The sequence below is a fragment of the Enhydra lutris genome, unplaced genomic scaffold, assembly GCF_002288905.1.
Source record: "Enhydra lutris kenyoni isolate GAN:26980312 unplaced genomic scaffold, ASM228890v2 scaffoldscaffold40, whole genome shotgun sequence".
NCBI lineage: Eukaryota > Metazoa > Chordata > Mammalia > Carnivora > Mustelidae > Enhydra > Enhydra lutris.
Window position 1 is genome coordinate 9,671,317 of NW_019154124.1, and position 72,089 is coordinate 9,743,405.

Genomic DNA, 72,089 nt, shown 5'->3' on the forward strand with positions numbered 1-72,089 from the left:
TAGGCTTTGTGCCAAGTGATTCTTTGTAGTGTAAAACTCTTCCACTTCAGACAAACAGAAAAAGAAAGGCAACAGGAGTGTATTTTTTCCTGTGCGGTGATTTTTTAAAATAAATTGTTGTTGTATAACCTGCATCTTAGAAACTTCTTTTCGTCTTTAAAGAGACCTAATTATGTATGCTTCTATGTCCCTGGAAAAGTGTGCGCATACATGTGCGTGCGTGCATGTGTGGGTGTGCACATGCATGTACATTTAACTCTTATAGGAATCTGATGTCCAAGTGTTGTGTATCTTTGAAATTAAGGTAACAGATTGTCCAGTGGCATGGATGTCCATACAATTAAGGTGGTTAGAATGTCTACGAAATGGAACAAAATCACTTTGATTCTCATTATTCAGCTGATTTCTTTGTGTAAATTTTTTTGTTATACCTTTGCCACACTCTTCAATTTTCCCTGATGATTAAACAGTAAAAAAAAAAAAAAACCCTGATATCTTTAGCATTTAAAAGTACCTCATTTTGATCAAGCCATGAGCTAACATGAATGTAACCGGATTTCGCTAACCCTTCTTTATTTTATTTCATTTTTAAGACCCCACTTCAGGGGCTATCTGTATAGTCAGATTACATTTCTTAATCAAATGTGCTTCCCCCTCAGCTCAGTCATTTTTTAAAAATATTTGTCCTGTGAAATTTCAAAATAATAGGTTGTATATATTTTTTTCTCAACCTTTTCTAATTTGGCATTTGTTAACGGCTTGTTTTCCTTATTGATTATTGTGCTTTCTTTTCTACTATTTCACCATGCCGTGTTTTCAGACCTAGTTATCCTTTCACCTGAATATTTTTGTTTTTACCCCTAATAATTTTCCATTTAGTGTATGAGCACAAATTACCCTGACAACTATGCTGATCATACCTTTTCCTTATGTTTCCTAGTATCATTTAAATATTGCCTTATTTTCTTCCCCCTTCCTGAGCTGAGTCAGCTTAGCAAACTGTTGAAGTAAAGACTAGGTCTGTCAACATTTTTAGGTGGCCTGTGAAATTTACATATTGATTTGGCCCTGCCCACATGAGCACTGGCCACATATACAGAGGTGTTCTCTCTTCAGTCTCTTTTCCACACAGCTCCTATCATGGCTTCTATTAAATATATGGGTAAGTTTACTTTCTCATTTTAATATAGTGTCTTTGCTTTTATCCTGTGTTTCCAGCCATTAGATTACATGGTTTAAATCTAAACTTTAATTACCCTGACATTCTGCATCTTACCTTTAATGGTGTCCTTGAAATTCTCTTCTAAGGCCATCTTAGAAGCCTCTGTTTTAGTTTCTCAAGCTTTGACTGGCATGACATGATACTGTTATGTCTTAATTATGTCCATCTGTATTCATTTATTTTTATTCCTGCATGTGAAGTCCTTTCTCACCATAGAAAGCAGGTAAAACATGCCATTGGTTTGATGCTTTCACAAATAAGCAAGGTAGCAATTGAAAATAATAGATGTATATTTATACACATACACACATAATTATGTGTATATACATATGCATAAATATGTATACATATGTGTGTATGTTATGATTCGTTATCCCCAAAGATTAAAGTGATAAATTTTACTTATGGTTTGACATTGGTAGCTAATGTTCTGAAATAGTTACAGGCCTTTAGGAGGATTTTATTTAATTTCAAAATAATTCAGTTAGTAACCACTTACAGACTACACATTCACTGTTCATTCTCTGTTGTGGTTAGAAATCATTTTCTTCTAAAGGTAACATCAGGTTTTTTAAAATTGTTGTTCAATGTGTACAAATGTACCAGAGTATATGCAAATTTAGGTATTGATCAAGAACTTTTCATTCTTCTTGTTTTCTTTCAGAAAAGAGTATAGGCTCTTCATTCAGTCTATCTAGGTTTTAATCCATGCTTTGACGCACACCAGCTTTGTGACCTCAGTTATCTAAAGGCGCAGGGAGGTGGTATGGCAGGTCATTGAGGTAACACAGGTGAAAGACTTAGTTCAACAAGCCTCCATTGTGTCTGAGCTCCCTCATGTCATCATCATAATTAGTAGTCTTTGCATACCCATGCAATCTAAAATTGCATTGTATATTATACTAAGATTCTTCTATCATACTAAGATGATTTTTCATTTCCTGGTCTGTAAAAAAACAAAAACAAAAACAAACAAAAAAGCCAAACACCTAAAAAATTCCACCTCCTAGTAGAAGCTGCATACAGATTTACATTAGGTTTAAACCTAATATCTGGGGCGCCTGGGTGGCTCAGTGGGTTAAGCCGCTGCCTTCGGCTCAGGTCATGATCCCAGGTCCTGGGTTCGAGCCCCACATCGGGCTTTCGGCTCAGCAGGGAGCCTGCTTCCTCCTCTCTCTCTGCCTGCCTCTCTGCTTACTTGTGATTTCTCTCTGTCAAATAAATAAATAAAATCTTAAAAAAAAAAAAAAAAAAACCTAATATCTGATTTGATCTTTCTGCCTTAGGATGTAGGTGAATTCTGTATGACTATCCCCTTTGTGACGAAAGGAAATCAGAATTACAATGACTGTGTGTTACTGAGTCCACAAATCTTGTTGTTAATAAGCAGTGATCAGAACTCAGGCCATGTGACCCCTCTTTTAGAGTCCTTACACTGCATACATCATCTGCTTCTCAAATATGTTGCAATATTTGTTACTCAATTCACTTTCCTCTTCCTCTTTTACTTCATAAGTGTTAAATTCCATGAATCAGCTTATCCAAAAATATTGTTATGAATGATTTTATTTAAACCATACAAATACTAAAAGAATTATTACTTTTAATATTTTTGAAATGAAGAGAGTCTTTCAAAGTATGACACAATATGTTAAAGGAAATTACTGTGAAAGTTAATGGCAGAAAAATTTTAAACTTTAGTAATATAAAATTGGACAAAAAATGAAGTTAAATATTATCAAAATTTTTTAAAAACTGTCTAATGTCAGAAGACTGGCCAGTTCCTTAGTAATTAACAAGGAAAGGACAAACAAATTCATAGAATAAAAATGGACAAGAATATAATCACAAATACTTTAAAGATTTATTGGTTTTAGAGACAGCGTGTGTGCACGAGCATAGGAGGGACGGAGAGAGGGAGAGAGAGAATCCTAAGCAGACTCACTCCTGAGCATGGAACCCACGCAGGGCTCAGTCTCATGACCCTGAGACATCAGGACCTGAGCAGACACCAAGAATCAGATACTCAACTGACTAAGCCACCCAGGCACCCCTCACAAATATTTTAGAATAGAAATGGCTAATATACCTAAGAAAATAGGTTCAACTTCATTCATTTGAATATTTACCAATAAAAAAGTACTTGTTAAAAACTCAAAATTCAGTATAAACTAGTATGAGTGTGTTTGCAGACAGGTAGTCTCACACATTGTGGTGTAGATGTATAGACAGAAATCTGGTAAAACTCTACTCCCCACTCCCGCAAAAAAAGTACACACTTTTGACCTAGAAATTTCACTCACTGCTGTTTACAGGTGTCCTAGAACACAGAAACAAAACTAGATATGCATACAATGATATTATAATAATGCTGTAGGTGACAGGTGAGAGCGACACCTGGAAGCATGGCACAACACAGAGCTGTTGAATCACCATGTTGTACACCTGAAACTAACATTGTGTGTCAGCTGTACTAAAAAAAATTTTTTTCATTTTATTTTCTTTTCAGTGTTCCAGAATTCATTGTTTATGCACTCAAACAATTTTAAAACTGGGGGCGCCTGGGTGGCTCAGCGGGTTAAAGCCTCTGCCTTTGGCTCAGGTCAGGATCCCAGGGTCCTGGGATCTGAGCCCTGCATCGGGCTCTCTGCTCAGCAGGGAGCCTGCTTCCTCCTCTCTCTCTCTCTCTCTCTCTCTCTCTCTCTCTCTGCCTGCCTGTCTGCCTACTTGTGATCTCTGTCTGTCAAATAAATAAATTAAAAAAAATTTTTTTAAACTGTATATGAATGCTTAGCATTTTTTGTTAAGATCATAGAACTGCCGATGAAAGTGTCATTAAAAAAGAGATCAGTTATTTCAAAGACAATACATCCTTTACTATGGGGTATTTTTCAATAATGGAAAAAGAGAACATTAACTCTATCCAAAATAGGATATTTCCAAGGCATATAGTTTGAGAAGAGTCCATTGCAGAAAGTATGATTTGGTATGTGTAGTATTCCATATACGTATGTATGTAAACTTAAAATTCATAAAGCTATAGGCAGTTGAGGAGAACATAACTAAATTGGGCATTGAAACTTCTCATTTTATACATTTTTATAATTTTCAATATTTCTTATTTGTCCATATTACTTTAATAAATTCCCCAACATAAACATCTGATGAATAGCTAATGATCACTATAGCTGATTAAACACTATATGTCAGGCTCTGTGCTAAATCCTTAGTATTATCACTGTTCATCTTTACAACAGTTCTGAAAAGGCAGTATTTCCACTGTAACCAAGAGAGGCAAAGTAGTTAGCAATAGGGCACATGCTTTAGGAAGTGATGAACTCCAAATTCAAACTCTGGTCCGGTGACTGTCAAAGTAGATGCTCTGTATCTCAAACCATTGAATATTTGTGGTATGAACAAACAGCCTAGTAACTTCTGATTTCTGACCATACTTGCTATTTTTTTTTTAAGGGGAAGGGAGGGAGGGAGAGGGGAGAGAGAATTTTAAGCAGGCTCCAAGCCCGGTATGAAGGCTGATGTGGGGCTCGATGTCATGATCCTGAGATCGTGACATGAGCCCAAATCAATAGTCAGAAACAACCTACTGAGCCACCCAGGGGCCCCCATTCTGACTCCTTTTAAAATATTATGGTTATGACAATTACTGTGTGTATCCATTTATTTAATTGGTTACCAGCTTTGAGTCTGGTGTTCACTCTGGGGATTGAGCAGTGAACTAACTGGACAAATGTCTCCCTCCTCTTGGAGCCAGTATTCTAGCAGATGCAAAAACAGGACAAAAAAATCAGCCAAATCTATGTAGAATAGTGCTGCATAATCATCAGATAATAGGACAGAAGGGAGAAAAGGGGCAGGGGCCCAGTGGAAGCGGTTTGAATTCGAGTGCTAGTGATCAGGCCCCTGTCATGTGTTGCAAAGAAGTCCCTCACTTAGTTCTTACCATCCTCTTACTTAGTTTTGTCCATTTTTTTATTAAAAAATAAGAGTAAGAGGTCCTTTAACTACTAACCTCCACTCGACTCAGCCAGTGCCCAGTAACCTCGGGATTCACTTGTCTGATTTCAAACCCCATGTGGTCACCAAAAAGGGTTCCTAGAGAGCTGTGCCTAAACAGACTTTTTATTCTGTTGCAAGTTTTATCCTTCATTTTACTAGATCTGTCTAGTGCTCTAGTGGATGTACACACGGCAAGGTGTGCTCTCATATAAAATACATCCCTTCAAAATACTGTGGGTACATATTCTTTTCCCAAAATGAAAACCTCAACATTGTTTACTCAGAAATGGGTGCAGCGTTTTTCTGCTTTATTGTCCCAGGTATAGATTTTGCTCAAAATCTAAATGTATGGTTACAGATTTTACCTAGCTGTGCTCTTTCCGGGTCTTAGCACATAAGACTCAGGAAGCTACTCAAGAACTGCTGTCTATGGGATTGAACACAGCTGCCCTCTGGGAATGTAAATTTGATTCTTTGGACTGCTTGGGAGTGTGTGACATTTCTCTCTCCAGAGACAGTCAGAGGGTTTGGATGGCATTAGCCTACTGATGAGTGTTCCAAGTAAGTTCAGTGTCAAAGCATCTATTTTGCTTGTATTTTTTTCTGAAGTATCTTTCTGTGATGGTGTTCATGTTTTCATCGTCATTTAACTATCCTTGCAATATGTTTAAAATTTGCTCTTTAAAATAGGAGCTGTCTGAACTCCTGTGTCTATGAGCTATTTTTGAATCGTCATGTTGGGGGCGGGGGAAGTGTGTGAGAATTCAAGTTGAGAAGAAAATACATCAAAGCAGTTCAAAAACAATAAAATAGATACTCTTAAGGTAGTTATTGAAATAGCCCTTTATTACCTTTTTACTAATACAGCAAAGGTCACAGTCCTTCCAAGGACTCCTCTTTTTAAGTTACCTGAAATCTCTAAGCTCTTCTGTTGAAATGAAAAGCATAAATCACAAGGGGATTGTACAAGTTCATTTCTACTTTATCCTAATGGAGTGGTCTCAAGATTTAGAAAGAAAAGGCCTAATAATACCTAATACCTAGCAAGTACTAATATCTAAGCATTCATTTTTTTTTAAGATTTTATTTATTTATTTGAGAGAGAGACAGTGAGAGAGAGCATGAGCGAGGAGAAGGTCAGAGAGAGAAGCAGGCTCCCCGTGGAGCTGGGAGCCCGATGCGGGACTCGATCCCGAGACTCTAGGATCATGACCTGAGCCGAAGGCAGTCGTCCAACCAACTGAGCCACCAGGCGTCCCTAAGCATTCATTTTTAAATATAAGCATCTGTGAAAATACCTGGGAAAAAGAAAGCTTGAGGGGAAAAAGGGCAGTTGAGATTCCTGTCCAGTTGCACTGCAGTGCTTACAAATGAAGAGAGTCCCGCCATACTCAGAAGGGAGAACACAGGCAATCCAGTGAGAAGGACTACTTTAAATATGATCTAATGAACTAAATATATCCTGCCTGTTACTGTCAGCTCGCTTTATTTCAAGGTTGACTTGGAGGCATTTACGCAGCGGCCTGATAGGTGGCAGTTTGTTGATCTTCCTTACATGATTTTGGGAATTTCTTTGTATTCTTAGTATTGATGCTCTCTCCCTGGCAAGAACTTCTGATTTCATTTTAAAATCTTGCCTTTCCTTTAAAATACCTTAAGTATATACCTTTCTACATTAAAAGGTCATCTTAAATGTAATTCTATTCATTTTTTTAAAAGATTTTATTTATTTGACAGATCACAAGTAGGCTGAGAGGCAGGCAGAGAGAGAGGAGGAAACAGGCTCCCCGCTCAGCAGAGAGCCCGATGTGGGGCTCGATCCCAGGACCCTGGGATCATGACCTGAGCCAAAGGCAGAGGCTTTAACCCGCTGAGCCACCCAGGCACCCCTGTAATTCTATTTAAATGTTATTGAATAGTTGTCTTTCGGCTGAAGAAACCTAAGGGGAATTTCATTTTTTGTTTTCATATGGATATTTTGCTGTACTCATGACAGTTGTGGAAAACTAACAGAAAATGATAAATATTAGTTAAGAATTTCCAGTTAGAACAATATGCTGTTTCCTTTTTTAAAGTCAGTTTATCATCCTTGTTGACAGTGTCTCCAATTGTTTTCAAAATCCTTAGTCTTCATGCACTTTAGATTAATGCTATCTAGAGAAGTGCATTTTCTTTCAGTTTTGTGGAGTTTTGCAAGCTAAATCATGACAAGGAAGTAAGATTACCAGTTCTTCCTAATTTACACTTTCCACCCCCCCGGACCCAGTTCATCATCTGGAATAATGATTATGCAGGAAGATAGAATATATTAGAGGCAGATCAGCAGGTCAGTGCCTTTTGTTTCTCTGGCCTCTGACTTACTTGGATGGGAAAATGGCCAAAAAAAAAAAAAAGTCTGCTGAGTATGTCAGATATAGGTAATGGGTCCTCACCAGACCATAAAAATAGACCCGTAAGAGCCATACCAGTAGTGTGATGTGGGTGGGTTTCTTTTCCTTTTTTTTTTTTTTTTTCCCTAATTCCTCTGGCAACAAACCACTCATTGGGATTTGATATCGTACTTTTTTTTTTAAAGCATATTTAAACTCACAGGCTTTATGTAATGAGGATTTTAGTGTAGAGTTTTTCTGCAGAGTACCATTTGGTCCTACCAAGAACTGTTCAAATGTTTGAGCCTTTGATTGAAAAATCTTGCTTAGCCTATTTAAAGGTAAGTCATATGATTTGTTTCTAACAAAAAGGATTTCTATCTCCTAAATGGTAGGAGATGACTATAGTATAATAACACTCTTAAGAAGTTGTATCACAATAACAACAAAAAGCTGTAGCTCTTTTTTCAAAGTCATTAGGCTTTTTTTAAAAATTAGATTTGTGTTGTTTTCCAAGTTACAAGTCTTTCAACATTTTATGTTTAAAAAATATTAAAACCTTGTTCAATGGTCAGTGGCATTTTATTTTTTAATGTTCAAAATTTTACATCTGTAAACATTTATTTATTAACATTTAAAATGATTTATGATCCAGTTTGATTACAGTGAAACTTTCATTGTACACTTAAGCTATTTATACCTGATTTTTAATTTGGGAATAAAAATTCATGGTAAGATTAATATAATGCATTAATTATTATAAATGACTTGCTATTCTTATGTCCACAACATTTCTAGTTTGCAATTAACTACTTATTACTTGACAGAGTCATTAGGGTGTTTAATTTTCTATCTGAATAGTATTAATTGTTGGTGAACTTTGTCACTATGGTTAAATGCAATGTGTATTTTGGATATGTTCTTGTTAAACATTTTTTTCCTTAATGAACAAAGAAACTCTAATTGCTACTTGGAATGGTAAATTATAATCCAAATAATGATTCTAGATTTAATTAATTAGTATAAATTATGTAAAACTTGGTAGGTAGGAGAATAAAAAGAAATCAAAATTAATATTTTGGGCTCTGTAGAAAACTTATTACAAATAAATATTATAAATAATAAAATAAATAAATAAATTAAATAAATAAATTTGTATTATTACAAATACAAATTATTTCCTTGAATGATGACACCAAATTTATTTATTTTTTTAAAGATTTTTTTTTTTTAAGATTTTATGTATTTATTTGACAGAGAGCAATGGAGGGAACATAAGCAGGGGGAATGGAAGAGGGAGAAGCAGACTTCCCGCCAAGCAGAGAGCTCAGTAAGGGGCTTGATCCCAGAACTCTGGGATCATGATCTGAGCTAAAGGCGGACACTTAAAGACTGAGCTGTCCAGGATCCCCTAAGTTTAAATTAAGGATAAATCATCCTAGGAAAATTAAAAGTTTCAATTTAATTACAGCAAGTTAATTCATACTGGAAATGGCATAAATTCTCTGGAGTAAATCTCACACAGTTTCTGGAATTATCAAGAAACATAGTGAAAGACATTTTTAAAATGTTTGCGTGCACTTTTCAGTCCTCTTCTATGTGGTTTTGAGTTAGTAATGTCTTTTGAACTTAAAAGAAGCATTACTTCCAATATTGGTTCAGAAAAAAAACAAAATGAAATTCTAAAAGGGTTTTGTTATGTAGGGTCCAGTGGTCCATTGGATTTTATGAGAGAAAAATATGTAGAAAATCTTTATTTACCAGAATCATTATTATAGCAGAACAATGAATCCAGTCCACCATCATCAGATAACAGCTTAGTCTGGGAGGTACACTGACCTTACAATTAGAGAGTACTTGCACAGGATGTACTGGAAAGTTTGGAATTTATAGTTGCCTCCCTTATTTTTTATGAAAATGTTTGGCCCTGTTTACTCAAGCACACTTGAATCTTGTGGGTTTTCTGTTTCTGAAGGAGGAAATTCTATAGCCGTCCTTTGATTTAATCACAAGGTGTTTTCATTCACTGGCCCAAGTTATGGCTAAAAGCTTTAAGCAGCATCTCCTAAACTAGCAGCTACCTCCCATTTGTGTGATACTTTATGTTCATATATATATATATGTATATATATATATATTCCTATATATATAGAAAAAAATCTGATTAAATTTGTATATATATACAAATTTAATCAGATTTTATTGTCATCTAAGTGTTTTGCAAAGAATTGTTCCTACTTGTATACACTATATACATTTATTAGATTAAAAAATTGGCCAGTATGAAGTAACATTTTACTGTTTAATTGTATGGTTGTTCAAAATAATATTTCATGATAACATGTCAAAATAACATGTTTTTAAAGATTTTATTTATTTATTTATTTGACAGAGATGACAAGCAGGCAGAGAGGCAGGCAGAGAGAGAAGAAGGGAAGTAGGCTCCCTGCTAAGCAGAGAACCCAATGAGGGGCTCGATCCCAGGATGCAGGGATCACGACCTGAGCTGAAGGCAGAGGCTTTTAACCCACTGAGCCACCCAGGCACCCCAAAATAACATTTTTTATGAAAGGAAATTTTTATACATAATCTCATTTACTTTTGAAATTTACAACCTTATTTGATTAGTGATACAGCCATTTTAGAGAAAATTTAGCCACAGAGAAACTATCCTATCAAGACCCAAATTAAACCTAAATCACTTGACTTCAAAGTCCAGAATCTGAACCACTGCAAAGCACATGATATCTTACTGTTTATAGTATAATTTGAGGTGGGAAAAAATAGAATTCCTGTCTGAGGTTTGAAGATTAAGAAAAGCTCTAGACAGTCCTATTTAAACTGATATGATCTTAAGAAAATCATTTCAGACCTATAGTAATTCCTCCAAGTACTCCAAAAAGTAGCCTTGTTTCTAGATGGACTTAGTAATGAAGTCCAGTGTACTTACTGTTTTAAGACTACCACGGAAACAAGTTTTAAATTATAGTATTTGAAAGTATAATTTAGTGATATGTATTTTTGTTTCATATTATAGATGTTTATAATTTTTTTCTGTTGTATATTTTTACATCCACTTATTTTTTTAAATTTTATTTATTTTAGAGGAGGCAGGGACAGAGAGAATCCCAGGAAGACTCCCTGCTGAGTGTGAAGCCCTGGGCTTGATACCCAGGACCCTGAGATCATGACCTGAGCTGAAACCAAGAGTCAGCCGCTTAGGTGTCCCTACGCCCACATATTCTAATAGGATAGAAATGCACATGTAAAAAGTTACATGTGGTAACTTTCATAAGAAAAGATATTGGATAACTTCTCATCTAGTTATTGAAGTATTTTTCTGCAGAGCCCGAGGGTTCTGTGTGGATGACTCAGAGCCCAAGCGAAGTAGGACAGGAAGGGGAAAGGGCCACACTTCTTGCCCCCTTTAACCAGAATAGCTTTTCTTTTAGATGTGTTTATACACTGGAATTGCATGTAAAGAATTCTGTCTCTGAATAGAAGATTATAAGGTATGGATCTAATGACTTCTGTTTCCACATGATGAAATGCAAGCAGATTTAAATTATTGGTTTACACCCATTGCAACTAGCTTGGGTTTGAACCTGAATCATATTTATGTCTAGGAAATCATGGCATGGAAACACACCTAGGTATGGTGTAGGGTCAGAGTGTGAAAAGGAATCTAATTTTGAAAACTAACTCTCATCATCCATATCCAACCTGTTGAATCAATAACACCAAAAATGGGTTTTGTGGGCACCATATTTATTAGGTGAGGAAGACCTGTGTACCAAAAGAACAGTGTATGTGTGTGTGGTTGAAAACAGAAGAGTATGATCTGGTTTTCTGTTCTAAGGAAACGTGCAAGGAAGGTTTATGGATAGAATAGGAATTCTGAGCTACTCACTCATGAGTAAGAAAATGTCATGAAGGTCCTAGCATTCATTTATGGTACAAATACTCTTGTAATCTGAGCTTTTTCAAGTTTTGCAGTTCACATCCCAGGAAATTTTAGGCTATGCCTTCCCTGGGAGGAGTTTCCCAAGGAACACAGCTTTATCCACACATGGGAAGAATTACAGATTCTCTGGGAATTTTCTCTGATTTTCTGATCTATTTATTGGAGAGGCTTCTTAGAGCTCAGTCTCTCAGTTTCTACCACCAGGTTTTCAACATAGTGGAAATGCACAATGCTCCTAAATTCATTCTGGAAACACTCCTTTGATTTGACAAGGGAAAAAAAAGGAGAAGGAAAAATTGTATTCTTCTTCCTTCTTTCAAAAATAACCCAAGGGAATAAGATACACTTACAAATTCTACAAAAAGAATAGGATTTATAATCTGTAAATTGATAAGATACAGCTGGTCTCCCTATAGATTCAAGAAAGGTATGTGATAAGTGATATTTTTAAATATGCCTTTTTCTTTTCTCTTCTTTAGAAAACGTTCAGCCATTAGTTTTCTGTCCTGTACCTGTGATTGTTCTTTGCTTTCCAGATTTAAGTATCTCAAGCAAGAAGTAAATTATTGCAGATATCAATGTCTTGTCTATTCTTATGAAGGAGAAATAATAATAAATGTAATCCAAAATTAGCAAGTGAAATAAATTACTATTTTAATATATAAGGAACTATGTTTTGAAGAAAACCAAATGTGCAAGACACACATTTTACATGCCCTAGCTAAATGTGAGAGAAGAACAGGGAGGAACTACACTTTTTTGTGTGTGTGTGTGAAGATAAACATGGGTGGAAAAACTATTCAATAGAATGTGCTGTAACCTGAGCTTTTCTCTTATGTATGCAGTGTGTCTTATGTAATGTTTGGCCTTCCTTTGCCTCAGGTGAATAAAACTGATTTTAATTTTATAATATGAAGCATAAGGTTAAAGTATGAGTTGAATAACAATACCTAATTACTCCTGGTATTAAGGCACTGAAGGAAAATAAATGAACCCAAGTAATGTCAAATATCTTGCCTATTATTAGGGGGAAAAGTTGGAAAGTTACAATAGTGTACCAAAAATGAATCAGTTGAAAATGTGGAGGAAAAAAAAAAAAAGACACAAACTCAGTCTTTCTCTCTCAAAAATATTAATACACATGTGAAGTAATGTCGGATTACTACTTGTAGCTTTCCTTACATAACATCTAAACCAGTGTTATCCCAGTACCTGTCTAACCATGAGATTCAACAGGATAAATTACTTGATACTTCTGTTTTCTGATGAACTTAAAACTCACAAACGGGGATGGATACACTATCTCATTTCAGTTTTAAGTTTAAAGCAGACAGAGCCTGAGCAGGACCCAGGTTTCCCCCTTACTTGACATTTTTGGGGCCCTGGATCCTTAGTAGTCACAATAATGGATTTCCTGGTTCAGAGAGGGAGGCATTGGACAACATGTGCTGTCCCCTGGGTCTTTCGGTAAACGTTCCTGGGACTCTGCCCTTGCAGAAACCCTTCCTTCTAGTACATGGGCTACTTGAATAAAGGAAAATAATTCTGGAAACAGTGAGATTTATGATTTGATTACGGTACAGAATCTGGAAAAGGGCAAATATATGCACATGGATCTATTTTAACAACAATAGAATTTAATTTTTAAATCATTTTATGTTCCTTCTGTCAGAGTTGCAAATGACATGACTATTAGTGAAGATTTTTAGTGAAGTTTATATGGAACATAAAATAACTTTCTAAAAGGTATGACTTAATATTTGAGTTTTTTTAAAATAGATTCATGATATTTAATAAAGAGAACTGCGATTTAACCGTGGGGATTTCCTGTACTAATCTTTAAATGGGTTTGCAAAGCCATTGATTTCTATAGATATTCTCCTAGAGCTTCTTCAGTGTGGAGGAAAGGAGAGCATCAGGTGGGAGAGGGGGACGAAGCTGGGAATCTAGAACCAGGGTTCCCACCACGGTTGTACTCCATAGTTACTCTGCCCATTTGTCATCCATGTAAGAATCTGAAGAACCAGTTCAGCCACTTGAAAACTGCAGATCTCGTCGTAGCATCTTACTTTACACATGAGGAAACTGAAGTGTGAGAGATTAAGTGGTTCGCCCACTGTCATCTGGCAAGACAGTTGCAGATCAGTTTTTTGGCTTAATCTCTAGTCAGTATACTAAGTCTCAACTACACTAGGTTAGATCTCTGTATTCGGATTGCTACTTGAGGTAAAACGTGCAAATGGGAGTTGGAGGATGGTCTTTGAAATGAGCATTCACTAAGATATTACTTAATAAGCTACCCTGATTATGATTATTTGTTCATAGTGTAGAGAACACCAGGATAGCAATGCATGTTACATGATTTCAGAGAGTAGGGAAAGCTTTTCTTCACACTTCACCCCCAAGCAATTGATAAAAAGCCAAATCCAGACCGCTTGTTTAGGCTTATATATTTACTTTTTACATTGGAAAAAACGTTTGACACTAATAGGATTCAGGCTGCTTAGCCATCAGAACCTCCATGTGAATGAGTTCAGTGCACCCTGATTTACAGTGGAAGTATCCAGGGTATAAGGCATCAGTAAAGAGATATGACAAAGATAAGAATGAGTAGAGGTAAGTAAATAAAATTGCCCTGGGAAAACCGTACCACTTATCTTTCTCCATTTTGAGGACAAGTCTTATTTTCTTAGCTATACAAGTAATATTCTTAAAAAAAGAAATGGTTCCTCCCACGGAAATAAGTGCTCATGATGTCATAAGAGTGGCACTTCTGTTGCAGCAACGCTGTAGAGGGAAAATCTGAGACCACAAGAAAAGTAGAATTTTTATTTTTTTTTAAGATTTATTTATTTATTTGACAGAGATCACAAGTAGGCAGAGAGGCAGGCAGAGAGAGAGAAGGAAGCAGGCTCCCTGCTGAGCAGAGATTCCCGATGCGGGGCTCAATCCCAGGACCCTGGGATCATGACCTGAGCCGAAGGCAGAGGCTTCAGCCCGCTGAGCCACCCAGGTGCCCCGAATTTTTATTATTAAAGTGTTGGCAAAAAATATTTTGTGTGATTTTTTTTTTTTTTATCTGCAGTCTCCATTCTTTTGGCATTTATGTTTTCCATGGCCTTGGGCAATGAAGCAGGGAATATTTGTTTCTAAGCTACAAGGCACATTTTAACTGTTCATCAATGCGAGGTCATCCCCACTTAAAAAAAAAAAATAGAGTTATAACCAAAAATAGGAATGTGCTTTCAAATATTAGAAGGAACAAATTCTTATTTCTTACAATAGAATCCACTCATATCAGAAATAATTTCCTTTCAGTCTTTGTGAAATAACCACATAGTGTATAAAGATACCAAAAATAAGATAGACTAGGTGCAATACATACAAGCACAAATTAGTTGATTTTAGCACAATTGGTGTGAAGCAATTGCCCATGATGACAAAATAATATTGCAGTTGAATACGCAAAAAAGAAAAACAACAAAAAACAAAAAACTGAGACTCGTAACAAAGCAGTGCCTATCATTAAAACTACATATCCTCTACCTCATGTATTTAAATTCTTCACATCTATGGTCTATCCAAAATTCAGTTATTAACAATGAAATTGAAAGTGAAGTACACTTCTTTCAAATAGTTCAGGTTTCAACATTACTTATAAAAAACATCAGGCATGAGCTCAGTATTCATGAAAATGAGATTTTTCTTTTAGTAGTGGTTATAATTTTGGTGACATGAGAGAGATTCTAGTATTAATTCCCAGTTTATTTTCCCAATTTAACCATGCATTTTTGTTTTAACAGAGAGCTTCCAAATGATTAGAAGAATTGATTCTTTCTGAGACTGCTCAGAACATTCCCTCTAAAATCTGTATCTTGCTGGATACTCGTGAATAAGGTATAGTAGAGACCGCGTGTGTTATCATACTTAGCATTTGGCAGAGAAGACCTCAGTCAATACATCTTCATGAGCAGGAGAGCTCCAGGCAGGCTGTGGCTGGCTGTGTTTGGGAAGTGAAGCCAGATAAAGGACTAGCTGGCATCCAAGGGTCCCAGGAAAGCAGATGAGGCCAGAAGTACAGCAAGCATGTTCTCCTGAGATAAGATTTCAATGCTCATCATCCAACGGTAGAAAATTGAAAAAATGAGAATTTTGAGGAAATAGTCTCTGACGAAATCTTTTAGATCTTCCACCAGTAGACAGTTAACATTGAGAAGGGGAGGACCTAACCTAGAAAGTCCATCTGTAAAACAAAAAGGAAAAGCATCTGTTTGTTTATAACTGGCAAAATGACTTTTCAGTTGCGTTGTCTTTGTTCTTTGATCTTCTCATACTGATTATTTAAGCTTCTGTTTTATGATCTGTTTCTAAGGCTAAACCCAGACCTCTTGAAACCATCTAATCAACGCCAGGAGTTTGAAGGAAGAAGCAGGTGCTGAACAGTCCTGTTTCCCCGATAAAGAAAATGGGCTGTGATCGAAACCGTGGGCTCATCGCCGGAGCAGTCATCGGCGCAGTGCTGGCTGTGTTTGGAGGTATTCTGATGCCGGTTGGAGACATGCTTATTGAGAAGACCATTAAGAAGGTACAAGTAGTCTAAAGGGTATTTCTTGTCATAGGGATTCAGTCTGTCTTCTGTCCCTGTTTTGCTGCGGTACCTGTTTTCTATTTCATGGTCACAGGCAACGTTGTGTCTTTAATAAAAAAAGGGGTAATGAGCCATTGCAACTTCACCTGGTAGAGAAATGTTAAAAGTATAATGTACATGGAACATGAATGCATCACTGTCTTAAGCATAATATTCCAATTCTGACAAAACCTGTGTAGAGGTACGCAGGTTAGTAGAAGTGATTCCTTTTCATTATGTCTCAAGACTATGTTGATATGCTTTTGAATGAGAAATAAGTGTGCTTTGTGAGGGTACATTTATATAATTAGTTGTACTTTGGTTCATGTTGATAGAAGTTAATATATTTATATGTAGGTAGATATATACACACACACATACATACACACTTAAAATGGATTATATTTCATAATGAAGCAGGAATCTTTGGTAAAACTGGTATAAACTTTTTTATTTTGCAAACTGCTGCTTTTTATAATATGTAATGACATATGATTGTCTTACAAACATTTCCTATTTATAAAGGTTTATACTGATTCTGCTAAAATACTTTCAGAAAGTTTTGTAGGACATAAGCCAACATATATGCAATGAGTTGCCTGTAGTTTTAACAAAAATTAGACAAACTAGAATTCATCTCTGACCCTCATTCTTTCTAATGAGCTTCACATCCACCAAACTTTGACTGAGAGAGAGAGGGGGAGCACGAGAGTAAGAAGCAGGTTGGCTGGAGTCCTAAACCATGGGTGGCAAATTCAGATGGCTTCAGGGGTTCTGAGACAGGATTTTAAAAAAAGATTCCAAGAACAAAATAACATAAGAACAGGAACATCTTGAGAGCATGTGTCCTGCCCCAGGGCATGTATACTTGGGTTTTATTTGGCAAGTATTACATGTAAAAAAACTATCTGAGTGCTGGCCTCAGTTCGCAGCCTGTCTAGCTGTCAGTGGCCCAGGCAGAGGGTTAAGGAGCATGGTACACAATGGAGAACAACAAAAATCCATAAAATGGGCTAGACCTACCAATTTATACTGAAATTTCTGTTAGTGCCAAAACCTTTACTTCCCTCATCCATTCATTCCTGTTGACCTCTTGTTCTTACTATGAGTATAAATAATAAATAGTTTTAAAGATTTTTATTTATTTATTTGACAGAGATCACAAGTAGGCAGAGAGGCAGGCTGAGAGAGAGGAAGGGAAGCAGGCTCCCCGCTGAGCAGAGAGCCCACCATGGGGCTCGATCTTAGGACCCTGAGATCATGACCCAAGCTGAAGGCAGAGGCTTTAACCCACTGAGCCACCCAGGCGCCCCAGATAATAAATAGTTTTAAAATTAAAAGAAAATGTCTCGGGGCCACTGGGTGGCTCAGTTAGTTAAGCACCTGCCTTCAGCTCAGCTCATGATCTCTGGGTCCTGGGATCGAGTCCCACATGGGCTCCCTGCTCAGCGGAGAGCCTGCTTCCCCCTCTTCCTGCTGCTCCCCTTGCTTGTGCACTCTTTCTCTGTCAAATAAATAAATAAAATTTTTAAAAAATGAATTGTCTCACTATAGCCATTGTCTTAGTATAGAAGATAGGACAGTAGGCCATTTTTGAGATAATGGCTCCTATATATGAGTGCTGTATTTTCTCAATAATAATCTAGGCATTTCTAGCATTGCTATTACTAACACATTGCAAAGCTGAAACCCCATTTATTTAACTTCAACTTTAAAAATATATTGTAAAAAAAATAATAAAAAAATAAAAATATATTGTAAATGGAATGTAACCCCTCCCTCCTTGGAATTCCCAGTTTTCTTGCTATTATTTATGATCCACTTCAAGAGAGACAAGCAGATGCTAGTGAGGTGGGGCTCACATGACCCTGTGAGATGGAATTGCACTGCATGGTCCTCTTCCTACTTTATAAACTGAGCTTCCCTTCTGGAACTTCTGTGGTGAGAGCACAGAATCAGTTTCTCTGCTAATGTAAAGGCTACAGTGTATCCTTTGGGAAAGTTTCCAGAATGGAAAGTCACCATAATCTCCCACTGTGCAGCTAAATTTTAGGCTTTTTTTTTTCTGACACATAATTGATATTCAGTAGCTAAATATTGATCATTTATCTTTTTCTTCTTCATTCAACAACAGTAGTACAGATAGCCTCTCTGTTCAATGGCGTGTGAAGTGCTAAAATCATTTTAAGTGTTTAACGTTTATCTCTACATTCATAATATTGAATGATTAACTAATAATTGAATGATTAACTAATCATGAGAAAAGTAAGGGTTTTGAGATGCCAAAAATGTGCTTTTATATAGTGACAAGAAAATATTTTTTTTTTTTACCTCAACAAATTTAAGATTTAACTGGAGAAGGTATATCATACCAACATACAGAGAACTGTGAGCCTCATGTATCATATGGGAAAATGCTACTTGGAGTTCTTTCTTAGAATAGTAACTTCAGAAACGTGAACCTGTTGGATTTTGATCAAGCATAGGATTTTGAAAGTCCAAAGAGGGCTGCAATAAAGGCATCAGAGGACTGATTAATATTATGGAAAAAGGGGGCGCCTGGGTGGCTCAGTGGGTTAAGCCGCTGCCTTCAGCTCAGGTCATGATCTCAGAGTCCTGGGATCGAGCCCCGCATCGGGCTCTCTGCTCTCTAGGGGAGCCTGCTTCCTCCTCTCTCTCTGCCTGCCTCTCTGCCTGCTTGTGATCTCTCTGTCAAATAAATAAATAAAATCTTAAAAAAAAAATTATGGAAAAAGTTATGAAAATGCAACTAACAGCTATGAAGAGGGAAGGAAGAATCCAGAAAATGTGCCCAAATACAGGATCAACAAAAGAGATGATTAGAAAAACAGCATGGGTAAAATTTAGGAAGCTTCGAAGATTAGGCAGAAGAATATTTAATTGACTGTATGACAGGCAGTAGTAGTTGGTGGCTGTTTTCTTGTAGGCGTAAGAGGTAACAAAACCTGCATGTAGAGATTGGTATCATATGGCCAGCATTTATTCAGAGCTGTGAAGAGCTTCAAATATACCAATTCATTTAATCTTTGCAGATCTCTGAGAAGCTGTTATTTTATCCATTTTAGTCACAAGACCTTAAATCGACTTGCCAACTCATGTGGCCAGAAGAATCCATTGCCGAACCTAGACAGTGTGTAGGCAGAGACTAGATCACACACAGTCTTGTGCACTGTGATCCTGCCATAGAAAGGGTTGAAGAGTGAGGAGGCCAAAAACAGGAGAACAAGGAAAGCCTATGTAGGACATAGCCACTTTCAGGGAGAACCTTAAGAGTCCCGTTTAGCAAGATCTCTGCACAGTCTGCACATGATACCACAAAGGTGCTCTGGGCTCACATGGTAGAGTACATAGGAAAAAAAAAAAAAGGGTGATGGAGTGTGGTGCAGTTTGGATATGGAACTAAATTAGGATAGAGGGTAAAAATACTTCAAGATGTCCCGCTGAGCTATTGGGAAAGATGTGCTATAGGAGGGAGGAAAAAAAAAAAAGATTGAGGTCTTATGAGTGTTTTGATGAGAATATCAGTGTATATTTCAAAGGTCAGAACTCGGATTGATCATTGCTGTAGAGATTACAGATAAAACTAAACAGTTGATGTGCTTTCTCAAGAACTTGAGTATAGAGACAAAAAAGCAGAGAGATCACTACAAGTTTTATGCATAATTCAGAGGTAAGAAGACAAAAACAAACAATTTTATGTGAAGAAATAAAAACAAAAGAGTGTAATTAATTTGGAAGTTAGTGGGGGGCCAGCACTCAAGGAAAGAGAAAATCAAATGCTCTCAGGCCGATGAAAATTCAGGAAATAATGGTTAGAACATGTCACTAAGGTTACTGAATCTATAAATTCAGTAGGATAGGATAACAAATTTAGCAGAGAAATGCAGCATAGAGATGGAAGACTTTATCTTCTTGTTGTTGAAGTAAGGGTTGTCTGTGCAACCTTTTACAAGACAAGGTGGGAGAGTATGGATCTAGAACCTAGAAGGAGAAGGAGGCACAAAACAGATTGAGGAAGAATGAGTTCCAAAAAACTCCTGATAGTTTATATATCCTATGCCTGCCACATGTCCGTAGACTAAGACGAACCATTAGAATCCCTTCAGGGGTCAGAATCTCTGATATATTTAAGACTAAGCCTGATTTTCTCCCAGATTTCCATATAGCCACGTTGATCTTGTCAATTTTAGTCCTATAAAGATGCCGGGACTTTTTCTTTCATTATACTAGGCTGTTTCTTTTTTCTTCAGTTTACAAAAACTGTTCTAAAAATAAGATTGCAGGGGCGCCTGGGTGGCTCAGTGGGTGAAGCCTCTGCCTTTGGCTCTGGTCATGGTCCCCGGGGTCCTGGGATCGAGCCCGACTCGGGCTTTCTGCTAGGCGGAGAGCCTGCTCCCTGCCACCATCCCCCCGCCTGCCTCTCTGCCTACTTGTGATCTCTGTCAAATAAATAAATAAAATCTTTTAAAAATAAATAAATTAAATAAGATTGCAACATGTATCTGCTTGACTCTGAGTAGGAGTCAAATCTCTGAATTATGTGTAAACCCACGGAGCCCAGTGCCTTTAAGACCCCCTGCCTCAGGAGCACTTAGGTTAAAGCTATTACTTTGCAAACATATAAATGTTTTAGTTCTGGTTGTTGTTTGCTACTGAAACTCACTGAAGATTACTTTCTTCATTTAATTGACTAATAACAAATTGGGCAAGTTGTTACCTGCAAACAAGCACCCTTTAAAAAAAAATGAAGTGTTTACTTGAAAAGGGTCAGAAAATCATCCTATGCTGTTATCTCATTTATAAAGTGGAGTTGGAACTAGGTGCTGTCTTCTCTGATATCATTTAGATTTAAATGATATCACAGAAGACCGCACCCAGTCAGCACTTGAAATAGTCTAAAATAGTCCAGAAATTTTACCTCTTTTATATATACGTGTGTGTGCATGTATGTATACACAAAACATTCATTTTACTTACTTTCTAAGGGATGTTTTCTAGGGACATCATGCTTTTAACGGATTACAGCTGAATACTTTCCTACCAGTACTTCTGACTCTGATTGCTAAGAAAGTTCTGTGGAGTCAGCAGGTTTATGCAGTCTTACATAGCTAGACAAAATCATTGGCACTAGCTGTCACAAATGTGGAAACTACCACAGCACTTTGGAAAAAGGTCAAAGTTCTGCCACCACTTACAAAAGATAATTGATTACTTGATGTTGTTTATACCACTTGATAAATATTTGTGTAACACTGGTAATTTTAAATAAATCTTAATTTCCCTATCATAGTAAGTATAGAACACCAAGAAGGAAATTAAAGCTTCCTTTCTTTCCTCCTAAAAGACTAATGTTAAATTATACCATCAGTCAATTACACCCTATTCTTGAAAAGAACAACCCTTTGGTAGCTTGTAAGACATGCCTTCAGATAAAATAAATTGAAATGATAATTATTTATTAAAATAGCCCAGATTTGACTTGATAGTCCATATTTTAAATAGTATAATATTTATATTACTTCTATAATACCATCTTATAGTGTTTCCAGGTATGAAAAAATGATTTGTAGAAATTGTTTTATGTTAACGACAATATATGAGAACATAAACATGAACATGAAACAGTATAAAGTAAATTTTAAATTAGAGGTGTAAAAATGGATTAAACACTACATATATTTTCATTTGAACTGCAATAATAAAATTACTTAACACCAGTGTTTCAAGAAACAGCAGGTATGTATATATGATTTTCATCCTCCCCTCCAAGTTGTATCAATGTATCAGCATAATTTGGTACTCATGCTGAATGCACGGCCTCCCATATAAGTTCTCACATCAGTTTTTGGAGGCTAATTTCCTGGGTTTCAACAAATCTTACGCTGGGTTTTAACTGAAGACTTGAGGCTGAAGCTCTTCTTTGACTGTCAGCACAACTGCCATTAATACCATAATTCAGTGTGGTTGTTGTGCACGTGCACACATGCACACGTGTACACTCACTTGCGTGCATAATGCCCAAATTTTTTTGCATGTGAGGAAATGGCTTGTAACTAGTTCTAAACGGAACAAATTGTGGTAGTGAATGGGGAGGGTGAAGACTATTTTCAGTATGTTTCTGCATTTTAAGGAAGTTTTAATGTCACTGCGGTGAGAATAAAATTTAAAATGACTAAATAGCAGGGAAAAAAGTGCCAGAGAATACTATGTGAGTTATTGCCACATGACTGGTTGAGACAGAAAATGCTATGAATGAAACAATTCAAGCAGTCTAGAGAATAAATGATGTTAGAATCCTCCCCGCAAAGGGTGGATAGGATTTGTATGAGAATAATAGCTAAGATTTACTGAATGTTGCTAGCTTTGTGCAAACACTGTTCGAAGTGCTCACATTTATTAAGCTCTACAACTAGGAGGCTAAATATTCAATTAAACCATATTCAACTTACGTTGAGTTTCAAAAATGCTAATTTCATGTGGTTCAACCTAATACTATTTTTTAATCCCTATTTTACAGATAAACTGACACGATAAACTTGACACTATAAAGACTTTAAATAACCTGCCTCAGTTTGAGTGGTTTGCACAGGACTGAACTGGGGACGAACCCCATAGGATCTAGTGTCATTCTTAAATATTTCACTCTGTTTTGTTGGAAGAAGCCACTATGCTTGTTCAGGATGAGGAGAAGGGAATCTAAGTCATAGACTAAATTCTGCTACACATAATTCTCTTAGCACTTTATGAGATCCTTGAGAAATGGGACAACATTGGGTACCCTGGTACCCTACCTACTCCACGCATAGGAGGCTATCAAGGGCATTTTAATAATGACACCAAAGTTGCCCTCCGTGGTAATGAGCAGTTTTCCTGCAATAGCAGTGATCCAGTGGGTATGTAACTAGGTGGAAGACACCGCTGTTCCAAACATCTGCTTTCAAATTAATGTAGCAAAATAGAAGTTACAGTGTCAATAGCTTTCAACCCAGCTGGAGTCCTTGCCATAGGAGAGACATCAGGTTGGAGTCCAGTCAGGACTGGGGACGGTAGACTGTGTTCTTAAGGTCAGGAACAGATACTGATGGACACATCAGCCAAGTGAGAGGACCTTAAATTCTATTATTTTTTCACGTACATCATTATTGACTCCATACTTTGAATATAGTGAGAGATTTGCAAAATTGGCTAGATAGCCCAAATCCAACTTAAAAGTCAGGCATAAAATTCTTTGTTCCTTTTAAAATTAGAGGAACTTGTGGCCTATTCGGTCTTGGTACTCAAGGAGTGGCTGTACTATTTTCTAATACTTACAGTAGTCTTAGGACCGGAAGAAATGCATCCCTATTTTGACAGTTTCAGTATTTTTTTTTATTGTCTCTGATCAAACCATGCATTATGGAAACTACACAAGCTTGGAGTAAGAACTGATTTCTCTATTACCTGCTACTAAACTGTCACATAACATTGACTCAGAACTCATTTCTAGATGGGGAAATCTAGAAATGAGACTTTCTCCAGAACTCATTTCTCCAGAACTCATTTCTACCACTGAAAAAAACCAGAGATGGGGTTAGATGACCCTACTTCTAACAGCTGATAATTCAGTATGTTCATTTCAATTTCTGTGTTTCAGCTTGCCCATTTAAGAAAAATACCTCCCGATCAACAAATAAGGCAGAATGATTCCTGGCCTTTAGAAGAAAAGCATGATAACACTGACAGTCTTTTTTTTTTTTTTTTTAAGATTTTATTTATTTATTTGACAGAGATCACAAGTAGACAGAGAGGCAGGCAGAGAGAGAGAGAGGGAAGCAGGCTCCCTGCTGAGCAGAGAGCCCGATGCGGGACTCGATCCCAGGACCCTGAGACCATGACCTGAGCCGAAGGCAGCGGCCTAACCCACTGAGCCACCCAGGTGCCCAACACTGACAGTCTTTTGATTTTAAATGCACACACCTTAGGGTTAGGGAGGTTTTCTGTCCTGCCAAGTACTTTCCGTCACAGTTCCTTTTCAATTCTATAAACATTTACTGAGTTTCTTTCATTAAGAACTGAAGTAAAATGTGTGCCTTAAGAGTTATATGATAAATAATTGCTATTGCATTAGTCCTGGAGATTCTTACAGTGCAAGGGTAGTAGTGCCCATGTTCACGTGTTCTTTCCCTCATACAGGCTTGTGAAATTGGTACATTATCCTAGGGTCAGTTTCAAAACCATCATCAAATACCTTTACATTTAGAATAGCCGTAAGACTTCATCTGCTTGTAACTCTGTCTTAATATTGAGCTTGTTTGTATTGGAAAGAAGACTTTTGGGGAGCTAATAAAAAGTTTTTCAAGGACCAGTGGTTGCAAAAATAATGGTCTCACATCATTTTAGCAGCTCCAGTGAGCCCAGTGAAAACGCATTGCAACAGCGTGGGGTTTTGTAATAGCATTTTAGCTTGGTGCCCTGTTCTCTAAGGAATTTCCTTATTCTCTGCATTAAGCAATAAGTAATCTGTCCTGAAGATATGAAACTTAGTTTGACTTCTTCCAACTAAGTGCAGAGGTAACGGGCGGGGGGTCGAGATAGTAATAGCATGGTGTAAAAGAGGACTAGTCTAAGAGTCAGAGACCAGGATTTTCATGATGGTTCTGCTGTTCTTAGAGTGCCCGTGGGCCAGCCACATAGTTCCTCAGAGCCTCAGAGAGCTCGCCTAAAAAATGTGATAATGTTCAGTGACCTTTCCCAATTCATCATTCTATGAATTGATGCTTCCTGGTGAGGGAAATGAACAGGTCACATTGTTCTGTATTCATGGGTTTGTTTGGGCACATTTTCTGTGAAATTCTTTTCTTCCTCTTCCTCAAGCACAAAGATGGAGTTCCATTCTGGGCATTTTTCCCAAGGTACTTAACTGAAAATATCAAATCACATTTGTTTGCACTGGTTACCATAGCTTTATAGACTTACTCAGAGAGTGGAAGCCACGGACAGAAACTGGGAGAGTATCCATTACTCCCTCAATTAATAGGTAATGAAATTGACCCTGAGGGGTCTGGTGACTTTCTACTCAGTCCCACGGCATTTAAAACAAGGGAACAGTTTTCTAATATAGGGTTTTGTGGTTCCATCATTGGTACTTTTTCTACTTGTTTAGCCTCACTACATGGGGCATTGATGATTTGTAATGAATTCCACAAAAGAATAATAAGACAACTTCCTTATTTCATCCTTTTATTCTAAAAGTGGTAATTTAATAATGTTAGACTATTGCAGCTTTTGGAAACATGTCCTTTTCAGTTACCACAAATATATTGAGTTAGGGATTGAGAAGGATTTTGAGAGAGAGAAAATGTGGGAGCAGGCATGGGGGGGGTGGGGAGGGAGAGAGAGAATCTTAAGCAGGCTCCACACCCAGCATGGACCCCTGCTCAGGGCTCCATCTGACTACTCTGAAATCATGACCTGAACCAGAGTTGGATGCTTAATTGACTAAGCCACCCAGTTGCCCCAGGATTGAAGATTTTGAAGAGAAGTCAGATTTGTGTTTTTCATCGAGAAGCCTTTTTTTTTCCCCTTAATTTAATTAATGTTAAGTGATCATCCTCCAAAGTATACAACTTTTGAGGAAAAATCAAAGCTTTCCATACTGCCAGATTTTTCTCCGTTTTTCCGTTTTGTCTCCTCAGTCTGAGGGCAGAAGAGAAGCTAATGCTCAAGATGATAGGAACTTTTTGGAAGAGGTTTAATAAAATTTGCTTAAAATTGTGTTTAACTGTTGCAATATTACCAGAGGGTCACTGTAAACCTTGCCAACTGTTGGCCTTAATTCACCAGCCATGTCTGCAGTATCACATACTGATTGCCTTTATAAAAGGTTGACTAAAAGAGGTTGCTATAATAATTTATTGAAAACATTTCTGTTGCAATCATATGACAGGTTTGCAAGAGTTCTCTTGAATAAGGTCCTTGAGCTTGGTCCTTGCAGTGGCTTACCAAAAGTTCTAAATTCCCAGAAGCGCCCATATTTATTACAAAGAAATAACACAAACTTGTTTTCCTTTTTGTAGCAAGTTGTACTGGAAGAAGGTACAATTGCCTTTCAAAATTGGGTTAAAACAGGCACAGAAGTTTACAGACAGTTTTGGATCTTTGACGTGCAAAACCCACAAGAAGTGGTTGCAAACAGCACCAAAATCAAGGTCAAACAAAGGGGTCCTTACACATACAGGTGAGTCCCCACAAGTAAGTGGCATTCTTTCCTTGACCATTTGTATTTCTGAAGAGACTTTCACTTGCAAAATGATGTTTTCCGATGCACTTATTATTTTTTCCAATAATATATATTGAAGTATTTTATTCCTGCCTATAGAGAATCCTAATCTAAGAGATTTAATGATTATAGGAAATACAAATTTTGTTAGAAATTTGGCGGCATCGGGGTGCCTGGGTGGCTCAGTGGGTTAAAGCCTTTGCCTTCGGCTCAGGTCATGATCCTGGAGTCCTGGGATTGAGCCCCGCATCGGGCTCTCTGCTCAGCAGGGAGTCTGCTTCCTCCTGTCTCTCTCTGCCTGCCTCTCTGCCTACTTGTGATCTCTGTCAAATAAATAAAATCTTTAAAAAAAAAAAGGAAATTTGGTGGCATCAAATAACTGCCTTACTTTTAAGAAGTTACAGGCGTTTCACACTTGTGACACATCCTCTTGGCAACTCTGAAATACGCATGCTTAATAGCAAGAAATCTATGAGAATTCTTAAAACCAGAGTATTTTAAAATCCGAAAATTGACTGTATACATTATACCAGTGGTTCTCAAAGTGTGTTTCGCGCCCTGGCGGCATCAGCCTCCCCTGGGAACTTGCTAGAAACGGCAAACTCTCAGATCGCACCCCTGGTCAAATGAGGCAGACTCTTGGGTTGGAGCCCAGGAGTGAGTTTTGCAGATTCTCCGGGTGATTTCAGTTCTACTTTTGTGAATCACAGCATTAAACTGATTTTATGTAACTGCAGGATCTGCTAAGGATTTCTATCGAAACTAATTTCCAAGTCAGACAGGTGTTTGCTTCGATTCAGTGGTTTCATCCTTCTGTTTTCTCCAGGACTGAGACTGAAGATGCTATGCCTATATCTTATATTCCCTAATAGTTTAACATACTTTTGAATAGAATATTCAGGTATTGGTACTAGAGGGGAATGATTAGCCAGAAGTTTTCATATTGTAAACTAAAAAAACCTGACACCAGAGGAAGTGAAGTGATGTGTCCGTGTTCTCACAGACCTAGGAACTGGTGACTCCTAGATTTTTGTATTTATTTTCTTATTTAAATTACAGACTATGTAGTTTTTCCAACTATAAGGAAGGAAAAGGGGGGAGGGACTGAGGTGCTAAAGGCACTAACCATCACCAAGGATAGGGAATACATTTATGATATCCATGTGGGAAGTTAGATAAGTCCTACTTATTATTCGTTATACCAATGTGTGATTTTTTTTCCCTCAAAGATAATTATAACTTGTTATATAGTACGATCCATTATTATTACAAAATTTCATATTTACAATGATTTCTTATAATTGATAGTTTTAATATCTGTTTTAGATAGTCTATAATTACATAATTTATTTCTTTATACATTTATGTTTTTAGATTGACAACTCCCACTCAAAATGTAATATAACAGCCATTTTGAAGGTAGTGCCTGTTGCCCTAGTGTATGATACATACGCTGCTGAGGCCTTGGTGACTCTTCCGTCCTAGCGATTGTCCCCAAGCCTCTTGTTTCTGTGCACACCTCTGTGACTATTCACAGTGCTCTTGAAGAACACTTGGTTTTCATTGTTGCAAAAAAAAAAAAAAAAAAAAACCCTTGCAAAATGTTTTCATTTTTTTCATGGTCTTAGAGTTCTCATGTCATTATCAAAAGCCTAATATGAGCATTTTGTCCCCCCCCAAAAAAATGTTTAGCAATGATGTATACCTATGAAAATCTAGAATTCAATGTGAACTAATGAGAATCTAAGAAAAATTATTAAGAAAATTACAACCCGAGTGAACTGAATACATGTGAGGAAAGCAGATAGTTGTTAGAATTTGAGAACTCCTTTTCTGTTTTATTTTTGTTTTGGGGAGGGTCATGTTTCCTATTTTTAAGGATATTGCTTGAGATATGGAGAAATATAAACATAATACAGAATCCAGCCCAAGTCATGCTCTGATATTTCCTTTTTAGAGACTTCAGCCTACCTCTCCAAGGAACAGAAGGGTTAGATACACTTGATTTACTTGGAGAGGCAGTGAGGGGAAGGTTGAATTAGAGAAGTTGGATTTGCAGCTAAAGTTTATAAACAATAAATTCCCCTTTGTATAACAACGTTAAAGGGATTTCTAATTAACTAGGGATCATCCTGTCTTATGATGTCACCAAAATGAAGCCATTAGTGTCTGTTTAGATGCCTTAATAATAGGAAAACAATCAGTTACCTTTCAGAAAAAGTTAATAATTTCAGAGTCTTCCTAAGAGCTAATAGGTTGAAGCGAACTTGCCTCCACATGAATTATACACTGAATGCAGTTGAAACTGGCAGAGAAGTAGGATTTCCCTCCCTCAGAACCACAGGCTCATTTGACTCATGTCTGCTAAAGTGAGTTCAGTGAAACTTTGATTGACAAGGTATAACATGGGTCAAAGCAGAAATTGCCTGGATTGAGATCTTAATTATGTATACTGCAATTTCATCGTCTCTGAAGATTCAGTAATTCCTTGAGAATCTCTGATCCAACATTACTGTTTTTTTGTTGTTTTTAAGTTACTTTGCTCTGGCAGGAGTACAAGGAAAGCAATATGCAGCAAAATCTAAGGCACATTTCTCCCTTTGACCTTACTAACACTTTGCAAAACCTATGTACATTCTATTTTTTAAACAAAGGAAGTGAGCAGTTATGTTCTCTTTCTAAATGTACATTCTAAACACAGGCGTCAGTGTAAAGGCTTTTTCTCTTAGTGCCATCTACTGGTGTAATATTGTTAGTACAACTTAAGTAAGCTAGTATCTGGGTCACATATGTTGCTATTGTTTCAGTTATTACACATACATAAGTCTTTCTGAAAAAGTGCTTCAGTTTTGAATGTTAATAGCAGGTTGTCTAATTTTAAGATATAATTACATAAGAAAAAATAGTATTTGACTAGTAATAGACTGTCCAGTTTGCCATTTCAGATTTGTATATTCCTGGTATGTCTACAGTACTCCAAGAAGAATAACTAATAGAACTTTGACAAAATTATGTTAAAAATAAATTATCTCTCCATCTCACTGTGAACTCTTTTGAAGAAATGTGATCCTTAATTAATTTATTCATCCAAAAATTATTTATCCATAACTCACTAGGTGCCAGTCACTGTGCTTGGGGATATAAAACACTCCTAATTTCTACCCTACAGAAATTTACTTTTTTTTTTTGTTTTAAAGATTCTATTTATTTATTTATTTAGAGAGTAAGAGAGTGCACATGCATGTGCATGAGCAAGGACAGGGAGAGGGTGAGAGGAAGAGAAAGAATCTTGACGGGACTCCGTGCTGAGCATGGAGCCCAACCTGGGACTAGATCCCACTACCCTGAGACCATGACACCAGCCGAAATCAAGAGTCCAGTGCCCAACCTACTGAGCCACCCAAGTGCCACCCAGCAATTTACATTTTTATTATACTTGAGTGAAATGTTGTGGCTTTTAGTTTTACATTTTTTTAGTCCCATGTGTTTTCAGTCTTTAACTCAGCTATCTATTCATCTCCTTTATAGACATTCACATATATGGTAATGCAGTGAATGATGTGTAACTTATTTTGTCTCAGTAAATATCCTGTAGTTGCAAAAATTTTTTTTTTCTCATAATAATCAGCCTTCACCATGTTCCTAAAAAGTGGTTGGTACTCTTTACAGCCAGGAACTTAGAACTAATGAGTATTTAATATATTGCAGGAGTGGGGAGGGGAACTGGCCTGTAAAATGGAAATTTATTTCATTAGTTATCTTTAATTCTCATTAAAGTACTGAAAAATATAGAAATACCAGTGCTGGACAGGCTATATACATTGAGCATTCTTTCTAATGTAAGAAAAGGGACTTATTATTCGCCTAAGGGAAACTTTCTGTGGTCTCCTACATACCCTCAGGATAAAGGCTGAATAATAGAGGATAGGATGCAACCCTTTTATGCTTGAGATCTTATTTTGATGGCTTTATTTCCCACCATTCTTACTTACTCTGCAATCCAACAAAATTCAACAATTTGCATTTCTAACAATACACGATGTGGCTTTTACCCTGTTTCTCCTCATTTAACTTCTGTTTGTAAGTCAGACCACTTACATGGAATTGCTACCAAATCATGTCTTAACCCTTACTCCCACCATGACCATCATAAACCTGGATTTGTATCTGTTTCCCATGGATTCTGTGAAAACTCTTATAGACACCTATTACCTTTCCCATGTATCAGCATTGGCTTATTTATCATTTTAAACAAATTGGTTAGCATAATTTTTGACATATTCTATATACTCAAAAATTATTTGTTACCTGAATGGATGGCAGTGGAGACCTGTTCACTTGAGACATTTATTCTGAATTTTGTTGATTTCTGTTTTTCAGAGTCCGTTATCTAGCCAAAGAAAATATAACCCACGACTCCGAGAGCCACACAGTCTCTTTTGTACAGCCCAATGGTGCCATCTTCGAACCTTCGCTTTCCGTTGGAACAGAGAATGACACTTTTACCGTTCTCAATCTGGCTGTAGCTGTGAGTAGACTAGACAAATAACCAAATTGTTTGTTTTGAAATACTCTAGAACCAACTATCATTAGCCTCACGATTAGAACTATCATCAGATAATATTCTTGTCATTTTTATAAAAATATATTCCTGTGTCATTATTTTGAATGGAGTGTAGGTCATTTGGAAAGAAGACAAAATCAGAACAACTGAATTAGAAGACCACTTAAAGTAGTATATCATTAAGAAAAATAAAATAGGGTCTAACTTTAAATGTCTCCTTGTGACTGGCACCGAAGCAGAGAAATGTGATTATCTAGGGATTAGACAAATTACATTTTTTTTGTCCTGGCAAGATTAGGTAATAATTTTAAAGATACAGATTTTTTTTCCCCATTGAACTTAACTGTAGTATTGGATCCATCTATTTGTTAGGTACTAAATAGGTACTAAAATTGATGTCTCAAGCAGTGATTTTTTTTTTTTTGTAGGCTGCACCCCATCTCTATCCAAATGCATTTGTTCAAGTGGTACTCAATTCACTTATCAAAAAGTCAAAATCTTCTATGTTTCAAAGAAGAACTGTGAAAGAATTCTTGTGGGGCTATACGGATCCGTTCTTGAGTTTGGTTCCATATCCTATTTCTACGACAGTTGGTGTGTTTTATCCCGTGAGTGCTCAAATATGAATGTTGATTTTTTATACGTTAATTGGATAAATATGATGGCATTGGTAATTTATAATTTTATAATTTAGTGTGTTTATATGATTTCTGATCTGGGAATAAATATCCTAATTTTTTAACATCTCTGTCTCAGATGGCTTCAGTTTTCCTGGTTGGAAAACTTAATTCATCTAAATTTAACAATTAAATTTAAAATGAAGAAGCTGAGATTTAATTAGGTTTCCACTCTTGGAGAAATACACAATTTGTCTAAAGTAGGTCATAAAATACACAATAGGCTTTGAATTCTATTTTTTGTTTTGATTTCCCTTCTCAAAAAATCAAGTTTAATAATCATATTTTTATTTGTGTTAAATGGATTCATCTTATCATTCCTCCTTCTTCAGACCTCTTACAGATTTGTGTTAACATAAATTTAAGTTTGCATGCAATGAGACGGATGAATCAGCAATGTCCTATTTTAATGTGTTTGTCATGAAATAACAGCAGATTACAGAAAGAGCGAACCCGGCAATGCACTTACTTATAGCTTAAGGTTTTAAATTATAAACAGGACAAGCTAACTATCGAATCGGAATTTTGACTGTGGCTTATTTGGCACTATATGTAGTATTAGTTATATTCTCCAATTTGTTGTTATTTAGTTTTAGTGTTCAGGATTGCAAGGCTATAGGTCAATAAATATGAATGTAGAAAGCCTTAAAAGGATCAGAGATTCAGCTAGTATCTTTTTTTTTTTTTAACTCAAAAACTCATAACTCTTTCCTTGGCTAATTCTGTTTTTAATTTTGTAGGCCTAATTTTTAGTATCTGCTTATTAAAGATCATAGCACTTAGAAAGAAAGAAAAGACCATGACATTTGGAATACCTCTAGAAGTCTGTCCTTGTTCTCATAGGTATTTTTTAATATCCCCTCACTTCAGTATAATAGTAGTGGTAAAATTACTTTACCGGCTTAGCTAGGACAAAGAGCACTACAGTTTGGATCATGTCAGCTTCTGCTACAGGTTTTCCTTCCTTTGTCTCAACTTCGAGCACTTATTTCTAGGTGCCTTTTATATGCTATCTTGTTTAAATGTTCAAGACCAATAATGTTAAACCTTCATTGCATATGTATTTCCAGCCATGTAATCACAAACCACCAGAATCCGGAAAAATGCAAAAGCGAGTTACATATTTTATAACTTGGAAAATACGGTTTGTCCTAGAAGTGATTTCTTCTTGTACCTATCTTTTCAGTACAACAACACTGCAGATGGCGTGTATACGGTTTTCACTGGGAAAGACAACATAAGCCAAGTTGCCATAATTGACACTTACAAAGGTAAAAGGTAAGTAAGTATCCAGGTAAAGTGTATGTACTGGGAGGCAGGTGTGGTATTCGTTCAACAAGGCACAGGCACCAACTGTGGTCCAGACCTGCCTGTATCTCAGCCCTGGAAAGTTTGTTCTGCCTGGTATTAAACCTTTAGTTATGACAGCTGGTCACACCCACGCGTAGCTGCTGAAAATCAGCCCCAGTTGAGAATTTGGTTTACCCTCATGCACAGGTTCTCTTATGTAAAGAAATCCAAAGGGACTATTTCCATCTTTGCCGCAGGATGGGCCTACAGTTATGTGACCGCAAAGGAAGGGATGAAAATCAATACATAAGCCAACAACTAGCAGCTAGAAAAACAGCGTGCCGGGTGTGTTGCACTTTTATGAAGCCTATCAAATAAAAATTGTTCATGTCACGGCATGACTGCATGGGTGTACAAAGATTTTGAAAACTTAATGAATCCATGCAAATGTTTTCATGACTTTTCCCTTCAAAAATTTCTTAAAATAATTTTCTATATTGGCAAATCAGCATTTTTAAGCCTTTATCAGTGCAAAAATGGAATTAGTATTTCAAATGCAGTTCTAAAATGGGCATATTAAACTTGAAAATAAAGACCGTGCCTCCTTTGAAGGAGTAATAGAATGAGATAAATTCATATAGTCATGATTTGCTTTTTTCCCCCTAGCTCCTGACTATTCATCTGGAGTATACATAATTTATCCCATGTGTAAAAAATAGGAAGATTCTCAGTAAGTGTCAGGGAAGAGAGTCCTTTTCTAATCAAGGTTAATAAATGTGCTTTAGCTTAGTTTTTTCCTGGTAAATACAGTAGTCAGAATTGAAAGAGATGAAATGTTTTTATTAATATAAGTAACCACTGCCTCACACTGAGTGCCTATCTAAAAATTGCATACAGCCATTAAATATTCACTAAGGTAGTATATCTTTCTATAGAAAAGTCTAGTGGAAGAAAAACACTTCTAAATGCTTATTTTGGGGGAAATAGCATCACTGTATATTGGGGAATGAGCATTTCTGCCATTTCAATATTACAGAGACATTTTGAGGAGAGTTGCTAAGTGCTTCTAATTGGAGTGAGAATTCCACAGCATTTTGAGATTATGACAAGATCAATTTTACTGATCCTGGCAAGACTGAGCATGATTGTCCATTTATTCTGTTTTTAAAAAAAAAAAAAAGCAACAGCTTGCCTTGACATGTCACTGGATGATATGTTAACAGTGGGAAAAAGGTTTTCCATCACCAAAAAGTGGCTGAAGATACAGAGAAACTATTACTACTGTTGTTTGTATTGCTTCCAGATATATATATACGTATCTTGCATAGACACCAGGGTAGGAATTAGCTCCATCCTACTTGAATGCCAGCTTCTGCAAGCATTAAAAGGGAGAAAATAAATTGATGATCTGCAGGTTTCCAGTCTCTTCTCTTTCTTCAACATCTGCTTTTCTTTCCTTCTCCCCACACCCCTCTTCTCCCTCAGACTGAGCTTACATCAGTTAACCACTTATTATTTTTCTCCTATTTATTTTGAACACTTAAAATACTACCAATTCGTCCATTTCTCCCAATGGGGGGAAAAAAAAATTCTCCCCTAGGTAGAGGTCTAAATTTCAGATGTGTTTCTCCATTTTCTTTCTTCAGAAATGTTCTCTAAGTTTTTTTGAATGAACGTTTGGCAATTTTTAATTTATAATCTGGCCACTTAATGGATCCTTCAAACAAAACATGGGCTCAGTGATTTAGAACAATTCTTCAACTTGGCTTTTGTCACACATCTTTATTTTAGCAGAAGTACCGAATCATAATAGATAAAGTAATGTGAGAAAGGAGCTCTAAAGAGAGAATGTTTGTTGATTTCCTTTCTTTTTATTCCTCAGGAATCTCTCCTATTGGCCAAGTTATTGTGACATGATTAATGGTACAGGTAAGGGCATTTGTTTCGTGGTAATACTCACAATGAACCTGCCTCCCTCTATCGCACAAATTCCACCCCTGTACCTACAGTGTTCTGAAAGTTAAGGATATGCATTTACCTATCTTTAGAGCCATGCAACAACATTCAGTCTCTATTGTTACATAGGCTTAGTAAATGTCTGTCTAATGTGATGGGATTTTGGAGGATTATCTCTGAGGACTAGCCTTTCCTGCATGACTAGGGAAACGTTTGTTATATAAAAGCTCAATTTCATGAGCCACCTTCCTGGCAAAGAAGTAAAGGGTTAAAAAAAAAAAAAACTTACAGAAGAGTTACTATTCACATATTTTATAAGTAATGTACAGATAATTTAAAATTGACAGAATTTTTAAAATAAAGATAATTACAAAAGGTAAAACATATTTCAAAATGGGATTTCAAGCTGAGGTAGAATCCGTGAAGTCTCAAGACAGCCATCTCTTTTGAATAAAGTGGTCAGAGTGGGGGGAAAAAAAAAGAACAAAAACTTAAGGTTAGAGGTCTACTCTCCATGAAAAACATGTGCAAAATGAACATTCTAAATTAGAAGTGGGGAAAAGTAGTATGAACTTAGATTTTACAGCAGGGTTAGATCTGGCTGCTTACTCTCCTTGAAGAAAAGCAAAGGCAAAGTGCAAGATAGACCTATTAGTTAAAGAATTAAGGTTTTAAAAAGCAAATGGGAATCGAATACCATGAGGTAATTAAAACCTGAGATGAGGAGAGCTCTCAGCAATGCAGATGCCGAGACAGAAGCATGAGGTTTTCCAAAGTTGGTGAGGCCGTACCCTGTAGAAAAAAATATAATAAAGATGAAGATAGTTAAATACAAAGTTATGTAAAGGGTACAGAATAAAAAGGAAACACAGGGAATATTTTACTTTTCCAAAGGTACTGTTGGGTTTTGCACATCTGTTTAATTTTGTTGCCACTGTCTTATAGAAAAAGAACAGCAAAAACCTTGTTGAGTTTGCTTTGTACCAAATTTCAAGAAAGCCCTAAGTAAAGCATTTCTGCAAATAAATTGTCAAGTGTTCTAATGCTACTCACTTCCGTAATTACAGAAGCATAATACTTCAGACCTTAGATACAGAGAAATACATTGTACTGCTCCTAAATACTAAAGGATTCTTTATGGGTTTAAGGGAAAAAAAAAAAAAAACCACTATTAAATTCTGTCCAACGGTAAGTTTTAAAAGGAGAGGTGAAGGATCCATTAATCACAAAAAAAGGATAAATATATGAGCATCAAGCATAAAGTTGAAGGTATCTAAGAAGAAAATAGAAGGAAAACAAACTAGGATCAGAGGTAGATTGGACAGGGCAGGGGACTCTGATGTGAGCTCTGTGAGAGATTCTTGGTTTATAGCACTGGGGAAAAGAAACTGACAAAACAGAAAAGGTCATAATTTAAAAGTGCCTCCTCTATCTTCTCCAGTAAGAAGAGACATAAAATGAAAATATTGATATACATCTGAACTTTAAAAAAAAAGTCAGCAATCTTGTAAGTTATTTCCCTGGTAATTGAGAATAATTGTGGCATAATCTTCAATGATATTTCAGATGATGAGTCTTGGAGCTTTTTAAATTATTTTTTGTTGTTAGTCACCATACAGTACATCGTTAGTTTTTGACGTAGTGTTCCATGATTCATTGTTTGCATATAATACCCAGTGCTCCTTGCTATATGTGCCCTCCTTAATACCCATCACCAGGATAACCCATCCGTCCACCCCCAGTCTGAAACCCTCTGTTTCCTGGAGCTTTTTCCTTTTCCTTTAATGGTCACAGTGTTGAGAAGGCAGTTGTAGACAATGTCCATTGAGTGACCTATCTGGAGAGTTCAAGCCATCCTTGAAGATCCAGTTCTCTCAATGCCAGAATCAAGTTCACTGAGATCTTCTATTATATTTCACTTATTACAAGAGTATAAGTGAAATGTAACAAGATCACAAGACTGAGGCATTTAACCAGAAAAAGAACCCAGAATGCATAATTGAAGGAGGGGTCTTCCTATTTTCAACAAAAACATTCAGTGGTATGGCTCATTTTAGTGAAACTAACTAGAGAAGCAAATGCAGGAGTTATCCAGTTATTTCTTCATATATCATGTGTGTGATAGGTATGTTTTCCAAGCCTGTGGAAGAAATTTTGGTTAGTGAATTTTAATAAATGATTTTTAGAAAATATTAATCAGCCATTAGGACAGACTAGTGTATCGCTCCCTAAAGTAAAAACAACATAAATCTAACCCAACTTCATAGTAAGGAAAGTACCACCTACTGATGGGGTGAGGGATTTCAAAAACAAACACAATCACAATTTTAACATGTGATTTTGCCATTATTTTTGTAAACTTTCATTTTTAAGGAGTAGGAAGATTTAATATGAAATTAAATACCAAAGAATATATATAGTATATAGACATATTGAATAGGGTAACTGCTAGACACATGTTGATATTAAGGAAAGAAATTAAGAAATGGGCTTAATGGAATTATGAATTGAAATGTGCTGTAAATATACACATTGTATTTGGTTAATTTTTGTATCAATTACATGCTGAAATGATGGCATTTGAGACATGCTGGGTTAAATCAAATATACCTGTTTCTTTTTACTTGCTAAAAAAAATGTGGCTACTGAAGAATTTAAAAATTACATATACAGGTTGCCTTATATTTCTATTGATCATACTGGCATAGAGATCACAGGATTTTTCTAGAATACACATTACATCTAATCCCTTTTCACTGGCTTGATTTTTAAACAGATGCAGCCTCATTTCCACCTTTTGTTGAGAAGTCACGAGTATTGCGTTTCTTTTCCTCTGACATTTGCAGGTAAGACAAAGACAATGATGCAGTTCTGGGAGTCAGAACGTTTTTCCCCAAGTGACAAAACACAGACCTCAAGCTCACACTAAATAATGATATTATCTGAGGGAAAAAAGTACACATAGGGAAATTTTTTCCTGCTTTATTTAGAATAAACAAATATTCATAATGTGCTTAATAACTTTTATAAAAATTGATGGTTGCAGATGGACCATATACATTATACAAATTATTTTTTCTCAATGTTTAAGACCTATTTTTCCTTATTTATTTATCTATTGACTATACTAGACTATATTCAATAACAGTCCCATCTAGAAGGTCATGCCCATCTTTCTGATAATGTCCAGAGAAGGGGATGCCATTAACACAGAACAATGGTCATGTGCTCTGCTACTCCAGCCTCTTAAAATTGGTGGCTCTCAGCAGATATCACCAAAGCACTGGAGCCTAGGCCAGTTGAGTCCTAGCTCTGTTCCTAGACTAGACGATGGGCAAACATTTGAAATAACTCAGTATTTTTCCTTACCTGTGACATTGAAGAGAGCAGTGTTTCTTTATGTAGGGTTATGTGGGGATTCGAATATGTATTGAGTCCCAGCACATTGCCTTGGTGTTGGTGAGTACTCGGTACCTGAAGCAGTCACTTAGTAAATAATGAGATAATGTATATCAAGAACTCACATGCACACGCTGCAGTATGTACTTGGTCTTCCTCTCCAGGACTGAGTTTTAAAAGAAAGAAATTTTCATTGTATTTCATTTAACCTGGGCACAAATAAAAGATTTGAGGGAATTCATATGAATATTTAATCTATAGAGGAAATTAACTGTGAGGAAAGTCTTCCATATAAATTCCCATGGTAGGTCACAGCAAAAATTGCTCTTGGAAACTTTTGAGCATAAAGGTAAAAATAGTTCATACTCAGGTAGTATGTCTTGGTATGCCTTGCAGTTTCCCAAGAAATTTTTTCCTGTGAAATAATGAGAATTTAAAATTCTGACAAGAGTATCCAATGCAGTTTCTCTAAATTAAAGCAAGAATAGAAATCTAAAAATAAAAAAAAAAAAAATCTCCAGAATGTAGTTCAGTTTCCTCGAATAAAGCTCTTTCTTATCTGTGTTTAGGTCAATCTACGCTGTGTTTGGAGCTGACATTAATCTGAAAGGAATCCCTGTCTATAGATTTATTCTTCCATCCATGGCCTTTGCATCTTCACTTCAAAATCCAGATAACCATTGTTTCTGCACAGAAAAAGTTATCTCAAAAAATTGTACATCATATGGTGTGCTAGACATTGGCAAATGCAAAGAAGGTGAGTAAATGTTCTCAGTAGCACAGTCCATGATACAATTTGCAGTATTCTTTAAAATGCAACCTTTACTCAAGATCCCTTTCCACCAAAAATTTAAAATCAAAGCAAGAAAGCAATAAGGCCAGGAAGTAAGTGTGGTGGTAGAAAAGTGTTGTTTTGATTTTGTTTTGTTTTTCAGGTCCCAGTTTTGTTTTTCAGGTCCCACTTAGTTACTATTAGGTGGTATTATTATTTTCTCTGCTGCTTTGGAAAATACCTATTTAGGTCCTTAGCCCATTTTTTAAAATGGGTTACATGGTGTTTTTTGTGTGTTTTTTTTCTATAAATTCATTGTATATTTTTGATATTAAGTACTCATTGGACATTGGTTTGTAACCATTCCTGTGTCTTTTCAGATAGGTGATAAGATAAAAATAATTCCTAGACTACTCTGAGCATCCCAACTTATCCATCTTCCATTTTTCTAGCTTTTTCTTCCCCAGAAATTGGTTAATAAAAATATGTTTTCAGTAGGTCTTTGAAGCAAGAATTGACTTAAATGCAATTTGGAGTCTGTCTTATTTAGCTTACCTCCTTCATATTGGGGTTAATGAGAATGAAGAAAGAAAACCTCTTAATTCTCAGTTCACAGATATATCACTTCCTGAAACACGAACATAATGCTTGAAATTTTGTGCTCAGCAGCTAAACTTAACATACTGAAAATTAACACCTAAGGAAGAACAGTAGACATTAGACATTAACTGCCTAGGATGATGAAGAGATTCGTATTTTATTTTTGTACAGTAGTGATCTGGTCATATCATTTCCTCCCCACCTTTATTCCCCAGTCAGTGTTTAAGCCCAGCTGTGCCTTCTTTTATTTAAAAAGTTTTATTTTTAAGGAAATATTTTCTGAGTGGTATGTGAAATGAGGGAAATGATTTATCCCCAATTATTTCTTAAAATTTGTTTTCAGGAAAGCCTGTATACATTTCACTTCCTCATTTTCTACATGCGAGTCCTGATGTTGGAGAACCTATTGAAGGCTTAAATCCAAATGAAGATGAACATAGCACATACTTAGATGTTGAACCTGTAAGCAAATATATTATTGATTAAACTGAAAGAAAAAATAAATTCTCTCCTTCTTGTTAATCACATTTATTGAATCACAATCTTGATAAATTACTATTTTCATTTCAGTGAAAATTACATTGATTTCTTTCTATTGTTGCTTATAAAATGTCAAAGTCATTAAACTTTAGTTTTTCAGCGTATGGAACTTTATAGGCCTATTCAGTGGTTCATAAGTCAGGAATATCGATGAGAAAGTTTCTAATTGGCTTAAAACAGTAAATATTAGATAAGCATAAAACAGCAATTTATGGGACACCCAGGTGGCTCAGTCAGTTAAGCCTCTGACTTGGTTTTTTTTGTTTGTGTGTTTTATTTGACGGAGATCACAAGTAGGCAGAGAAAGAGGAAAGGAAGCAGGCTCCCCGCCGAGCAGAGAGCCTGATGCAGGGATCGATCCCAGGACCCTAAGATCATGACTTGAGTCGAAGGCAGAGGCTTTAACCCACTGAGCCACCCTGGCACCCCCCGACTTGCTTTTGGCTCAGGTTATAATCTCGTGGGTCCTGAGATCAAACCTGCCTCCGTGCTCAGTGGAGAGTCTGCTTGAAGATTCTCTGCCCCTGTAACCTCTCTACTCATACCCTCTTCTCTCTTTTTCTCTAAATCTTTAAAAAAATAATTTGTAACTAAATATTGCATGCCTGAGGAAATACTGTGTATTATGAGGAATTAAAAGAGATGTTTATGGATATATGTGAATTGGGGGCAAGATCTATTATAGTTAGTGTGAAGAAAAAATCAATAAAAAGTTAAATATCAAAATTTTAGTGGTCATGTGTCAGTTTAAATAATGAGAAAGGTAGTATTATAATTAAACTGATGATACATTGATTCTGAGTAAATATACATTTGATGATGCAGAGTTCAGGAATCTATATGATCAGCTCAGCACTGCAGTATTTTGTTAATTACCCAAAACTATTTTTGGTAGATACCACATATCTAACTAAAACCTTGACATCTGTTTGGGCGAGGAAATTGTGTGTGCTTGCACAGGCATACCCATGCTTACCTGCATGTACACATGTGATTCTCATAATATGCAATGTAATATGTAATATACTTAATATGTCAAAATTAATTTCACAAGTTTCAAGTAGTAGAATTTCATCTTAATTTCCATATAACAATAAAAATTTGGAATTTTTTTAAGTTAATAACTAGTTTGTTCTCTTTTTAGATAACTGGATTCACTTTACGATTTGCAAAACGGCTGCAAGTCAACATATTGGTCAAGCCAGCAAGAAAAATTGAGTGAGTCTCTTGAACAAGTTTATGGTTACCTGATTTTTAGTATTTTCTTGTAAGAATGTGAGTTAGTCTATTAAAGTAAGTGGAAAGAATACAAATTTTCAACTTCTCTTTGGCTTAAGGTCATTAAATAATCATCATTAAATGCATATGATGATTTTCATTGTAATTCAGAATTATATCCAGTGTTTATTGAAATGATAACTATACATATTTTGGAATGTTTTGAGTGTTTGGTGGTATCTCTCATTTTGTGAGCTGTCCAAATATTTCTATGACCAGTTTTTGGAATTCTATTTCACTTTCCCATTGAGGAAAGGGAAAATCTGTGCTTAGAAAAAGTCAGTCTAATTAGAAATAGGTATTAGAAAGTTTTTTAAGAGGGAAAGCTGTCTGAGAAACAGTCACATTAACACTTAAATGATTTATTACGGGGGAAAAAAATCAAGGAACTTAACCAAGTTGCAAAAGCAGCTAATTTCTGAACATATATTTACACTAGTACTTATTGAAATTTCTGTCATATATGTGTTTTCATAATTACTTTTTATGTATGTATTACAGAGCATTAAAGAATCTGAAGCGAAACTATATTGTGCCTGTTCTTTGGCTTAATGAGGTTAGTATTTTTTAATCTCTGTCATTAAAAGCAGTAAACTTCCATGTATATAAAAAAAAGTTTTTGGTGCCTCAAAACTGAAAATGTATGTATAGTATTTGAAATTGTGTATGTTTTCTTACCCATATAGATGAGTACATATATTCTACCTATTTGAGAAAACCCAAACACACAGAAATACCAAGTTTGTGTTAGTTTTCAGTGTTTTTCTTTTAACAATTTTTTTTAAAAGATTTTATTTATTTATTTGTCAGAGAGAGAGGGAGAGAGAGCAAGCACAGGCAGACAGAATGGCAGGCAGAGGCAGAGGGAGAAGCAGGCTCCCTGACGAGCAAGGAGCCCGATGTGGGACTCGATCCCAGGACACTGGGATCATGACCTGAGCCGAAGGCAGCTGCTTAACCAACTGAGCCACCCAGGCGTCCCCAGTGTTTTTCTTTTAGAAAGTCAAAGCATTTTCTATCATTTTGCTTATTTTCAAAATTTATCTTTTAAGCACTTTTTCTTGTGATAGTGCTTGTTTTAGGAGAAGTCATATGTACATGTAACTCCAAATAACTCAAGACTCGGCGAATATTACAGCGTTAATAAAATCAACCAAGCTTATAAAGACCCGGTTAGAATAGGTACAGGCCGTCTGTCTTATTGCCTGATGAGATATTTGTAGTGTAAACCATGGAATTAGGAAATGCAGAACATAAAACTTGAGAGGGATCAGAACTGTTGACCTTTGCCACTTCATCTGTCAATAGGAAACATCTATTGGAAAATTGTGGAATATGTTCAATAGCACTATATAACATATTCAAAGGGAATGGGATTATTATAACATATTCAAAGGGAAGGGGATTATATTTCACTCTAAGTATTCTACCTTGGTATTTATTGCTGCCCTTGACGTGCAAGGTGAATTCTATTGGCTTGTCTTAAAGATACAGATGACTAACACCTATGCAAGTGTTTGGAGAAAAGAGTAATAAGTAAGTGGAAGGTTTCAAGTATTTTGCTCCACTGATCTACTCCTGTAATGCTAATTATTAATCTGATTACAGACTGGTACCATTGGTGATGAGAAGGCAGAAACGTTCAGAAAACAAGTGACTGGAAAAATAAACCTCCTTGGCCTGGTAGAAATTATCTTACTCAGTGTTGGTGTGGTGATGTTTGTTGCTTTTATGATTTCATACTGTGCATGCAGATCAAAGAGAGTAAAATAAGTAAGTATGCCAAGAAATTTATATAGTGCTTCAGTAATATTTTCATATTTTCATTTTACTAAAGAGGAGTTATAAATTCGGCTGCGACCATTTCTAGACTTGTCTAGCCTACTATCATTTTTAGTATACCCTCCAAGTTTTGGGATGTCTAAATTAGAACAAAAACGAAGACTGGACAAGTCAATGTGGCCTGTGAATAGCAAGCAGATCACTACATTACATCTTAAGTTCTGGGAGGAATGAAATAAAAGATGAAATTATCACCTTTGAAAAGTTAGTATGAATATAGCTTTATTCTGACTCTTCATTTCTTAAATGGATTCTCACTAATTATAAAGAAATCAAAAGTAATTAATATATCATTGCCTAGAGAAGGTTATGCAAGAAGAAAGGGGGAAAAAAAACTTAAGCTAGAAATCAGTAAAAGAACTAAAAACTCATTACAAAACAATGGAGATAGAAGAAAAATAGGCTGTCAAAAGAACACTGAAGTAAAATGAACAAAACTTGTTAATATAAAAACATAATTGCTGCGTATAGACATGCTGGTCTAAAATTAGGGTGTACACTAAAATTAGGGTGTTTACTGTGGAAGCCCCAATGTATGATTAAATTGTATGATTTGACTTTGAATATAACAGTACAAGAGAATATGAAAAAATCGTCTTCAACACAACAAAACTAAATTATTCAGTTCAAAGGAAAAATCTCTTAAATGTGGGCAAGATTTGAGTTTTAGAAAAATTGTAGAAGTAGTTCAGACCTCTGTGTTTTAGGTATTAGTGCCCATGCCCCCTTGTTCATAAACAGGAATGAAAGCCTGATCCTATCTCCCCTAATGGAAGCCTTTAATCATCATGGGTGGCATTGGTATGGCCTCTAAGGGAGAATTTTCCATTTCCCCCAATGTTTCTTCTACTTCCCCAAATGTTTCCACCAGCCTCTCTTCCCAAGCTCTTCAGAACAACAAAATACAACCTCAGTAAAAGCAATATGCTTACATGGAAAGCCACAACTTCAAATCAGACTGTTGACCCCAAGATGTCTTATATAGAAATTCTGGAGTTGCTACCCATAACTATGGAGCTTTTTACTTTGTACCAAGAATAATCTTGGAAAAAATTTCTTGCTAATTCTTGCTAAACAGTTTTCATGTATTATCACAGTTAATCCCTAATAAAATTTCATGAGTTCCCAATAGTCAGGGACTATTTAGCATTCATTCTATCTTATGGAGACATTCCAGAACATTATAACAGTGCAGAATTGTTCATTTTTAATATGTGAATCAGTCAAATTGATTGCTAAAAAAAAAAGTACAGTGGAATTTTCTGTCCAATATTTTTGTGTGAGATTCACAGCCTATGTCTAGGAAAGCAGCTGAATCTTGTTCTGATCATTTTAGCCATTATTTATTCACTAGGAATTAGACTAGATAACTTTGCCTACATACATTCACATTAGAATAGAGGACATATTGCATCACCTTAAGACCTATCATTAACACTGTAAAAAATAAGTTATGATTAGACAAAGATAATCATATGACAATTTATCTAATAAATTACTGCAAAAAACTTGTTCTAGTGGGAAAGCATACTTTTCAAAAGGTGGTAGTTATAATTTGTTTTCTGTATTCTCTAGCACAATTACATGATAAATTTCATCAGTGTTTAAGGAGCCCTGAATGTCCAATTTCTTCAGTCCATACATGCCTAAGTTAAGGTGAATAAGTGAAAGCTTTCAGAGTGTCTTCGTCAGCAAGTATGTTAGTTTTGTTTTGACATGATGTTGTTACAAGAAAAAGTTACTGCTTTTTATAAAACTATTTCTTTGTAAGAGAAGAAAAATTTTCTTTGCAGATTACTAGTTCTAGAAAAATCATGGAAGATAGAAATTTCCTTTAATGAGCATCAGTTTTGAATATTATAAAAGTTATGTCTTTGGATAGATTTGTAAACAGTTGAAAAACTAAGATGGACATACAGGAGGGAATAAAAATGGTGGAGTTAACATATGGTTTTACTCAATGGATCACAGATTAAGCCAATAGTTCTTTCAAAAGCAATAGTGTATACACCTCTAAATGAAAGGTGGCCTGAAAGGATGGCAAAAATGGTTTAATTAGCTACCACTCTTTATCTGGCTAATTCTTGAGAGTCGGAAAGTAGCCTTCCATGATTGGGAATATGTAGTGCCTTATCCATAATGTCCATCTGAGAACTTTTCTTTGTCATTTGAAAAATTAGGCTAAATAATAGAAAAAATGATATCTTGCATATATAGAACATAAATATTACCTGTTTTATTTTTCCACTGCTTTGAAGAAGTAATATTTCTTCTATTTTTCAGGCAGTAAATGAGTTTTCACCTTTCTGTACCAGCTACATCAGGACCTTTGTTACTGTTGGCCTACAAAATGAAGATTTAAGATGCTTTATTTTTTCAAAACACACTTTATCCTCTAGTTAAAGAAATGGTGACTTTTTTTTTCACTAAGGAGCAGCACATTTCTAAAGGATTTTAAGATGTTGGTAAAATCCACTTTGCACACAAAACTGGAACCTTTTAGAATTCATCATGTGCACAATCGAATTAATTTCAGTTTTCATAGACATGGTTTAAGAATGAACCAACTGTTTTTATTTGGTACTGATTCACTAACTGGTTCCCTGGTGGCAAATTCAACACAGTGGACATTCTCAACAAATCTTGGACCCAAACTCCTGTCTTCATTATCAAGGGAAAAACATCAGTGTCCCCATTCATTTGCAATAGACTGACCCCAGGACTGTCAGTACATCACAGTTCGTGAGCACCGACTATTTTGAAAGACATTTAAGAATGGAAAGTAAAGTTATATATTACTCAAGATTCTCTCTCTGTGGAATCCTCTGTACAGCAACTGCAGGCATTGTAACCATTCTCTTACTGTATAACAATATGGGCTTATGTTTTGACACTGATTATGCAAATGGACATTGTTTTTAGCACATTTTGGCTCTTCATGTTTAAGGACTTTGCCATCTTCCACATTCTGCAGCTCTTCTGGCAATATGAATATGTGCTCTTTCTACTCAGTTACATACAATTTACGCTTGGCACCTTCAGAATACTGTGCTAGGTGTTAAGAGATGTAAATGGTAATAAAGGAATTACTGTATGGAAGACTACCAAGCATAGAATGTGCATTAACAGTTATTTGTTGTAATAGTTCTTGCTTTCATAGTCACCTCAGAATGGTCTCAACCATTAAAATACGTTCTTCCTTCCTGTACTTTGCATGGTTCTTCTGTCACAAGACATTTACCCTAGTTTTCTGTAAGAAGTATTCTGTCTGAATCTCCATTTCCTTCTGGCACTATGCTTTCTGAGTTCAACCATGACCATTTTGTCCTAGGCTGTTTTTAAGCCCATATGAGGAAAAGCAAAAGAGATACTTGGTTTCATCCTTGACAACAGTAGGACTTCAATCTAGAGCTTAAGGACTTTTCCTTCTTATTAGGAGACCTACTATTAGGTAAATCTTCTTTCTTTATCAAGGGTTCACTTAATGCAGAGCACTAGTTCTCCTAAAAAGCTTTCACAGGAAGGGAAAATAGACCACAATTCTATCTTGTGTTTTATTCACAGTGGTTTACATGACAAAGTAGTTGTAACTGGTTTGGATACTAAAATTAAAAATAACTTGTTTTCCTCACATTACCTTCCAGGGCAAATAACTGAAAATCCCAAAGACACCTCCAGTTTGGAGGGATCTTAAGAAAAATCTCAAAAAGTGTACTGATTTATGTCTTTACATTTAGTTGAGAAGCAGCGGCTGAGGGGAGGTATCCCTGTATTGAGATTCTAGACATCTGATATTTAAAAGTTGACATGGTGATCTAAAAGATATATGAAGGAAATTTAATTCCTTCAGCTAAGTGGAACGAAGAATTGGAGGAAAAACATATATATCCACCGCACACAAGATCTATGTATCCAAGCAGTGATTCAGACTTTAAAATCTTCACAAAGAAAATCATCTCACAGCATTTAGGTATCAGGAAAAAGATTTCACTTATGTGTCTTTCGTATTTAGCTAATTGCATGTATATTCTAATCTTTATCATTACTCAACATTTTCTTGAAATTGTATAAAATATATACAAGAGGAAAGACAATACATATGCAAAGTAAGTAAATTATATTAAAAATACCCTATAGGAAAGACAATACTTTCTTTAAAGAACAGGAGCTAGGGCAGGGTTGAACAATAAGGGTCATCTACAGGAGGAAACTCAAGACTATTTCATTTAATGCAAAGAAAACCACAGAGAGTCAAGTAAAATGAAGAAACAGAAGAATATGTTCCAAATTTTAAAAAATAATAATAATAAAACTTCAGGGAAAAAGCCCTTCACATAGATAAGTAATTTACCTGATAAAGAATTCAAAGAAATTCTCATAAAGATACTCAAAAGACCCAGAATAAGAATGGATAAACACAGCAAACTTCAACAGAGGGACAAAAGATACAAGTATCAAATAGCAGTGACAGAGCTAAAGAATAAATAACTGCACTGAAAGTACGTGAGAGGGATTCAGCAGACTAGAAGACAAGATGAAACAGAAGAAAGGATCAATGAATTCAAGACACAGCAGAGGAACTCACCGAGTCAGAAGAGCAAAAAAAAAGGAAAAATGTGAAGATAGCTTAAAGGACTTAAGGAAAACTTTATCAAGCAGGCTGACATCTGCATTAAAGGGGACCCAGAGAAAAGGAGACAGAGAAAGAGATGAAAACTTATTTAAATAAATAAAGGCTTAAAACTTCCCTAACCTAGGTAAGAAAATAGACCTCTAGATCCTGAAAGCCCATAAAATTCCAAATAAGATGAACCCAAGGAGAGCCTCACTGAGACATACAAGTAAATGTTGAAAGTTTAAGACAAGGAAAAAAAAAAAAAGGTAGAAAGAAAAAGCTACTTGTTATACACAAGGGAACTCCCCATAAGGTTATCAGAATTATCAGCAGAAGTTTGCAGGCTACAGTATAGCAGCACAATATATTCAAAGTGCTCAAAGAAGAAAAAAATTCCAAGCAAAATTGTTCCACCCAAAAGCAAAGTTATTCAGAAGAGATACAGAGTTTTCCAGACAAAAAAGCTAAAGGAGCTCATCATCACTAAACTGGTCTTATAAAAAATTTAAGAGGGACTTTAAGCTGAAAAAAAAAAAAAGCAGGCTAATTAATAATAAAACATATAAAATATAAATCACACAAATATGTAGTAAAAGTTATGGATTAATCATTACTAAAGCTAGTATAAAGGTTAAAAGACACCAGTAAAAACTATAATAACTAATTAAGGGTCACACAAGATTCAAAAAAATGTAAAATGTGATGCAAAATAAATGTGGAGCTTTAAAAATGCATTCAAACTTTAATAGTGTAAGTTGATAAGAATTTAAGTTTGAGTTTAAGTTTTCCATGTAAGTATCATGATAACCACAAAGCAAAAACCTCTTGTAGATACACAAAAAAATAGAGTAAGAAATGTAAACATAGCATTCTGAGGGTCATGAACTCACAATGGAAGAAGGCAAGAGAAGGTATAGAGAAGAACTACAACACAGCCAGAAAACGATGAACAAAATGGCAAAAACACATTCCTATCAGTAAATACTTAAAATGTATATGGACTAAATTTTATCATCATCAGACAGAGTGACTCAGTGGACTTAAAAAATGAAAACAAGACCAAGGCTGCCTACAAGAAATTCGCTTCAGGTATAAAGATACACGCAGACTAAAAATGAAGGGGTGGAAAAGGATATTTCATGAAATGGAAACCAGAAGAAAGCTGAAGTAGCTATACTTACAGCAAACAAAATACGCTTTAAGATGAAAACTGTCATAAATGACAAAGGACATTATATAATGATAAAGGTATCAATCCAATAAAAGGATAAAACATTTGTAAATATTTATGTACCCAATATAGAAACATCTAAAAATATAAAGCCAATTTTAACAAACCTAAAGAGGGAAAGAGACACCAATATAATAAAGTAGGGGACTTGAATACTCCTTTTGCATCAATGAATAAATCATCCAGACAGAAAATCAGTAAAGAAATAACATGTTAGGCCAGATGGACTTAATTGATAAATACAGAGCATTCCATCCAAAAGAAAGATAACACACAACCTTCTCAAGTGCACATGGAGCATTCTCTAGGATAGATCATCTGTTAAGCCACAAATATGTCTTAATAAATTTTAAAAGATTAAAATCATATCAATATCTTTTCTGACCACAATGGTATAAAACCAGAAATCAATTGTAAGAAGTAGACTAGGAAAGTTACAAATATATGGAGATTAAACAACATACTGCTGAACAGTGAGACAAAGAAGAAATCAAAAGAGAAATCAAAAAATACCTTGAAACAATGAAAATGGAAATAAAACATGCCAAAATATGTGGAAAGCAACAAGAGCAGTTCTAAGAGGGAAGTTCATACCAACAAATGTCTACATCAAGAGAAAAATATCTCAAGTATATAACCTAACATTACATCTCAGAGAACTAAAAAAGGAACAAATCCCAAAGTTAGTAGAAGAAAAAAAAAAATCAGAGTAAAAATAAATGAAAAAAATAAAAAGAAAATAGAAAAAGATCAATGATAATAAGGGTCGATGCTTTGAAAAGAGAAAAATTAAAAAACTTTTAGTTAAGACTAACCAAGAAAATAAAAAGAAAACTTAAAATCTGAATGAGAGAGAAGACATAACAACTGATACCACAGAAATACAAAGAATCATGATAATACTATGAACAAATATGCCAACAAATTGGGCAAAATTAGAAGAAATGATAAATTCCTAGGAATATACAATCAATCAGGACTGAATCATGATGAAATAGAAAATCTGAACATACTGATTACTAGAAGATTAAATCAATAATTAACCTGCCAACAAACAGAAAGCCAGAACAAGACAGCTTCACTGGTAAATTCTACCAAACATTTCAGGAAGAATTATTACCAATCTTTCTCAAACTCTTCCAAAAAAAAAAAAAAGAAGAAGAAGAAAGAACACTTACAGCTTCATCACAAATCAAGCAATGTGATATGCCACTGAACAACAAAATGAAGAATAATCATATGATTGTCTCAAAAGATACATGAAAAACATGACATTAACATCCACTAGTGATAAGAAAAATCTTAACAAAGTGAAGATAGAGGGAACATACCTCAACAAAGGCCATATGTGACTCCAGCACAGCTAACATTATACTCAACCATAAAAAGCTGAAAGCTGGGAGGAGTCAAGATGGCGGAGAAGTAGCAGGCTGAGACTACTTCAGGTAGCGGGAAATCAGCTAGATAGCTTATCTAAAGATTGCAAACACCTACAAATCCAACGGGATCGAAGAGAAGAAGAACAGCAATTCTAGAAACAGAAAATCAACCACTTTCTGAAAGGTAGGACTGGCGGAGAAGTGAATCCAAAGCAACCAGAAGAGAGACCGCGGGGGGAGGGGCCGGCTCCTGGCAAGCGGCGGAGCACAAAATCGGGAATTTTAAAAGTCTGTTCCGCTGGGTGCCTGGGTGGCTCAGTGGGTTAAGCCGCTCCCTTCGGCTCAGGTCATGATCTCAGGGTCCTGGGATCGAGTCCCACATCGGGCTCTCTGCTCGGCGGGGAGCCTGCTTCCCTCTCTCTCTCTGCCTGCCTCTCTGTCTACTTGTGATCTCTGTCTGTCAAATAAATAAATAAAATCTTTAAAAAAAAAAAAAAAAAAAAAAGTCTGTTCCGCTGAGGGACATCGCTCCGGAGGCTTAACCGGGGTGAAGCCCACGCAGGGTCAGCCGTGGCCTCAGGTCCCGCAGGGTCACAGAAGGATCGGGGGTGTCTGAGTGTCGCAGAGCTTACAGGTATTAGAACAGGGAAGCCGGCTACAGAGACAGAGCCAAGGAGTAAGCTCTAAGCTCGGGGTTACCTTGAACCGGTCGCAGGCTCGGTCAGCTCGGAGCGCAGCCGGAGGCCAGGGTGACAGGAGTAACTGGGCGCTGTTCTCTGAGGGCACACTGAGGAGTGGGGCCCCGGGCTCTCGGCTCCTCCGGGCCAGAGACCGGGAGGCCACCATCTTCATTCCCGCCCTCCAGAACTCTACGGAAAGCGCTCAGGGAGCAAAAGCTCCCGAAAGCAAACCCGAGCGGATTACTCAAACTGGCCCCAGGTAAAGGCAGTGCAACTCCGCCTGGGGCAAAGACACTTGAGAATCACTACAACAGGCCCCTCCCCCAGAAGATCAACAAGAAACCCAGCCAGGACCAAGTTCACCTACCAAGGAGTACAGTTTCAATACCAAGGAGAGCAGCGGAATTCCAGAGGAGGAGAAAGCAAAGCACGGAACTCATGGCTTTCTCCCCATGATTCTTTAGCCTTGCAGTTAATTTTTTTTTCAATTTTTTTTCTCTTCTTCTGCTAAACTTTTTTAACTTTTACCCTTTTCTTTTTTAACATTTTTTAACTAGTTTATCTAATATATATATATATATTTTTTTTCCTTTTTATATTTTTTCTTTATTGGTTTTCTTTTTTTAATTGTTTCTTTTTTTTTTTCTTTCTGAACCTCTTTTTATCCCCTTTCTCCCCCCTCACGATTTGGGATCTCTTCTGATTTGGCTAAAGCATATTTTCCTGGGGTCATTGCCACCCTTTTGGTATTTTACTTGCTCCTTCATATACTCTTATCTGGACAAAATGACAAGGCGGAAAAACTCACCACAAAAAAAGAACAAGAGGCAGTACCGAAGGCTAGGGACCTAATCAGTACAGACATTGGTAATATGTCAGATCTAGAGTTCAGAATGACGATTCTCACGGTTCTAGCCGGGCTCGAAAAAGGCATGGAATATATTAGAGAAACCCTCTCGGGAGATATAAAAGCCCTTTCTAGAGAAATGAAAGAACTAAAATCTAACCAAGTTGAAATCAAAAAAGCTATTAATGAGGTGCAATCAAAAATGGAGGCTCTCACTGCTAGGATAAATGGGGCAGAAGAAAGAATTAGCGATATAGAAGACCAAATGACAGAATAAAGAAGCTGAGCAAAAGAGGGACAAACAGCTACTGGACCACGAGGGGAGAATTCGAGAGATAAGTGACACCATAAGACGAAACAACATTAGAATAATTGGGATTCCAGAAGAAGAGGAAACAGAGAGGGGAGCAGAAGGTATATTGGAGAGAATTTTTGGAGAGAATTTCCCCAATATGGCAAAGGGAACAAGCATCAAAATCCAGGAGGTTCAGAGAACCCCCCTCAAAATCAATAAGAATAGGTCCACATCCCGTCACCTAATAGTAAAACTTACTAGTCTTAGTGACAAAGACAAGATCCTGAAAGCAGCCGGGAAAAGAAGTCTGTAACATACAACGGTAAAAATATTAGATTGGCAGCAGACTTATCCACAGAGACCTGGCAGGCCAGAAAGAGCTGGCATGATATATTCAGAGTACTAAACGAGAAAAACATGCAGCCAAGAATACTATATCCAGCTAGGCTATCATTGAAAATAGAAGGAGAGATTAAAAGCTTCCAGGACAAACAAAAACTGAAAGAATTTGCAAATACCAAACCAGCTGTACAGGAAATATTGAAAGGGGTCCTCTAAGCAAAGAGAGACCCTAAAAGTAGTAGATCAGAAAGAAACAGAGACAATATACAATAACAGTCACCTTACAGGCAATACAATGGCACTAAATTCATATCTCTCAATACTTACCCTGAATGTTAATGGGCTAAATGCCCCAATCAAAAGACACAGGGTATCAGAATGGATAAAAAAACAAAACCCATCTATATGTTGCCTACAAGAAACTCATCTTAAACCCGAAGACACCTCCAGATTTAAAGTGAGAGGGTGGAAAAGAATTTACCATGCTAATGGACATCAGAAGAAAGCAGGAGTGGCAATCCTTATATCAGATCAATTAGATTTTAAGCCAAAGACTATAATAAGAGATGAGGAAGGACACTATATCATACTCAAAGGACCTGTCCAACAAGAAGATCTAACAATTTTAAATATCTATGCCCCTAACGTGGGAGCAGCCAACTATATAAACCAATGAATAACAAAATCAAAGAAACACATCGACAATAATACAATAATAGTAGGGGACTTTAACACTCCCCTCACTGAAATGGACAGATCATCCAAGCAAAAGATCAACAAGGAAATAAAGGCCTTAAAGGACACACTGGACCAGATGGACATCACAGATATATTCAGAACATTTCATCCCAAAGCAACAGAATACACATTCTTCTCTAGTGCACATGGTACATTCTCCAGAAGAGATCACATTCTCGGTCCTAAATCAGGTCTCAACCGTTATCAAAAGATTGGAATCATTCCCTGCATATTTTCAGACCACAATGCTCTGAAGCTAGAACTCAATCACAAGAGGAAATTTGGAAAGAACCCAAATACATGGAGACTAAACAGCATCCTTCTAAAGAATGAATGGGTCAACCAGGAAATTAAAGAAGAATTGAAAAAACTCATGGAAACAAATGATAATGAAAACACAACGGTTCAGAATCTGTGGGACACAACAAAGGCAGTCCTGAGAGGAAAATATATAGCGGTACAAGCCTTTCTCAAGAAACAAGAAAGGTCTCAGGTCCACAACCTAACCCTACACCTAAAGGAGCTGGAGAAAGAACAAGAAAGAAACCCTAAACCTAGCAGGAGAAGAGAAATCATAAAGATCAGAGCAGAAATCAATGAAATAGAAACCAAAAAAACAATAGAACAAATCAGTGAAACTAGGAGCTGGTTCTTTGAAAGAATTAATAAGATCGATAAACCCCTGGCCAGACTTATCAAAAAGAAAAGAGAAAGGACCCAAATAAATAAAATCATGAATGAAAGAGGAGAGATCACAACTAACACCAAAGAAATACAGACAATTATAAGAACATACTATGAGCAACTCTACGCCAACAAATTTGACAATCTGGAAGAAATGGATGCATTCCTAGAGACATATAAACTACCACAACTGAACCAGGAAGAAATAGAAAGCCTGAACAGACCCATAACCAGTAAGGAGATTGAAACAGTCATCAAAAATCTCCAAACAAGCAAAAGCCCAGGGCCAGACGGCTTCCCGGGGGAATTCTACCAAACATTTAAAGAAGAACTAATTCCTATTCTCCTGAAACTGTTCCAAAAAATAGAAATGGAAGGAAAACTTCCAAACTCATTTTATGAGGCCAGCATCACCTTGATCCCAAAACCAGACAAGGATCCTATCAAAAAAAGAGAACTACAGACCAATATCCTTGATGAACACAGATGCGAAAATTCTCACCAAAATACTAGCCAATAGCATTCAACAGTACATTAAAAGGATTATTCACCACGACCAAGTGGTATTTATTCCAGGGAGGCAAGGTTGGTTCAACATCCGCAAATCAATCAATGTGATATAACACATTAATAAAAAAGAACAAGAACCATATGATACTCTCCATAGATGCTGAAAAAGCATTTGACAAAGGATATAAAATCAATGCACAGAAATCAGTTGCATTTCTCTACACCAACAACAAGACAGAAGAAAGAGAAATTAAGGAGTCAATCCCATTTATAATTGCACCCAAAACTATAAGATACCTAGGAATAAACCTAACCAAAGAGACTAAGAATCTATACACAGAAAACTATAAAGTACTCATGAAAGAAATTGAGGAAGACGCAAAGAAATGGAAAAATGTTCCATGCTCCTGGATTTGAAGAATAAATATTGTGGAAATGTCTATGCTACCTAAAGCAATCTACACATTTAATGCAATTCCTATCAAAGTACCATCCATTTTTTTCAAAGAAATGGAACAAATAATCCTAAAATTTATTGGAACCAGAAAAGACCTCGAATAGCCAAAGGAATATTGAAAAAGAAAGCCAAAGTTGGTGGCATCACAATTCCGGACTTCAAGCTCTATTACAAAGCTGTCATCATCAAGACAGCATGGTACTGGTACAAAAACAGACACATAGATCAATGGAACAGAATAGAGAGCCCAGAAATAGACCCTCAACTCTATGGCCAACTAATCTTCGACAAAGCAGGAAAGAATGTCCAATGGAAAAAAGACAGCCTCTTCAATAAATGGTGTTGGGAAAATTGGACAGCCACATGCAGAAAAATGAAATTGGATCATTTCCTTACACCACACACGAAAATAGACTCAAAATGGATGAAGGACCTCAATGTGAGAAAGGAATCCATCAAAATCCTTGAGGAGAACACAGGCAGCAACCTCTTCGACCTCAGCCACAGCAACATCTTCCTAGGAACATCGCCAAAGGCAAGGGAAGCAAGGGCAAAAATGAACTATTGGGATTTCATCAAGATCAAAAGCTTTTGCACAGCAAAGGAAACAGTTAACAAAACCAAAAGACAACTGACAGAATGGGAGAAGATATTTGCAAACGACATATCAGATAAAGGGCTAGTATCCAAAATCTATAAAGAACTTAGCAAACTCAACACCCAAAGAACAAATAATCCAATCAAGAAATGGGCAGAGGACATGAACAGACATTTCTGCAAAGAAGACATCCAGATGGCCAACAGACACATGAAAAAGTGCTCCACATCACTCGGCATCAGGGAAATACAAATCAAAACCACAATGAGATACCACCTCACACCAGTCAGAATGGCTAAAATTAACAAGTCAGGAAATGACAGATGCTGGCGAGGATGCGGAGAAAGGGGAACCCTCCTACACTGTTGGTGGGAATGCAAGCTGGTGCAACCACTCTGGAAAACAGCATGGAGGTTCCTCAAAATGTTGAAAATAGGACTACCCTATGACCCAGCAATTGCACTGCTGGTATTTACCCTAAAGATACAAACGTAGTGATCCGAAGGGGCACGTGCACCCGAATGTTTATAGCAGCAATGTCTACAATAGCCAAACTATGGAAAGAACCTAGATGTCCATCAACAGATGAATGGATAAAGAAGAAGTGGTATATATACACAATGGAATACTATGCAGCCATCAAAAGAAATGAAATCTTGCCATTTGCGATGACGTGGATGGAACTAGAGGGTATCATGCTTAGCGAAATCGGTCAATCGGAGAAAGACAACTATCATATGATCTCCCTGATATGAGGGAGAGGAGATGCAACATTGGGGGTTAAGGGGGTAGGAGAAGAGTAAATGAAACAAGATGGGATTGGGAGGGAGACAAACCATAAGTGACTCTTAATCTCACAAAACAAACTGAGGGTTGATGGGGGGAGGGGGGTTGGGAGAGGGGGGTGGGGTTATGGACATTGGGAAGGGTATGTGCTATGGTGAGTGCTGTGAAGTGTGTAAACCTGGCGATTCACAGACCTGTACCCCTGGGGATAAAAATATATGTTTATAAAAATAAAATTAAAAAAAAAAAGCTGAAAGCTTTTACTCTAAGATCAAGAGCAATACAAAACTGTCCACTCTCACTGCTTTTATTCAACATAGTATGGGAAGTCCTGGCCACCACAATTAGGCAAGAGAAAAAAATAAAAAGCATCCGGATTAGAAGAAGTAAAATGGTGACTATTTGCAGATGACATGATACTATGTAGAAAGTCCTAAAGACTCCACCAAGAAACTCTTAGGACCAACAGATGAATTCAATAAATTGGAGGATACAAAATTCATATAAAGAAATCAGTTATACACCAATAAAAGAGTATAGCTATACACCAATAAAAGAGTAATTAGGAAGACAACCTTTTTTACAATTGCATCCAAAAGAGTAAAATAACTAGGAATAAATTTAAGCAAGGAGGTGAAAGATCTTTAGGGCAAAAGCTATAAGACATTAATCAAGGAAATTGAAGGTAACACAAATAAAGGGAAAGATACTCCATGCTCATGATTTGGGAGAATATATTTAAAATGTTCATACTTCCCAAAGCAATCTACAGATTCAATGCAATTCCTATCAAAATTACAATGTCATTTTCCACAGAAACAGAATAAATAATCCTAACATTTGTGTATAACCATAGAATAGCTAAAGAAATCCTGAGAAATAAAAAAATAAAGCTGGAGGCATCATGCTTACTGATTTCCAAACAGTATGGTAATGGCATAAAAACAAACATAAAGAATAGAGACCCAAGAAACAAACCCATGCATACATGGTCAATTGCTTTACAACAAAAGAACCAAAAATACACAACACATAAAGGGCAGTCTCCTTATAAATGGTATTGAGAAAAATGAATGACCACATGAAAAGAAATGAAACTGGACCACTATCTTACAACCTGAACACAAATTAACTCAAAATGGATTACAGATTTGAATGTGAAACCTGAAACCGTTAAACTAGAGGAGACATAGGCGGAAAGCTCCATGACATAAGTCTTGGCAATGACTTTTTGGATCTGACATCACAAGTAAAGCCAACAAAGGGAAAAATGAACAAGTGGAACTACATTGAATAAAAACTTTCTGCACAGCAAAGGAAACTATCAGAAGGCAACCTATGCAAAGGAAGAAGATATTTGTAAATGATATATCTGATAAGCATCTGCCTTCGGTTCAGGTCATGATCTCAGGGTCCTGGGATCATGTGCTTCATTGGGCTCCTCGCTCAGTGGGGAGTCTGCTTCTCCCTCTGCCTGCCACTCTCCCTGCTTGTTCTCTCTCTCTGATAGATAAAATCTTTCTAAAAAAATTTAAAATAGAACTGCTATAGTACTCTGCTATTCCACTTCTGTGTATTTTCTGAAGAAAACAGAAATGCCAACTAATAAAGATATCTGAATACCTATGTTTATTGCAGCATTACTTACAATAGCCAAGATATGGAAACAACCCAAGTATTTGTCAATGGATGAATGGATGAATGGACAAAGATCACACACACACACACACACACACACACACACACACACACACAGACACACACCATGGACTATGATTCAGTCATAAAAAATGCCCTTTGTAACATGGATGAACTTTGAGGGCATTATGCTAAGTGAACTAAGTTGGTCAGAGAAAGACAAGTACTCTATGATCTCATTTATACATGGAATCCAAATAAATAAATACTTAAAAAGGCCCAGCTTACAGAGAGAAAGATCGGTGGTTGCTAGAGGTGGGGTGTGTGTATACAGGGATTAAAATGGTTGAAGGAAGTTGAAGGCAGCAATGTTCCAATTATAAAATGCCTAAGTCATGGAGACATAATGTACAGCATGGTGACTACAGTTATTGATAACGATATTACAGATTTGAAAGTTACTATGAGAATAAATTTTAAAGTTCTATCATAAGAAAAGTTTCCTAACTACATTCAGTGAGAGATGTGACTTATAGTGGTAATCATTTTATAATATATACAAATATCGAATCATTATGTTGTAATGCTGAAACTAATACTTTATGTCAATTATACCTCAATTTTAAAAAAATATTCAGCTCTGCTAATAAAAGAAATAATATGGAGAAATGAAACTAAGTGTATAAGGAAGTAGTTTGTATGACATGTTAGACATAAAGTCAAGCATGTGATGAAAATAGGAAGGTATGAAATTACCAAGTACGTATGAGTCACTAAATGTGTATAATACATTTATAAGAGACACAGACATATCTCATTTCCCCCATGCCAGTAACATACAGAAAAAAGCAAAAACCAAAGCCATGGCTGTCTATCAGGTCACTGGTTCTCCACAGCTGGGGCTAGACATACTTGTTCCTGTGTCTAATTCAACAAGGGTGGGTTTTGACACCAAGCACCCTTCTGTTTTGGACCCCCTTGTTCAAATCCCAACTCCAGTCTTACTCTCCTCACCATCAGCAGGGCAGGCTGCTGCAACCACATGGGATTCAGGCATAGTGGGGCTTCCACTCTGTCCTAAGTTTGTAAACCTACTCAATCTTTCATAGCTCCTCACTGTGCATTTTAAATTGATAAATCATGGCATTAGATAAGCTAAGTTCTCTGAGATGTTCTGTGCCAAGACCTGTGGGACAGCTCCTGGATGTACTCAGAGGATACTACGAGTCAAGAAGTTTCCTACACAACACTATAGTTCCTCTAGTGGGACTGAAAAAACAACGAACAAGTTTGTTTAGAGTAACTCAGCAATGCAAAATAGGAAAATATTTAACAGTCTTGCTAAATAAACAACAAATTACAAATTGTATATGCAGCATAAGGCCCAGATGGCAAATAAGTTCATTTAGCAGCTGTTTGTTGGTAGTTGCCTGAAATTGTTTGGTTGAAAAAGAATGAACTGGCTGAAAAAGATAAGTAGACAGGTCCAAGATCTGCATAGATCAAAGGCCCTGAATAGTTAGCAAGGTCTATCATGGGAAACACTGAGCGAAAAATCCCTGGTCTGTAGAGGAAGGGGAGGTCCCTCAAGTTAACTGTATGAAATGGGCAAGTTGATGTGTGGGTTTAAACACTAACACCCTGCAATGGGATAAACACATGATCAATAAGCTTAATTCACTGCCACATTGTAGAAATATTACCATCAAAAAGTCTCCCAAGTTTTATTAATCATAGGGCTTACTTCTGAACAAAGTTACATGGGACTCAGTTTCACATACATGCATTAAGATATTTAACACTGATGAAAATGTGCTTAAGCTACTAAAATAGGAATCAGCCATACTTTTTCTGGAAAGGACCAGATAGAAAATATTTCAGGCTTTCCAGGGCCTAATGGGCTCTGTGGCATTTGGTACTACTTGGCTCTATCATCATAGCACGAAAGCAACCTCAAACATGGCTGGATTCCAATAAAACTTTATTTACAAAAACCAGGAATGGGCTAAAATTGGCCCCCAGGTCATAGTTTATGGATCCCTGTGCTAGGTAGTACTTAAACTTTGTAAATTATGGTATGATGGGTGATTATTTTGAGTGGTTTGGTTAATGGGGACGTTTCCTATACACTAATATTAAACCAGTCTATCATTGCTATATAAGACATTTGTCATCCAAAATTTGGGCTATAAAGAACAGATATTTAACTGTGTTGCTTTACCACACCAAGAATGGAACTCTTGACTTTTGGGACTAGAAGCCCCTCTCACAGGGGTTTCTCTGTTTGATACTATCTGACTGGTTAAATAAGAATTATAATATTTGAAACTGGTAGGGCCCTCCCTTCTAGTTCAAAACTCATTTTCTCTTTTCTCAGATACTCTTTATATTTGTTGGATAAGAAAATTTTGATTTGCTTTTATCTCTATGGGAAGATATTCGAAAATTCAGGGTCTTGATAGTTCAGAAAATTTTCGATTAGGTTTTTTATTTTTACTTTGGTTATAATAGTTCCGGTTTCTACTGTGACTAAATCTAAAAATTTATCTCCTTTTTCTTAATTTGATGGTTAGAAATTTAGTTCTGGCGTCTGGGTTTAAATTCCAGGTCCACCACATACTGTATGGTCTTGGGATAATTATTAACCCCTCTATGTCTTAGTTTCTTCATCTGTAAAATGAGGACATTTATGGAGTGGCTCTCAGGGTTAAGTGAGGTAACAAAGTGCTTTCAAGGAGGGCCTGGGTGTCTCATTCAGCTGCCTTCAGCTACGGTCATGATCCCAGAGTCCTGGGATAGAGCCCTGCTCGTGGCTCCCTGCTTAGCAGGAGGCCTGCTTCCCCCTCTCTGTCTGCCGAGATCTCCCTCTGCCTCTGCCCCTGCCTGCTGCTCATACACACACACACACACACGCACACACACACACACACACACATACACACACAAACACACACACACACACACTCTCTCTCTCTCTCTCAAATAAAATCTTTAATAAAAATAAAGTGCTTTCAACAGTGAATGAGGCAGAGTAAGCACTCAGATGTTAACTAAGACCGTGTAAATTTGGTAGACCCCAGCAACTGTGAGAGGATTGTCTAACAACTCGTATTTCTCCTCTACCAAATAGAACTCATAACCCTGGAAAAATTATTCAAATTAATCAACCTTTGGAAGGAGCTGAAAGTTGATTATTACCGTGTTGTACTGTTGCCCCCTGTAGGTGAATCTACCCTATTTACAAGCTAATAATTTAGTCTATACTGTTCATAGATATTGACAGCAGACACAGGATACTCCTGGGAAAGAGACAAAAGACTGTTTCTGGTAGTACACCAAAGCACGAGCAACAGTGTATTTGCTCTCAGCTGCTCTTAACCGTAAGTCTCACAGAGCCGATGGAATATGGCCCAGATGGGTGTTGTGGGTTTGTATGCACATAGTGGGTTTGTATCCCAGCTGAGGAACATGGCATTTCAGGAATCCACCACTTGGAGAGTAAATAGTAAGCAAGGCTGCTTCTTGTTTGGGATGGGAGTGAGACATTTGCTTATCCCTCTCTATTGATCACTGCAAATATAAACCTTAGAGAAGGACTGCCTAAGAAGTAGCCAGGACCTTCCTTTCTTGGCACATCCAGCAAGACAAGAAGCCTGATGGTTCCTATCTCTTTCAGGAGCATATATGGCTAAGCAGTTTGTGTTAGGTTCGTTTTTCTTCACTCTTTTTAGCTATATGATAAATACTTTGATAAATGTGGGTAAATACCATTAAACTGATTTCTTCCTGGGAAGCTTTTCAGACACTTTAAGGTGCTATAAATCTCCAAGAGGAAAAATTACTGTTCAATGATCTCAATGTTTTATGACTCTGAATTCCTTTGGCTTGAGAATATTACTTATGAATGCTAAGTACATTCTTTAAAACACCATTGGCTATTCCTATTTTGCTTGTTTCTCACAATTTCTTTTTTTTTTTTTAGTCACTGTAAAATAACTGTACCCTTAATGCATGAATATAATGTCCCTAGGCCAAAAAAAAAAAAAAAAAAAAGGCACATATAAAGTGCTCAGTATTTAAAACCACTGTCTTGGGCACTGTTTGGCTCAGGTCATGATATCAGGGTCCTGGGATCGAGCCCCACATTGGGCTCCCTACTCAGCAGGGAGTCTGCTTCTCCCTCTCCCTCTGCCTGCCACTTCCCCTGCTTGTGTTCTCTCTTTCTCTCTCAAATAAACGAAATCTTTAAAAATAAATAAAAATAAAACCGTTGTTTTCCCCTACTCTCTGGCTTTCACTGACATACTAACTTTAATCATCTGATCATGGTAGTGACTGCATTGTTGTAGTAACTTTTTGTGCCACTGACACATTCCTGGACTACACAGTTACCCTTTTTAAGCAAATGCCAAATGTTCCTTTGGTTCCTCGCCAAGACTTTCTGAAATTCTTCTCTCACTAGGACATGGCACGTATCTTACTAATGCTTTAATCTTCTCTCACATTCAGTATTTCCTCATTCTGCGGCAGACTCTATTTACCATCTCACAACACATGTAGTAATCTCTCTTGACATTCAGGAGACAGCGAGCTCCTAATGCCATGGAAACTTCACTCATAAAAAGAAATTAAGAAGCACTGTTAGTAGCAACAGAGAAGGTGCCGAACATTTTGTCTACTTCCCTGCATCTCTCAGACCCCGACATTTAGGTCTTGGGCAATAAATTCTGGCCAATTGTCTACTGATAGAAGTGTGATGCAATACTTCTTCAGAAACACTGAAAAGCCCTTAGATCGTTGTTACTTGTTGCTACATGTGACACCACCACAGAGGACGCCTGGTTTCCCGAGTGACAGCATCACAGCCACCAGCCCCAACTTGGAGACATGTGGCATGGAAAATAAGTTGTTGAGTTATGCTGCGAGGGTCTGTTATAATAAAAAAACAAAACCAATTCTGAATAAAAGATCACCCCCCTCCAAAAAAAGGATTCCTCCAAACGGTTTCTTTTGTTTTTGGAGCCACCAACAGCCTATGTACAAACTGTGATAATAAATTCGGAAACCTTGAAGACCCTTATACTGAGAATGAAGATAGCCTGTAATAATGTTTACTAAGTGGTGTCCCTTAGCACACTAATTCTTGGATAAGTTCTATATGGGGAAAAAAATTGGTCCTCTGGTGAAATATTTAGGATATTACAAACTAAATAGCCCTCTTAGAGTCATGAGATATATAAGCATGATAATATGTTCCAAGATACCACTGAACTCCTTTAATCCAATGTTTTCTAAAGTTAAGCATGGAACACAGTATTTTCCAATAAGTATTTGTAGTAGCGACTTTAAAAATTTCAATTTGGGAATGCCAATGTGGAGAAACGTTTAAACCTTCTTCCCACTCAGTCTACTGTGTAATAAAGGAATTCTGTATATTTCCTATTGCTAAGAGCTCCAGGATAAATGGGTATGATATAAGTAAGACAAAGAAGATAGACCGTGACTCAAAAAAGGAACCTCTTTGTTTCTACGCAAGTTCTGGGATACAGATAAATAAGGACAGCACTGAACTTCAGCAGGCAGCCTTCGAGCCTCAAAAGCAAACAGATTATTTGGTGGGGTGTCTAAAGCACCTGACCCTTAACTTCTCAGTCACACAAAATCCGTGTTTCACATAAAGTTTTAAAGCAGACAAAAAGGGGGAAATCCAGGGTTTGTGTGTGCACATATATGCACGCACTTACATGCAGACCGTATACATGTGTGCATGGGTGTGTCTGTAGAACATAAAAATGGCCTTGGTGCATGGAATGTTAAGTTTCTCAAGCAAACACGCACCCTGAATTTTATGAACAATACATTTGAAAAGGCTAGAGGCCTAGATGAAATTGAGAAATCAAATATTTACTGAGCACCTGTTATGTGCCAAACATTCTCCCAGGATCATCAGATACAACAATTTTTTTAAAGAGAGGTATAAATAATTAAATTAAGGTAATGCAATACAGTGCTGAGCAGTTCCTTAATACTAGGGACTCAGGGAAGATCTCTGCAAGGATTTGACATTTGCAGTAAGAAGATTGGCCTTCCAAAGATATCTATGCCCTAATCCCAAAAAGCAGAGACTCTGTTTTGTTACAAGGCAAACAGACTTCTCAGCTGTAATTCAAGTTATAGACTTCAGTTGGGAGATTATCCTGTATTATCCACGTGGGTCCAAATAAATCACGGGAGCCCTTCAAACTACAGAATTTTTTCTGCCCAGAGGAGAAAGAAATATAGCACAAGGGGACATCAAAGAGGAGGCAAGCATTCATTCAGGTCCTGGTAAATGGAGGTGAAGAGTTAGACTCATTTCCATACAACAGGACCACATCGTAAGAACGTACCCAGACTTACGAAGAACGGGGCTATGTGAAAGCAGTATTTCGCAAACTTTTTTTTTTTTTTTTTTTTTCCAGAGCAACTTGCAGGACTAGTGTTCTGCAGAACAGGCTCCGGGAAACGGTCATCCAGACAAACTATAATCCATATTTGTGAGGAATAAAATGTTTTGGTTGAAGAGTAATATACCAGCAGACAGGAGCTCCAAATTTAGTGCTGCCAGTAACTGATTAAATTTCCTTTGCTTCATCTATAAATCGAAAGAATTGAGCTAAACTTTTTTTAATCTCAAAAATTCTAGATTTTTAAAAAAGCTTATGCTAGTTATCATATGCTATCCAGAAATACACCAACAAGAAAATTGGTATTGTTACTCTAGAATCACTCTGATTAACATTTTCCAAATAAATTGATTGAAATTATTCAAAACATCCTAATATCTTACATATCTCAAGAGATTTGACTATTTTGAAATTTGTCCTCTCACCTAAGACAACATTTTCCCACATTTAAGTCTTTCACTCAGATGAAAAGTGATTTAAATGCTCCTTCAAGGCCACGTGGCTACCTTAAATATCTTGGAAAGACATCTTGGTCTATAAATGGTTCATGGGCTATTGGTGTTTCTGAAACTTGAATGGGCATCAGATCACCTGGGAATCCTGTGATAACACAGTCTCTAATTGCATAGGTCTGGGCTGGGGTCTGAGATGCTGCATTTCTCACAAGCTCCACTTGAGATCCTAATGCTGCTTCTCTGTACATAGTAACACAGACTTGAATTTTAATGCATTTTCTGTAATTGCCAGCCTGTGTGAGATTGATCCACTAAGTATTTCTGTTCCTGTTTGCTCACTGGCAGACAGTAGTAATAAAACTTTCTCGAAAGGCCTCCCAGGGTTATTGTGAAGATAAAATGAAATTTTATGTGGTGATTCAACAAAATTTAAAAATATTCTATCCATATAGGTTACTTTTATGTAGATTCAATGATTCCCTCATGGGCATTTTTTATCCTTTTTCCCACAACAGAGAGGACTTATTTTAATCATCTTTTAAGACCTCATTTATTGATTTTCCAAATTTTCTTTTAATAACACCAATACATATGAATAATCTGAGTAATAAGATATGAAAATAGGGGAAGAGTATAAATTTTAAAATATGATTTTTTTTACTATGAAGTGAAGATTTAGTATAGTGCCACAGAATTTTATTGCTGAAAGAGATTTTAACCTCATTTTGTGGAAGAGTAAATGAAGATGGGGTGGGGGAAGGAGATATCGATATTGTTGTCCAAGGTCAAGTAAACAAAAACTAGATTGTACAAAAAATTCAAGATGACAGAATCCCTACTAATATAAGAAATAATGAGATAAGAAATAATCTGCACATAAAAGTCCTTTAAAAGTGTCAGGTAAAGTTGAAGACTTTGATTAAATTTCAAAACCAAAAAGACTGCATAACCTACAGCCGGGAAGGAGCCCTTAGTTTGTACATGTGATTTTTCAACATTCCACTAGATGTCAGACAAAACCCAGTGTAAAATACAGTGGGCCGGAGGCAAAGGGAATGGGATAAGCAACTCTCTCTTTTTAGCAAATATTTCTTTTTTGAAACACTGGCCCTCTGATTTTTATATGTTTATTCAATTTACTAATATAAATCCTATCACTAATACACAGAGATATACTTCCTATACCTTAGTTTGTTTAACACTGAACTAGCTAATCACCCTACAGAGAAAAGTATTTAGTATTGTGGAAAGAATATTAAAAGGAGGCTTGGGGCCTGGGCATAGTTTTGACACTAAATGAAGTAATTATATGAAGACATCTAACCTCCGAATTTCATAGTCTTACTCAAACTGTGGATAACAAACAACAAAGCACTACCTGATTGGAGGGTGTTGGGTTATATGGGAAGCTGCTTTGTGAACTAAAGAGCGGTACTCAAAGGTTCATTGATGTTATTTCAGCGTTTTCCCCCTTTTTTGACTGGATGGTAGGAACTGAGAACCTCAAGTCACGGTGGCCCCCCCCTTAACCAATCCCTACTCCAATCCCCAGCCCCCGCGTCCTCAGGCTCCAGGAAGCTGCACTCTTCACCGATTCTGGCTGGCTTCTGTGTTTAGCTCCCAGACTCCTTTGGACATTTTCTTTTTTTTTTTTTTTTTAAGATTTTATTTATTTATTTGACAGACAGAGATCACAGGTAGGCAGAGAGGCAGGCAGAGAGAGAGAGAGGAGGAAGCAGGCTCCCTGCAGAGAGCCCAATGCGGGGCTCGATCCCAGGACCCTGGGATCATGACCTGAGCCGAAGGCAGAGGCTTTAACCCACTGAGCCACCCAGACGCCCCCTTTGGGCATTTTCAAGTGTGTCTACTTCAGGTGGAACATTATACTGGTTTAGTACTGTGGATCACAAGAACTCTTGTTCCTCCCACTTTGAGTTAAAGCCCCAACTTGGCTCTCATGAGAGAAAAACAGGAAACTTCAGAGTTGCTTTGCTAAAGTCACAGTTTTCAAACCTTCGAGACAGAAGCCAGATGATGACACACTTGTCCCCTCACATTCCCTCTGCCCTTCTGCAGAAGTTTTTTTTCCCCTCCTGGTACTGTCCAAATTCCAGTAATTCAGACTCAGCAATAGCCTCACTTCCTCTTTCTATCGCCTTAGAATGGCAGATTCGCCCTTGCAAGGCACATCCCAACAATAAATCTTAATTCAAGATTCAAATTAATTGTTATAGTCTGAGGTTACACGGAATATGACTCAAAACTCTATAGCGGGCACTACTGAAGACATTCTTGCTACTTAATATGTGAGATGAAATAGAGATGACTTGTCAGATCTGTAGCTTGTTAGCACAATAGGTTGTGGAATATTCTCCAGCGAAGGTTGTGGACGAGCCATTTTTGGAGAGTGTGACCCAATGGCATTAATCAGAGGGTGAGCTAGGCATTCCATGCAGGAATGGTGGAAATCTTTGAACAATCTGCAAAACTTCTAAGTAATTAACTAAATTCCAAATAACAAAGCATTCATCTGCCACTTTCAGGCTGTTAGAAATGTGTGTTCATCTGTCCTTTTTGTTAATAATTTTCCCAATAAAACAAACTTCTCAGTGGTTAGCGTTGTTATCAAGATCTGCTTGTCTTTATTCACCAAGGAGGGGAAACTGATTCACTGTGATTTCTCTCTGGGAACAGGTCATCCCCACTTCCCAGAAATGCCCCTGTGTTTAAGCTTCCCTCTTTTCCCCCCCATTAAGTCCTACCCCCCTCCCACCCCCAGCTTGCATTTATACAGAATGGTAAACAACCTGATAAAATCTGAATGAATTAAATACTCCTTCCAAAGCTTTCACATTTCAAAGAAATCAGAAGGGGATGAAGCAGAAAGAATGGCTGGGATTTCCTCTGGGTTCTAAAGTCCTTGAAAATCCCCCACAAGACTGACACCTTCTAGCATCCTCTATGAGTCTATATAAATAGACTAAATTTCTGTTTTTTGTTACTAGCTAGAGACAAACAGCTGGCAGAGTCGTAACAAACTGGAAAATTATACCTGGAATGATTTGACTTGAAATGGGTTCGTCAGTCACCCCAGGAGCACATCTCAAAGACGTAAGTGAGCAGTGTCCAGAGCAGAGGTCACTGGGGTGTAAGGAGACGCCCGTCTAAGTTCAAACTGGACAGAGTCCTATACAAATTAGAATATTCTATACAGAGAAAGCACACAGTGCTTTGAATTAAAAGTGCCTAAGTTGAAAGTAGGAAGGACTGATCATCCAAAACACACGTGCTTATATAATATGTTCTTAAATAGCTTTTCACTTGAGCAACTCCGCAGTGAATGGCAGCTGACTTATTTGCATAGACCAAGCAACAGGAAGGGGGAAGGTAGTAGATACATATAAATATATATTAATAACCTTACTTATCTCTTAAAATGCTAATGCCAAGCTCGTGTCAAAAAATACTTCTGGAATATTAGAGAGTATCTAAGACAGAGTCCAAAGCAGGGTAGAATAATTTCTGTGAAGTTGCCAACATTGGCGTATTCTGATGGCAACCGTTATAGGTGTTGGTGGGACACTGAGGCATAGCTCCCATCCTACCCGGTCTTGCTTAGATAATGCATGACGTCACCTTCTAACTCACGAGGTTCACAGGCCCCTGTGTCGGAGATTCTTAGGTTGCTTTTAAGCCACCAGCATGATTATTTTCATGTACTGCCATCTACATCTCTTCATTTCCATAAAAGAACAGGAGGTTCACTTTTCTTATCTACAGACAGTTCTCCCCTCCGACCATGCAAGTATGCTAAAATATATCCTACCTTTAAATGGAAACAAACAAAAATCCCTTTGCTACTGTAATATTGGGCAAGTACTTGAAGCCACCATTGTCTTTCCTAACTGGAAACAAAGCTTCCGTCCTTGCTACTCTCCCCACCGCCTTCCACCAGTATATTCTCAACCCAGAAGTCAGTGTGCCTGTTAAAATCTTGACCCATGTCACTCCCTTGCCTAAAACCCTCCGAATGTAAGCCAAAGTTCATGCAATAGCCTTCAAGATCCCAGGTGATCAGTCCACCCTCCACCTTTAACTTTCTGACCTTAGCTTTTTATTACTCTCACCCTACATCCCTCAGTTCTAGACTCACCGACCAGCTTGTCTATCCTTGCACATGCCAGGCACACTTCCAGAGTGTGGCCTTTGTGTTTGCTGCTCCCTCAACCTGGGGGAATGTCAACATGCCCAAATACTTACAATGTTTCTTCCCTTACCCATCCAACATTTTTCCAAATCATAAGAGACTCTTAATGTCACAAAACAAACAGGGTAGCTGGAGGGGGGTAGGGAGAGGGTGGTGGGATTATGGACATTGGGGAGGGTATGTGCTATGGTGAGTGCTGTGAAGTGTGTAAACCTGGCGATTCACAGACCTGTACCCCTGGGGCTAATAATACATTATATGTTTATAAAAAAATAAAAAATAATTTAAAAATAAAAATTAAAAAAAAAAAATCACCTTCCCTGGGGCTCCTGAGAGGCTCAGTCAGTTAAGCATCTGTCTTTGGCTCAGGTCATGATCCCAGGGTCCTGGGATGGAACTGCACTTTGGGCTGCCTGCTCAGCGGGGAGCCCGTCTCTCCCTCTCCCTCTGCCTGTGGCTCCCCCTGCTTTTGCTCTCTCACCCTCTCTCTGACAAATACATACGTAATACAATCCTTTTTTAAAAATCACCTTCCCATGAGCTCTTCCCTAATTACCTACTGAAATTTGTATTCCACCATTAGTCCCTTCATTTCTGCTCAGGAAATACAGGTTGAATGAAAGAAATGACCATCCCGGTACGGCCTGTGGAATTGAGCAGTTAGGATGGAGAGAATGGGTAGATTTGAGCAACATGTACGAAACAGAAATGTCAGGACTGGTGAGTTTAAGAAGAACGACCTGTTACAGGAGACTGAAAAGAGGCAAACAACAACAACAAAAATGCCAGCAGTGTGGAGACACAATGAGAGGCAAAGAATGAACTCTTCCTGGGGGACAGGGTTCTAGTCAGGAGTAGCAAGATAAAGATAAAAAGCGTTCTATTGGGTATGGTGGCAGGACAAACTCTGTGAGAATCATTGGATTATAACCCCACAAATGTTCCCTGATCTCTCTTCCACCGTGTGGCTTCTCACCAGACAAGCCTCCTTTTCCCGCCTTCGGACCGGCACGCACATGCGCAAACCCACGCAGCGCGCACACAAATGCATACAGATGCTTGTTCATGGCGGTTTTAAGGCAGACACACAAATTCTTTGGTATTTCTTCAACCAAGAGGTGAAGTCCAATTCCTCTCCCCTTGAATATGGGTTGGCTTTAGTGACTTGTTCGTAATCGAGAGAATGTGGCAGAAGCGAGGCTGAGTGGCTGGGGATGCGAAGTCATACAGGGTGATGCAGCTGCCATCTGGCCTGGTCTATTGTCCCTGTGGAGCACTGCGCCCACCTGTAAATAAGGCTGCCTACTCTTAAACTACCAAGCTGAAGAGACCAGCTGAAGAAAACACGTGGACATAAGGACATGCCTATGAAGCCCCAACACGTCCAGGCTCCGGCTGCTTGAGTCTGGTCACTCCAATGTGGGACTGAGGAAGCCTGCACAAGAACTTCAGCATCCAACACCTTCTGACTATAACAACAATACAGATCTTTATTAATCATTTCAGGCTGCCATAACAAAACACCATAGACCGGGTAGACTAAACAAAAATTTACAGAGCGGAGGCCAGAAGACAGAGATGAGGAGATAAGGCCGCCGGCGCAGTCAGGTTCTGAGGAGAATCACTCACTGTAGTTTGTAGACAGCTACCTTCTCACTGGGTCCTCACAGGGTGGGGAGAGACAGAAAGCAAGTTCTTGGGTGTCTCTCCACCAATCTGAGTACGAAAGCTCCGCCCTCATGACCTCATCTAATCCTAATGACCTTCCAAAGGCCCCATCTCCAAATACCATCCAGCTCAGTTAGGGTTTCCACATATGAGTTTTGAGGGGATACGAATATTCAGTCCATTACACATCTGGAATGTCTGCTTGAGGCTGGTCCACACCAGAACCCTAAGAAAGAATATTAAATAATTGATGTTCTCTTTTGCCACTAAATTAGGGATAACTTGACATGCAGTGAGTGACAGGAAGCCAACACACTGGGTGACTCCTCTTCAATCTTCCGGGCTTTTCCCAGTTATGTCTGCAAAGAAAAATGGTCTGTACTATTCTTTTTCATTCCTCTCACCCAGACATAAGGAAGCTATACCTCCTATGTGCTCCCTCAAGTTATTTATTTCACTTTAAACTGGCATTTATCACAAGTGACTGTAATTGTCTGTGTTCCCTGTGAGAGTCTCTGGAGGCAAGTGATACAGAAGTTATAAAAAAAAAAAGTTGAAAAGATAAGCATTTAAAATCAATGCTCATATGGTATCTCTGAGGAGTACACTTGTGGGTAGAGAGGGATTAGGAACAGCACAAGATGTGGAAGGAGCAATTACATAAGACTCCTGAAGAAAATGACATTAGTTTTACCCCTCATCTTCAACCCCTCAATAAGTGTGTGTATGTGTGTGTGTTGAAGCCTGATTGAATTTTAAGAAGGCACAGACCTAGAGAAGAGCATCACCAGAAGTAGCATGCTTGTTTTTGCTATAATTATATATGAATGATTAAAGAGAGCCACAGATGGTGACTAACATTACAAGCATTAAATAGAAGCAAGATCCAAATGAACTCAATTTATCAAAGCATATTTATTGAATGTCTGCTATGTGTTTGGAACTCTCTTATTTGCTATGGGAAAAATGAGGGAATTATAAGGAAGACTTCAAGGGAGTAATTATCTAATTAGTGAGATAATATATAAACACAAAAGAAATTTAATAACAGAGGAGGTAAATGGTTTATTTGAGCATATTAAGATCTAATACAACCCAGCAGGAAATAATCTATGTA

General features: G+C 37.0%; 1 protein-coding gene across 2 annotated transcripts; it reads left to right on the plus strand.

Annotated features, from left to right (window-relative positions):
- The first annotated feature begins 1,032 nt into the window (after positions 1-1,032).
- On the plus strand, positions 1,033-46,592 carry LOC111155278 (CD36 molecule). Of its 2 annotated transcripts, none has more exons than XM_022515408.1 (15): positions 1,033-1,162; positions 15,376-15,469; positions 15,945-16,157; positions 26,276-26,436; positions 30,859-31,006; positions 31,471-31,650; positions 32,906-32,997; positions 34,892-34,938; positions 37,742-37,811; positions 38,934-39,121; positions 40,080-40,198; positions 41,421-41,494; positions 42,056-42,110; positions 43,163-43,327; positions 45,680-46,592. In XM_022515408.1, exons 3-14 carry the CDS (start codon positions 16,038-16,040, stop codon positions 43,325-43,327), a joined length of 1,419 nt encoding a protein of 472 aa, XP_022371116.1. In that variant the 5' UTR covers positions 1,033-1,162; positions 15,376-15,469; positions 15,945-16,037; the 3' UTR covers positions 45,680-46,592. The 2 variants fall into 2 exon arrangements, with proteins under 2 accessions (XP_022371116.1, XP_022371117.1); XM_022515409.1 differs by lacking the exon at positions 1,033-1,162 and adding an exon at positions 7,801-7,949.
- Positions 46,593-72,089: the final 25,497 nt, after the last annotated feature.

Coding starts and splice junctions, on each gene's coding strand:
- LOC111155278 (XM_022515408.1), top strand. CDS start 16,038: ATGGGCTGTGATCGAAACCGTGGGCTCATCGCCGGAGCAGTCATCGGC. Junction 37,812..38,933: donor TTTTCCTCTGACATTTGCAG/GTAAGACAAAGA, acceptor ATCTGTGTTTAG/GTCAATCTACGCTGTGTTTG. Junction 40,199..41,420: donor CATACTTAGATGTTGAACCT/GTAAGCAAATAT, acceptor TTCTCTTTTTAG/ATAACTGGATTCACTTTACG.